Genomic DNA, 60,615 nt, shown 5'->3' with positions numbered 1-60,615 from the left:
CGAACAAGATATAAATGTTATATTCCATCCAAAATCCCCACCTAACTGGTCAATCATGAGTTCGGAAATGGACGTTAATATAACGAAAGACAGCTTGAAAAAGACGATCAAACCAAGTAGTGAATGATTTCTGTGGCACTACTAAAAAAAGTATGCTGATCGTAATCATTCATGCGGAAAATCCCTTAAATTCGCCCACCCCTTCCTCCCTTCAAACATCGATACGATAGCGGTTAAGCCGCTTAAGGACACATCTTTATACCACTCTGCACCACAAGTGCTGAACGGCCCAGATCGGACCACTATTTCTGGACTTTTCCCGGATTATGGAGAAATGTTATGTTATAAATGTTATATTCCATCCAAAATCCCCAATCAACTGGTCAATCATGAGTTCGGAAATGGACGTTAATATAACGAAAAGACAGCTTGAAAAAGACGATCAACCAAGTAGTGAATGATTTCTGTGGCATTACTTAACAAAAGTATGCTGATCGTAACTATTCATGCGGAAAACTCCCTTTAAATTCGCCCACCCCCTCCCCCTCCCTTCAAACATCGATACGATAGCGGTTAATCGTGCCGCTTAAGGTACACATCTTTATACCACTCTGCACCACAAGTGCTGAACGGCCCAGATCGGACCACTATTTCTGGACTTTTTCCCGGATTATGGGAGAAATGTTATGTTATAAATGTTATATTCCATCCAAAATCCCCACCTAACTGGTCAATCATGAGTTCGGAAATGGACGTTAATATAACGAAAAGACAGCTTGAAAAAGACGATCAAAACCAAGTAGTGAATGATTTCTGTGGCACTACTTAACAAAAAGTATGCTGATCGTAATCATTCATGCGGAAAAACTCCCTTTAAATTCGCCCACCCCCCTCCCCTCCCCTCAAACATCGATACGATAGCGGTTAATCGTGCCGCTTAAGGTACACATCTTTATACCACTCTGCACCACAAGTGCTGAACGGCCCAGATCGGACCACTATTTCTGGACTTTTTCCCGGATTATGGGAGAAATGTTATGTTATAAATGTTATATTCCATCCAAAATCCCCACCTAACTGGTCAATCATGAGTTCGGAAATGGACGTTAATATAACGAAAAGACAGCTTGAAAAAGACGATCAAAACCAAGTAGTGAATGATTTCTGTGGCACTACTTAACAAAAAGTATGCTGATCGTAATCATTCATGCGGAAAACTCCCTTTAAATTCGCCCACCCCTTCCCTCCCTTCAAACATCGATACGATAGCGGTTAATCGTGCCGCTTAAGGTACACATCTTTATACCACTCTGCACCACAAGTGCTGAACGGCCCAGATCGGACCACTATTTCTGGACTTTTCCCGGATTATGGGAGAAATGTTATGTTATAAATGTTATATTCCATCCAAAATCCCCACCTAACTGGTCAATCATGAGTTCGGAAATGGACGTTAATATAACGAAAAGACAGCTTGAAAAAGACGATCAAAACCAAGTAGTGAATGATTTCTGTGGCACTACTTAACAAAAAGTATGCTGATCGTAATCATTCATGCGGAAAAACTCCCTTTAAATTCGCCCACCCCCCTCCCCTCCCTTCAAACATCGATACGATAGCGGTTAATCGTGCCGCTTAAGGTACACATCTTTATACCACTCTGCACCACAAGTGCTGAACGGCCCAGATCGGACCACTATTTCTGGACTTTTTCCCGGATTATGGGAGAAATGTTATGTTATAAATGTTATATTCCATCCAAAATCCCCACCTAACTGGTCAATCATGAGTTCGGAAATGGACGTTAATATAACGAAAAGACAGCTTGAAAAAGACGATCAAAACCAAGTAGTGAATGATTTCTGTGGCACTACTTAACAAAAAGTATGCTGATCGTAATCATTCATGCGGAAAAACTCCTTTAAATTCGCCCACCCCTTCCCCTCCCTTCAAACATCGATACGATAGCGGTTAATCGTGCCGCTTAAGGTACACATCTTTATACCACTCTGCACCACAAGTGCTGAACGGCCCAGATCGGACCACTATTTCTGGACTTTTTCCCGGATTATGGGAGAAATGTTATGTTATAAATGTTATATTCCATCCAAAATCCCCACCTAACTGGTCAATCATGAGTTCGGAAATGGACGTTAATATAACGAAAAGACAGCTTGAAAAAGACGATCAAAACCAAGTAGTGAATGATTTCTGTGGCACTACTTAACAAAAAGTATGCTGATCGTAATCATTCATGCGGAAAAACTCCCTTTAAATTCGCCCACCCCCCTCCCCTCCCTTCAAACATCGATACGATAGCGGTTAATCGTGCCGCTTAAGGTACACATCTTTATACCACTCTGCACCACAAGTGCTGAACGGCCCAGATCGGACCACTATTTCTGGACTTTTTCCCGGATTATGGGAGAAATGTTATGTTATAAATGTTATATTCCATCCAAAATCCCCACCTAACTGGTCAATCATGAGTTCGGAAATGGACGTTAATATAACGAAAAGACAGCTTGAAAAAGACGATCACAACCAAGTAGTGAATGATTTCTGTGGCACTACTTAACAAAAAGTATGCTGATCGTAATCATTCATGCGGAAAAACTCCCTTTAAATTCGCCCCCCCCCCTCCCCCCCCTTCAAACATCGATACGATAGCGGTTAATCGTGCCGCTTAAGGTACACATCTTTATACCACTCTGCACCACAAGTGCTGAACGGCCCAGATCGGACCACTATTTCTGGACTTTTTCCCGGATTATGGGAGAAATGTTATGTTATAAATGTTATATTCCATCCAAAATCCCCACCTAACTGGTCAATCATGAGTTCGGAAATGGACGTTAATATAACGAAAAGACAGCTTGAAAAAAGACGATCAAAACCAAGTAGTGAATGATTTCTGTGGCACTACTTAACAAAAAGTATGCTGATCGTAATCATTCATACGGAAAAACTCCCTTTAAATTCGCCCACCCCCTTCCCCTCCCTTCAAACATCGATACGATAGCGGTTAATCGTGCCGCTTAAGGTACACATCTTTATACCACTCTGCACCACAAGTGCTGAACGGCCCAGATCGGACCACTATTTCTGGACTTTTTCCCGGATTATGGGAGAAATGTTATGTTATAAATGTTATATTCCATCCAAAATCCCCACCTAACTGGTCAATCATGAGTTCGGAAATGGACGTTAATATAACGAAAAGACAGCTTGAAAAAAGACGATCAAAACCAAGTAGTGAATGATTTCTGTGGCACTACTTAACAAAAAGTATGCTGATCGTAATCATTCATGCGGAAAAACTCCCTTTAAATTCGCCCACCCCCTTCCCCTCCCTTCAAACATCGATACGATAGCGGTTAATCGTGCCGCTTAAGGTACACATCTTTATACCACTCTGCACCACAAGTGCTGAACGGCCCAGATCGGACCACTATTTCTGGACTTTTTCCCGGATTATGGGAGAAATGTTATGTTATAAATGTTATATTCCATCCAAAATCCCCACCTAACTGGTCAATCATGAGTTCGGAAATGGACGTTAATATAACGAAAAGACAGCTTGAAAAAAGACGATCAAAACCAAGTAGTGAATGATTTCTGTGGCACTACTTAACAAAAAGTATGCTGATCGTAATAATTCATGCGGAAAACTCCCTTTAAATTCGCCCACCCCCTTCCCCTCCCTTCAAACATCGATACGATAGCGGTTAATCGTGCCGCTTAAGGTACACATCTTTATACCACTCTGCACCACAAGTGCTGAACGGCCCAGATCGGACCACTATTTCTGGACTTTTTCCCGGATTATGGGAGAAATGTTATGTTATAAATGTTATATTCCATCCAAAATCCCCACCTAACTGGTCAATCATGAGTTCGGAAATGGACGTTAATATAACGAAAAGACAGCTTGAAAAAAGACGATCAAAACCAAGTAGTGAATGATTTCTGTGGCACTACTTAACAAAAAGTATGCTGATCGTAATCATTCATGCGGAAAAACTCCCTTTAAATTCGCCCACCCCCTTCCCCTCCCTTCAAACATCGATACGATAGCGGTTAATCGTGCCGCTTAAGGTACACATCTTTATACCACTCTGCACCACAAGTGCTGAACGGCCCAGATCGGACCACTATTTCTGGACTTTTTCCCGGATTATGGGAGAAATGTTATGTTATAAATGTTATATTCCATCCAAAATCCCCACCTAACTGGTCAATCATGAGTTCGGAAATGGACGTTAATATAACGAAAAGACAGCTTGAAAAAAGACGATCAAAACCAAGTAGTGAATGATTTCTGTGGCACTACTTAACAAAAAGTATGCTGATCGTAATCATTCATGCGGAAAAACTCCCTTTAAATTCGCCCACCCCCTTCCCCCTCCCACTTACACCACCAGGATTCGAACCCAGAGCATTTACAAAACCGTTGGAATAATGCGCGTACGCTATCCACTCATCCACGGTTACTGCGTATAGTTCACTATTATTGAACAAATACTTTCTTGCTGTTTCCAATAGGATTAATTAGATCCAAGCAGATGACAAACAGACAAAGAAAATGAAACACTCTGGCTTGCAACCACTATGGTAGTACATAAAGTTGGAAGTGTGAATGTTTATTTCTGGTGACAAATTCTGAATAAATGTTGTCTATCCAGCGAGATGGTTGTCTTAACCGTCAATAGGCTTGTGGTATAGTCTTATTCCTCTTGTTCTCGACATCTATGGTTTAGATCTCGAATATCTTCTTCTTCTTATTGGCATTACATCCCTCACTGGGACAGAGCCGCCTTGCAGCTTAGTGTTCTTTAAGCACTTCCATTTTTGCATTCGTATATCATGAGGCTAACACGATGATACTTTTATGCCCAAGGAAGTCGAGACAATTTCCAACTCGAAAATTGCCTAGACCGGCATCGGGAATCGAACCCAGCCACTCTCAGCATGGTCTTGCTTTGTAGCCGCGCGTCGAATATATATTTTTTATATACCCGAATCATTTCATTAAACAGTCTTATGGAACGCACTAAAAATATTTCTTATTGTGCTCATTCAATTAGTTTCCTAGTCAATTATTAACAATAATAATAATTTTCTTGTTGAAATAAGGAAGCAGACAACAAATAACTTTGTCGACCATATATTTATATATTTTAATTCAATTCAATTTCAATTTTGGGGGCCCTCCTTGGCCGTGTGGTAAGACGCGCTGCTACAAAGCAAGACCATGCTGAGGGTGGCTGGGTTCGATCCCCGGTGCCGGTCTTGGCAATTTTCGGATTGGAAATTGTCTCGACTTCCCTGGGCATGAAAGTATCATCGTGCTAGCCTCTTGATATACGAATGCAAAAATGGTAACCTGGCTTAGAAACCTCGCCGTTAATAATTGTGGAAGTGCTTAATGAACACTAAGCTGAGAGGCGGCTTTGTCCCAATGTGAGGATGTAATGCCAATAAGAAGAAGAAGAATTCAATTCAAATGCTTATAAGACCCTGGAAACGGCCTACTTTACCATATCAATGTAAAGTACTGTGTAATGGCCAATATACTGTGGTGCATCGAAATCCGTACACCCAGGCTTTCCAGTATATGAAAAAGACTCTAGAAAATTCGAAACGACTGCAAATGAAACGTCCGTCATTGATACAGGTGTACGAGGGCTTCTACTACCATTGAAAACAAAAACAAATATGATAAAATTTCAAAAAAAAAAAAATTAACACCGCGAATCATAGGATCATAACCCGTACGCACTTTGAGAAGCGATCCCTTTGATTTTCATTCTGGTGATCTTACTCTATTAATTGCGATTTGCAATATAATCACAGTAATTTTTGGTACAATTATGTTCAACACCCGAGCAAATGGCACTTAGTATTTTGAGCTGCGATTTGTTTTTAATTCTAGTGCCTATTATCCATTTCAATGGCCAGAAAGCTTACTGTTAAAAAAGATCATGATGAGATAAATGATGTTTGGCTTAATTCCCTAAGAGAGCGTTCACAAAATACGTAACACTTAGACAGGTGGAGAGGGTTGATCAAAGTGTGACGATCCAGTCAAAATTTTCAGATATTTCATACAAAACTTAATAAAAAATTAAAAAACGAGGGCTTCTACTACCATTGAAAACAAAAACAAATATGATAAAATTTCAAAAAAAAAATTAACACCACGAATCATAGGATCATAACCCGTACGCACTTTGAGAAGCGATCTCTTTGATTTTCATTCTGGTGATCTTACTCTATTAATTGCGATTTGCAATATAATCACAGTAATTTTTGGTACAATTATGTTCAACACCCGAGCAAATGGCACTTAGTATTTTGAGCTGCGATTTGTTTTTAATTCTAGTGCCTATTATCCATTTCAATGGCCAGAAAGCCTACTGTTAAAAAAGATCATGATGAGATAAATGATGTTTGGCTTAATTCCCTAAGAGAGCGTTCACAAAATACGTAACACTTAGACAGATGGAGAGGGTTGATCAAAGTGTGACGATCCAGTCAAAATTTTCAGATATTTCATACAAAACTTAATAAAAAATTAAAAAAACACCTTAATAAAGAAGAAAAAATGATGATATAGGGGGTAAAGGAAACTGAAAATGCCCATGTTTCGCGTTACGTAATTGATGAATCTTCCCTTAAAGCCCCTATCATTTAATGATGTTTCACAAACTGGGCGGATCTCGGTGCTGTATGGATATTGGTCTCCCACGGTAACGGGTGGCCGCTCAATAGTGGGAATGGAAAGAATGGCTCGGGAAGAAAACTTCAAAAAAATACAGTTCAATCTAAGATATGTTATATAAAGAGTTGGCCTTAGTATTTAAACTTAGATTGATGATGATGATATGATATAATTTAGCTTAGTGCATCGAAATCCGTACACCCAGGCTTTCCAGTATATGAAAAAGACTCTAGAAAATTCGAAACGACTGCAAATGAAACGTCCGTCATTGATACAGGTGTACGAGGGCTTCTACTACCATTGAAAACAAAAACAAATATGATAAAATTTCAAAAAAAAAAAATTAACACCACGAATCATAGGATCATAACCCGTACGCACTTTGAGAAGCGATCCCTTTGATTTTCATTCTGGTGATCTTACTCTATTAATTGCGATTTGCAATATAATCACAGTAATTTTTGGTACAATTATGTTCAACACCCGAGCAAATGGCACTTAGTATTTTGAGCTGCGATTTGTTTTTAATTCTAGTGCCTATTATCCATTTCAATGGCCAGAAAGCTTACTGTTAAAAAAGATCATGATGAGATAAATGATGTTTGGCTTAATTCCCTAAGAGAGCGTTCACAAAATACGTAACACTTAGACAGGTGGAGAGGGTTGATCAAAGTGTGACGATCCAGTCAAAATTTTCAGATATTTCATACAAAACTTAATAAAAAATTAAAAAACGAGGGCTTCTACTACCATTGAAAACAAAAACAAATATGATAAAATTTCAAAAAAAAAATTAACACCACGAATCATAGGATCATAACCCGTACGCACTTTGAGAAGCGATCTCTTTGATTTTCATTCTGGTGATCTTACTCTATTAATTGCGATTTGCAATATAATCACAGTAATTTTTGGTACAATTATGTTCAACACCCGAGCAAATGGCACTTAGTATTTTGAGCTGCGATTTGTTTTTAATTCTAGTGCCTATTATCCATTTCAATGGCCAGAAAGCTTACTGTTAAAAAAGATCATGATGAGATAAATGATGTTTGGCTTAATTCCCTAAGAGAGCGTTCACAAAATACGTAACACTTAGACAGATGGAGAGGGTTGATCAAAGTGTGACGATCCAGTCAAAATTTTCAGATATTTCATACAAAACTTAATAAAAAATTAAAAAAACACCTTAATAAAGAAGAAAAAATGATGATATAGGGGGTAAGGGAAACTGAAAATGCCCATGTTTCGCGTTACGTAATTAATGAATCTTCCCTTAAAGCCCCTATCATTTAATGATGTTTCACAAACTGGGCGGATCTCGGTGCTGTATGGATATTGGTCTCCCACGGTAACGGGTGGCCGCTCAATAGTGGGAATGGAAAGAATGGCTCGGGAAGAAAACTTCAAAAAAATACAGTTCAATCTAAGATATGTTATATAAAGAGTTGGCCTTAGTATTTAAACTTAGATTGATGATGATGATATGATATAATTTAGCTGAGAGGTGAGCCAGCCTAACCTCTATAATAAAGATTAAAAAAAAAACTATCATTTCTCGCTTAACTTTTCAAAAGGTCCTAAGTAACATTTTTTTCATGAATTAATTTTAATAGCGCAATCAACAAAACAACACGAAAGCTATTGATTGCAGTATTCAAATTAATTCATGAAAAAAATGTTACTTAGGTCCTTTTGAAAAGTTGAGCGAGATTTATTTGGAAAATAGAGGTAATAAACTATAGAGGAAGATTGTCGCTGTCGTCACTGGCGAAACATTTTTTGCTGGCGAAGATAGGGCACTAAATGTCAACGAAGGAAAAATGAGTACGTTTTGACAGATAGGTACCCAACATGTTTGGGAACGATAACAAAGGGAACCGCAGCGACAATCGTCCTCTATGGTTTATTACCTCTATTATTTGGAAGGCTCATTTGCCGTTAAGCGTTACGGAGCCGAAATCATGTTTTAGAGTACAGTTTTTCATGATTCTTATACACTAATGTTAGTTTTGGGGAACCGAAAGACTCGCGGTTTGGTCGAGGATAGGGGATACAGTTATACAATAGGAAAAGAAGGGAATTTAGGGTGCTTAATTAATTACAATGCTGATGTTTACACAGTCGAAATCCTTGGCAATGTTTCAAATCTGTATCTGGGTCCTCGGACCCGAAAATGTTCAGTTAGCGCGGATCAGATCAGATTAACGACAGATAGCGCGGATCAGGATCAGATTAACGACAGATATTGAGATGTACAACAAGAGGAAGACATTCTTAAGGAATTACGACAGCAAAGGGATGGATGGACGACAATTATAATCTAACATCAGCAACATTCAAAAATTGGTGGACAAGGGACATGTATTCGAGATCAAGATCCGCCAACACTTCCCTAATAGGCTTTAGCTACTTTCCTCGGACCCGAAAATGTTCAGTTAGCGCGGATCAGGGGTAGATTGATGAATATTAGCAAATGGTCCAAGTTCCGCCGTGCGGCGTATCATATACTTGCTAGTATCACATGATCGCTGGAAGGCTTCCCGATGCTGTTTCTGATCCTGTTGATAAGGTTCCCTCCAGTCACCTTTGTATAAATGGGGGTTAGTAGACAAAAAAAAATCTTATGACAGTTTTCAAAGCATTTTCATTCCCACGATCTCTGTTTCTCTTGAAAGAATTGTGTTCATTCGGTGCATTGGTACCCAGTGATGAACTTATACACATTATAAAAACCCAGATTATGGTGCCTTTCTCGTTCGAATAAAAAATAGTATTTTGGCCATAACTTCCGAGCCCATAGTCCGATCTGGCCAATATTCAATAGGAAACAATGGGACAGGATTCTGCGTCGAATGCAACTTGTTGCAAACAAATCAGGTTGAAGATAAGTACTTGAAAAATGAGTAACAAACTTTTACTTGATTTTTAAAATAAAACTCTACCTACCGGTGATAATGCCTTTCTCGTGCATTATAAAAAATAGTACTTTGGCCATTACTTTTGAGCCCATAGTTAGATTTGGTCAATTTTCAATAGGAAACAATAAGACAGGTTTCTGCGTCGAACGCAACTTATTGCGAGCAAATCGGTTGAGGATAAGTGCCCAAAAAATGAGAGACACTTTTTTACGAGATTATTACGTAAAAAAGTGTTTTCGCCATAACTCTACCTAGCGGTGATAATGCCTTTCTCGTGCATTATAAAAAATAGTACTTTGGCCATTACTTTTGAGCCCATAGTTAGATTTAATCAATTTTCAATAGGAAACAATAAGACAGGTTTTCTGCGTCGAACGCAACTTGTTGCGAGCAAATCGGTTGAGGATAAGTGCCCAAAAAATGAGAGACACTTTTTTACGCGATTATTCCGTAAAAAAAGTGTTTTCGCCATAACTTCCGATCGCATAGTTCGATCTGGTCAATTTTCAATAGGAAACAATATGTGTTGAACCTAATACTATTTTTAAAACCCAGATTAATCCACCTAGCATTGAAGATGCCTTTCTCGCGCGTTAAAAAAAATGAAATAAGAATAATACATTCAATGTAAATAACGGTGTTGAACTTAGTCTGTAGATTAAAAAAACACCTTAATAAAGAATAAAAAAAAAATCAATGTAAATATTGTGATCAATGTAATCATTTTCTGAAAAAAAAACTCAGATTCCGAAAATTTTAAAGTTATCCTGTATGGTGATGTGTCGTTCTGTGTACTGGTCATTATCAAAAGCCTTGTATCTTTTTGTATTATTCTTTTGCCTGTCTCGTATACTAAGTATACGGTAAAGACTATATGATCGCTCCAAAAAACAAACTTTTTATAGAAGGCCCGGAGACTCATAGTGTTATATACCAATCGACTCAGTTCGACGAATTGAGGTGATGTCTGTCTGTGTGTGTGTGTGTGTTTTTTTCTTCTTAAGCAATGGAGGGGGAATCTGCTCAACAGACATCCTGGGTTGTCCAGGAAGTGCGGGGTTAGGGATCACCTCCAATAGCAAACGAGGTAGGCAGGACTACATCCCCGACCCGCCAAACCGTTTCCATTGCCGCCAAGCCCATAGTCCCTTCGGTACAACCAGAAAGTAATGCTTCAAAGGGGGGCCAGTGCACAACGCACCCTCGAGGTTAGCTGCGTGTCCTTGCAGCATCGAACTTCGTGACTCACTTTTTTAGAAGAACACCATGGTATCGTGCCAGCGCATTACGGGTATCGTGCCAGCGCATGACCTTTCTGCGATAGGGCCTATTCGCCAGCACACAGAGGGACTTGCCGACGCGGTGCCTACGCCTGCCCCAGCTTTGACGAGGACCCCTTTCCGTCCTCGAGCTCGGAACCCGCCCGGTTGACCGACGCCGCGAAAGCGACGATACCATGTTGTTCTTCGCGCGGCCACTTGTTCGATAAAAGGATCGAGTTCGACCACAGAGCATGACCACCGGTATGACCCATGAAGCCGACTCCGATCCCTTGGACCACCTCTTATTTGCGCCTGAACTAGCCATCCTTGAGTCATGCGCCACCTTCTGTGTAGCTCCGAGACGATTTGGGCGATAGCCGATAAAACGGCGTTCCAGCCAACTTCATCTTTACACATCCTCCGAACTAGGTTGTCCGGGGTAGTGTCCAGACCACATGAGATAAATTACAGTGCGATAAACTCCGGCACAAGCGATGGTGCGAAAAATTGTTATCCTTCTTCCCATGTTTCGCGAAAATCAAATGCTGATTACTTTGCCTCTCCAAGCTGATTGAATCTGACGATGCGCCACGATAAGCAGAAGGTTCAATACAGCAGTTTTTCCCTTCGCTTTCAATCATATCATGTGGTGACGTGTTTATAGTGGGCGCTCTAAATATTTTAAAACTGTTTTGGGTTCGAATCCCGTAGCGGTCCTAAATTTTTGTAAATGTGCTTGTAAAATTTATCTGGTGAGGCGACGATAAGGAAAATTTGTGGATTAAAATTAAATTATCCGGCGAGCCGGCGCTCACGAATTTATCACCCGCCATTCTATCCGGATAAAAAATGTTGTGTGAGAATACTTCCTCACAGGGGACCATGAAAAATCACATGGATTAATTAATGAATGGATTAATCGCAGGTTTTTATTCATATGAGTGAGAATTCCGAAGCCTGCTTATAATCAAACTCCATAGGGCACTGCACGAAAACATCTCTTACTCTTTCGTTCCTGATGAATTTTGACGTTTACTGGCCTTGTTGTTTTCTAAAATCTTTGCAGCGAGAAAGAGACAAAGCAGTCCGTGCAGTGCCCTATAGATCCAAAAGTTAGGAAACCGTCTAAGTAGGCTGACCATACGTATACCGTATTTAACGGGACAGTCCCGTTTTTTAGACCTGTTTGTGCTGTCCCGTCGTAATCTGAAAAATTCTCAATTTGTCCCGTTTTTCATTGATTCTGCATTGATAATTTTTTCGTCCCTATTAAAGAGATTTACAGCTCTCGGCTGGCTCATCTCTCAACAAAAAAAGTGGACAAAACCCATAAAAAAAGTTTGAGATTTTATGTTATTAGTGTTGCTTAAAAATAATGCTTTCTATGCCGTTTTGTATTTTCCACTTTTCTTAAGCTTTTAAACGGTTAATGACAACAGGTGCTTCTCCGGGAGATTTTTAACACATCCAATGATTTTTTCTGCTTATTCCGGAGGCATTAGAATTTGGCCAATTTCATCAGTGGATTGAACGGAATTAGTAACTTGGTAGACAAATATTTCCTTAAAATCAGGTCACGTCTCAACGTCAATAAAATGAAGCTAAGAGACAGATATTCTAATTTTCAGATTAAGTTTATTTTACATTATTCTGTTTTAAATCTTCCGAAGTAGGTACTGTTGTTCAATAGTTTGATTCTTTTCGAATCATTCAAAGTCTTTCTTAATAATTCTGATTATTTCGAAATTATCCACTGTAAAAAAAACCGACAGCATGAAACTAATAATTTATAATAAATCAACTGACAAAATCGAGTTTAAGGCAGTTTCAAACCGAGGGAAAATTTGGTCGTATTATAGGCTAGATCTATGGTCCGCACGTACTTTAAGGCTTATTCACACATCAGGATCTTGTCTGCTAATTTCGCTCCCATGTGTGTGGACGAGATTTATGGGATTCCGTTATGAAAATTAGAAATTCGGCTCGATTTAAAATACAATCCGGCGGAAATCTGCGAGAGTCTGAGCTTCAAATCAGGCTATAAATAGGCCAGGATTTTTTACCTTTCCGCGACGAAATTGCATGAGTCCCGCTTTTTTAGGAGCACATGGGAACAAAACCAATTAACAAGATTCCCGAAGTGTGAGGTTACTTTAAGCGTAATCGAACATCAATTTCGATCAAAAAGGACTGTGAATTGATTAGATTGGTACTTTGACTATTGTTTGTTATTTTCAAATGTTCAGAATTGAAAAGTTTTTGATATTGGTCAATAACAAAACCTTAATGCATGTATAAGAGTAGATTAAAATAAAATGTCAAAATTCCCATTATTTTATATTCCTTCGTGTTTTTTGGCTGCTTTCCATTGAAGAGTGAAATATTTGTAGTTTAGTATTTTTCCACAAATAACTTAGAATACAAAATTATGGTGGTGAATTATTCCCTCTAAAATATTTCTAATTTCTTACAAGAAAAATGAAAATTAAGCCCCTAAATATTGCAATTTCCACAGCTCTTGAGGTTTTTTGACATGTCCCGTTTTGCAAGCGTGTTTGTCCCGTTTTTTCACCGAAATTATCTGGTCAGCCTACGTCTAAGACGAATTAAGTACTCTCCATTTAATTCACCAATTAATTTTTGATATCTTTGCAGATACGTATTTCGACTACAACTGTGTGGTCGTCTTCAGTGTCTCGTACTTAACTCGACTTCGTCGTCGTCGTTAATTTAATTGGTGGAATTAAATGGAGAGTACTTAATTCGTCTTAGACGATTGAATACATTCCACTTTATATATTTTCCAAAAGTTAGAAGTTAAATGTAAATACGTTAAGGTTATACAAGTCCTACGTCTACTGGCGGTTATGTTGAAAACATTACCCATTGTTCGTTTTTTGTTAATCTATGCTCATGTGATTTTCCGCCGCAACATAGCTGCATAGCCCGTATTCTGTTGCTAGGCGAAGAAATAGGTTGAGAACCGATTACGTACATTACTTGAGGCGTTTGCGTAGCAATCGAGAGCATTGCACGTTTTTGCTGAGTGAACCACACCAGAAGAGCACACACGATGGGAAAGGTGTAGAATGGTAGAAGCGAAGAGACAGGCAGAAGATGAACCGAGAAGAACACTAGTGTTTGTAAATTGAAAGCTCCAATAAATTTCGGATGAAAGCTCTGTTGTACTTTTTTATGACGTGAAACTTTTCTAATATACACTGCAGGCCATACAATTGTAACCGTCTTATATGGGGGACACACTTGTGGTATTCATACCATGGTACAAAAATCTTGAAATGAGTGCCATACCAATAATTGTCTTCATTAAAGATAGCCTTGAAATTATTTTCTTGTCGCCTTGTACCATGGTACGAATACCACAAGTGTGTGCCCCATATTATTTTTCTTAAGGTCCCGATGGAGTGGAGCTGATTGAAGGTATTTAATGTAGCACGTTTTCCGTATTAGTTCTTTTGCATTATTTTTCTACTGGGGAGGTTGGCTTCGAAACCAACCGGGCAACTCTCTAATTCGGCACAATTGGGTTGAGGGAAAATTTGGTCGCTTCACCAGTGATGATAAACCCCATCCACACTGTTTCATCACTGGCCGACGGTTGTACTTGGGTAACTTGCAATTATTGTATTAAGTCGTTATTAGTAGCGTCCTTCACCTGTCTTCCATACAGAATTGGGAAAAAAGGAACCTTCGTCCTTAGAGGGTCTCAACATTCCCTGTTCTTCGTTCGAAGTGAGCGGTTCGTTTTTGCTTGCTTCATCGCGCGTAGATTTTTTCCAAGTGCTTTTGCCTAGTAAGGTTTTACACATTGGTTTTTTTTACACGCGGGCCGTGCCGTTAGTGACTGGGAAGCAGAGCAGCGGAAGCAGAGAGGGAGAAACATCAAATCCGCTCGATAAAGCAGCGGTCAAGGCGATCCTACGCAGAAATGCAGAAACATCACCACAGCCGCTTTACCATCAACCTAATTTATCACCAACTCTAATGTCTTCTCTTCTTTGCCCCTAGACGATCAAGGCTCCGATTTTGGGAATGGTGAAGAGTACACTGTTATCGAAACAGGAACAAAGAGAAAACGTGCGAGATCTACACGACAACGCCAACAACGTTCTCAAATTGTTTCTGTCTTCGATCAGAATACTCCATCCTCCCCTGAAAAATTAGCAAGTGGCGGAAAACCCCCAAAAGTCTCTACACCGGGGTTTAAATTTGTTGCTGGCAATTTTCCGCCACTTCCGGGATCATCTACCCCAGCTGTCCCAATTTTTCGCCCAGAATACTTACAAAAACAAAATAGTCAGCCGGTGCCTCCGCACAATCAAGTTGAGGTATCAGATAAAATGACTCTCTCTGGGATTGTGGATTTCATCTTCAATACATTTGAAATCTCACCCGCGGTAAGAAATGTTATCAACATGATAATTTCTCTGGTGAAACCCTTATTGAAGCAACTGATCTCAAAATGGCCTGTTCTTGATTCAATCTTATCCCTCGATGGCTAATTTAACCAACGAGGTCGGGGATAAGATTGTGCCTCTGCAGTGGAACTGTAGGAGTATTTCTAAAAATATGGATCCGTTTAAGTTTTTAATTCACAGTTTAGGTTGTGATATATTTGCCCTCAGTGAAACATGGCTAACTTCGAATAAAGTTCTTTCATTCCACGATTTCAACATTATTCGCCGAGATCGTGGTGATGGATATGGAGGGGTGCTCTTGGGGATCAACAAGCTTCACTCCTTTTACAGAGTAGATCTTCCCTCGATGATCGGCACTGAAGTAGTCGCATGTCATGTCACTGTACGAGGTAAAAGCTTCAGCATAGCTTCTGTATACATTCCGCCAAATGTAACCGTACGTCACAGAGACCTGACGGCCATTTGCTCAGCTATGCCGGAGCCGCGGTTGATCCTAGGAGATTTCAACTCACACGGTACACCCTGGGGGGAACTGACCGATGTCAACCGCTCCTCGTTAATTTACGACATGTGCGACTACTTCAACATGACATATTTGAATAACGGCGAAGCAACGCGTGTGGCACCTTCAGGTCTCGAAAGTAGAATTGACCTCTCAATCTGTTCGATATCACTAACATTGGATTGTACGTGGAAAGTAATTCAGGATCCCCATGGTAGTGATCACTTGCCTATCAAAATTGCAATTGACAATGGATCGGTCCAGCCGCGCAAAATCGATGTCTCATATGACCTCACGAAACATATCGACTGGGTAAAATACGCTGAGACAATCATCGAAGCTGAGTTCTCGGTTGACGTACTTCCGCCGATAGAAGAATATAACTTTCTCGCCGGGTTAATAGTAAACAGCGCGCTTCAATCCCAAAGTCGACCAATACCGGGACCCCATGTGCGTCGACGTCCTCCCACCCCCCTCTGGTGGGATGACGAATGTACCAAAGTTTATCGGGAAAAATCAGCCGCGTTCAAGGAATATCGGAAGCGTGGATCGCGAGGTAATTATGATCGGTATATTTCTCTCGAACGTAAGTTCAAGAACCTCGCGAATGCTAAGAAACGAGGTTATTGGCGTCATTTTGTCGATGGACTTACGCGAGAAACGTCATAAAAAAACCCGATAAACCCGCGTCGGATCATAACTCGTACCGTCCAATCGCGATGCTGTCGTGTATACGAAAGCTGTTAGAGAAGATGATTCTCAATCGGCTCGATAGATGGGTTGAATCAAATGACTTTCTTTCAGATACACAGTTTGGATTCCGCAGAGGCAAGGGAACGAACGACTGTCTCGCGCTGCTTACTACAGATATGGCCTATTCTCAAAAAAAAAAAAAAAAACAAATGGGTTCAGTTTTCTTGGACATTAAGGGGCTTTTGACTCAGTTTGCATTGACGTCCTTTCAGACAATCTCCACGAGTGTGGGCTTTCTCCAATATTAAATAACTATTTGTACAACTTGTTGTCTGAGAAACATATGAGCTTTTCTCATGGAAACTCAACAACTTCAAGAATTAGTTACATGGGTCTCCCCCAGGGCTCATGTCTAAGCCCCCTTCTTTATAATTTTTATGTAAGAGGCATCGATGGATGTCTTGTGGAAAATTGCTCGTTGAGACAGCTTGCGGATGACGCTGTTGTTTCCTTTACAGGAACAGGGGCAAACGATATGCATGGACCATTGCAAGATACTTTAGACAATTTGTCTACTTGGCTATTCAGCTGGGTATTGAATTCTCTCCGGAGAAAACGGAGCTGATTGTCTTTTCTAGGAAGCATAAGCCAGCAGAACTAGAGCTTCACCTTAGGGGTAAGATAATCACTCAAGGCCTTTCACATAAATATTTAGGGGTCTGGTTCGACTCGAAAGGCACCTGGGGAATGCACATTAGACATCTGTATCAGAAATGCCAACAACGAATCAACTTCATGCGGACAGTTACCGGGACATGGTGGGGAGCCCACCCGGAAGATCTGATAATGCTTTATCGCACAACGATTCTGTCGGTTCTCGAATACGGTAGTTTCTGTTTCCAATCCGCCGCGAAAACTCACATTTTAAAGCTACAACGTATTCAATATCGTTGTCTCCGTATCGCGTTGGGCTGTATGAACTCGACCCATACAATGAGTTTGGAGGTACTTGCGGGAGTACTTCCTTTAACAGATCGCCTCGCGGAATTGTCGATTAGGTTCCTCATTCGGTGTGAGGTTTTAAATCCATTGGTAATTGAGAATTTTGAGAAGCTTATCGAACGAAACTTCCAATCAAAGTTTATGACCCTGTACTATTGGTACATGAGCCTGGAGATTGGCCCTTCCTCGAATGTTCCCAATCGTAGTTGCTTCTTAGACTCCTCCAGTTCCACTGTAGTTTTTGATCTGACTATGAGACAAGAGATCCGTGGGATACCGGATCCGCACCGAACGGAGTGCATACCATCAATTTTTGCTAGCAAGTACAGTGAGGTCAGTTGTGACAAAAGGTATTTCACCGACGGGTCAAAATTAAATGAATCCACTGGTTTTGGTGTTTTTAATGAATTTCATAGCGCCGCTCGAAAACTTCAGAATCCTTGTTCAGTATATGTCGCGGAACTAGCGGCTATACACTACGCATTAGAGCGAATAGCCTCTCTTCCCTCTGATAAATACTTCATTTTCACGGATAGTCTCAGCTCCCTTGAGGCAATTCGTTCAATGAGGCCGGTGCAGCACTCACCGTATTTCCTGAACGAAATACGAACCACATTGAGTGCTCTATCGAATCGCTTGTACACCATCACCTTTGCATGGGTCCCTTCACATTGCTCAATTCCGGGTAATGAGAAAGCGGATTCACTTGCCAAGGTGGGCGCTATGGAAGGCGATATATACGAGCGTCAAATCGCCTTTAATGAATATTTTACAATTGTTCGTCAACAGGTCTTGTTCGATTGGCAAAAAAAATGGGATGAAGGAGATTTGGGGAGATGGTTACATTCTATTCTCCCGCATGTATCGAAGAAACCCTGGTTCAAGGGGTTGGATCTTAGTCGAGACTTCATTAAAGTGGTGTGTCGTCTAATGTCCAACCATTACTCATTAAACGCGCATTCCTATCGAATAGGGCTCGCAGACAGTAATCAATGCAGCTGTGGTGTAGGCTATCAAGACATCAACCACGTAGTCTGGAACTGTCCCGAATACGGATTTGCCAGGTCCGATTTATGTGTATCCCTCCGGGCCCAAGGAAAACCAGAAAAGGAGAATATTAGAGATGTTGAAACTCCCCCTTTTTCTAATCGACAACTATCACTAGCCAGGCCAGACCAGGACACAAGAGACTCTCCGGCAATCCCAGGGTCGGCTAACTACTGGGTAATCAAGGGTTTTTCGCGGTAAACAAAAACTAACAACACAGAACTTTCACTTTCCTTGTATAATTTTATTTTTCCTATTTGTGGCGTGTGCGTGTTGTTCTGTGTAATAAATTTGTGTTAATTTGTTATGTGTGACCTATTTTAATGTTGGTACCGGTACATACCGCTGGTACTCTCGATGTTGAGGCCGGAATAGCCGACACAGCGACTCCAGTCCAGCTGTGCGGCCAGGATTCTCGCCAGAATAGCGAGGCGAGTGGCGATGCGGATGATCGTCGTCCGACGGGACCAGCGGGCGTTGCTGGACGATGGTGGGCAGGCGTCTTCCCTCGTAGGCGCGATCGGCCGGCCGTGGCTTAGCCACCTTGGAGGTCGAGAGGGAATTCCTCCTTTACGGTTGGGGCCTATGGCCCGAGGAATCGTCCGATGGAGGACATCAGAATCCTTGACGGATTAGGCGCGGAAGCCAAATTACTTCGCGGACCGAACCGTGTGCAGGACGGAAAAGCAGTCCGAAAACGAAAACGAGACGTAGGAAAAAGAGGTCCTAATGGACACAAGAATTAACTTCAAGTTCCACAGTACAGGGTTCAGAATTACCTGAACACCTTTTCCCCGGAGTTCACACTAGCTCCTGCTAGAAAAGGGGGGTTCACTTGATTTTCTGCACTTCACTTGCACTTCACAGCACACGGACGCCTGATATACTAAGAGGCCGAAATTGGGCAATGGCTACTCTTTTATATCAATTTCTTCCCATATTTTCCCGCTAATTTTGCAATTCGCTTTCATCCAACATCGCATCCTTCCAAGCATGATGCCATGTTGGATATTTTATAGCACCCTCATGTTATTACAGCGGTACCAAACCCTAACGCTTCTGTGGTAGCTCTGTTGTTTTTACACGAGAAACGTGAAGGTTCCGAAACAAACAATAATATACCAAAACAAAAATCAAAAATTTGTAACCACACGGTTACACTATCCACCACCCCGATGAAAAAATGTGAAAGCACGAAGAGATTTTGCATTTTTTTTTTCAATTCACTCTCTCAAGTCAGCTTCGGCCGTCATCGGTTCGTGGATGTAAAACAATTAAAAACTATTACAATATTTACAAAACAACAAATTAAAATTCTAAACTACTCTACTTATATCGCGCGATATCATAATAAAGCTTTACAACAAATTAAAACTATAAATAATAAATATAATAAAATAACAATAACGTATGTGCACCAATATATACAAATTAAAATACAAAAATGAAATAAATGAAAACATGCAAAATATACAATAAACAAATTAAAATCATTAAAATATCCCGTATTATGGGTAGACAACATTATTTATAATATTTACAAGTTGCGCATCGAAAAACAATTTTACAACCCTATTTACAATATTTACACCACATTCGATCACATTCGATGTGCACGGCCGAACCCCCTGGCGGATTGATTCGCCGGCGAGCGGACTGTTAGTGAGTGACAGCTCGCTGAAACGTCATGAATCTGTCAAATCAAACTGACACAGCATATCTATTGTTTATTTATGTTTACGTTATGCTGTGCAGTGACGATGAAATAATTTAAAGTGAAATGTGCCTTTTTGTGAATTAATCGGTAAGTAGTACGTACGATTTATATAAACATATCGAAGACTAATCTTCGTATGTGTTTGTGTTCTCTTTTTAGGTGAATGAATTCCATTCATCAAGGGTTGTTGGGCTATTTGGCAGCAATCTTTCAGGCGAAAGATTGCCCAATAGCAAACCCCTAACGGTCCCGGGACGGACACCATGATAATCATCTTGCCTCTGCAAGATGCAATCAGGTAAGTAAAGTGTACACATAAAACATCCATCATACTAATGATTGGAAATTAGTTTTATTAGATTTGGCCAATTTATGCAAATTGGGCGATCCCCTCCCAACAGCTCCACAGGTGGAGTGAGATGAGGGCATATTGGTATAACCCCTCGCCTCCCGCTCCGATCCTGCCAGTGCTGGTATGGATCCCCGTAATAAATCAGGTAAGTGGATCATTTTATTGCATGCTAGCCTTTTTCAACGACTGACCGGAGTCTTTCATCCGTCGGTCAAACTACATTAGGACTAGACTAACAGCTAATTGATTCTCATTACAACAAACACAACCGACTAACAATTCCATTGTCCTTGGGTGTTATAAAATGATTAAAATTGGTTTCTCAAATTCTTTCCAGGTGTTCATCCTTTCGGCGGTGATTGCACCAAGTGACTGGGGCAAATAATGATCCCGCAAAGCACCGGAACTGGGCAATCTGCCATAGGTAAGGAATTGGAAAAGAATGAGAAATAAAAATGCTTTTTTTTTACTAGCTTGATTGGTTTTTCTTTTTATTGAAAGAAAATACCTTTTGGTGGGTTCCAGGTGTGCGTCCGGAACAGGGATTTTTCGTTGAAAATGTAGGTTCCAAAATCGAAGTTATTTTCGTGCACAGTTCTTTGGCCGTGGGTTCCACTTGAAGATTTTTGTTGGCCTCTTTCCGTCGGATCTTAAAAGTCCGGGTTTGCTTCCGTAGGGATTCGGGGTTCGAAGTTTGTGAATTTGAAAAATGGAAAGCACTACCAGGTAAGTCTCGGGGAAAATCGGATGAAGGAAGCATCGACTTACTGGTGAAATCGGGAGAAAAATAACCGGAAGAATAGCGTGACACTGGGCTTCTTTTCGTTCCCTTGTCGACCTGAAGTTGGTCTTCCGAATTGGATTCGGACTCGCTGAAGGACATATTATTTTCATCGGAATCGGAACTAGGAATTATCAATTCATAGTTTTCTTCTGGTTCCGACTCCGGTTCCCTGAATTCGCATGTCGCGCTAGGGGGTAAATAGCGAGAATTGGCATCGCTTGTGACGATGTCCATGTCACGCATAAATAAATTAATAATTCTTTGATTTTCACGACATCTGCGGGCATCATTATCCCCGAAGTCCTCTGCTCCCGAATGGTATGCAGAGTCTCTTCGAGGTCCAGCTCTAACTCCTCTAGCGGGTAGTTAGGATGCGTCGAAAGTAATGGACAGGGAATCTCAGTAGATTCTTCCAAGTCCGATTCGTCCGCATCATATGTCTGCGGCTGCCAATTTATTGCTGCATAATTGGTTTCAGCCTTTGCTCGTCGTTTGCGTGTCATTGTTTATGAGAATCTGTTGTGGTTAAGTGGGTGATAATAAAATGATAAAAACATAGTGACGAAACAAAACAAACGGATTAAAATAAATAGTGCGCGTATGTTGTCATTGTTGATTGGACATAAAACAGTAAAGTTTGATTATGATATATGTTGTGATGTCAATAAACGGTTCACGAAACACAAAATTTGCCAACATCAACGAATTTTAGTACGGAAAAAACGACAATCGATCGCAAATGTGTCCGTGATGTGTTCAGGACCTCTTTTGAAGGCAAAAGCCTCGTGTTAACACTTTTTTCCACATCAAAGTTGAATAGTGATCTCAAAGGGTAGACATTCGTGCAAGCACGGATCCCTGCCACCTCCCGTCGGCAAAATCGTTAGATTTTTGTATACTACTACGGACCCTTGATTACCGTTCGCGGACTTTTGGCTGGGAGCCAATTGAAACTCCCCCTTTTTCTAATCGACAACTATCACTAGCCAGGCCAGACCAGGACACAAGAGACTCTCCGGCAATCCCAGGGTCGGCTAACTACTGGGTTTTTCGCGGTAAACAAAAACTAACAACACAGAACTTTCACTTTCCTTGTATAATTTTATTTTTCCTATTTGTGGCGTGTGCGTGTTGTTCTGTGTAATAAATTTGTGTTAATTTGTTATGTGTGACCTATTTTAATGTTGGTACCGGTACATACCGCTGGTACTCTCGATGTTGAGGCCGGAATAGCCGACACAGCGACTCCAGTCCAGCTGTGCGGCCAGGATTCTCGCCAGAATAGCGAGGCGAGTGGCGATGCGGATGATCGTCGTCCGACGGGACCAGCGGGCGTTGCTGGACGATGGTGGGCAGGCGTCTTCCCTCGTAGGCGCGATCGGCCGGCCGTGGCTTAGCCACCTTGGACGGCCGAGAGGGGAATTCCTCCTTTACGGTTAGGGCCTATGGCCCGAGGAATCGTCCGATGAAGGACGTCAGTATCCTTGACGGATTAGGCGCGGAAGTCAAATGACTTCGCGGGCCGAACCGTGTGCTGGACGGAAAAGCAGTCCGAAAACGAAAACGAGACGTAGGAAAAGAGGTCCTAAAGGACACCAAGGAATTAACTTCAAGTTCCACAGTACAGGGTTCAGAATTACCTGAACACCTTTTCCCCAGAGTTCACACTAGCTCCTGCTAGAAAAAGGGGGGGTTCACTTGATTTTCTGCACTTCACTTGCACTTCACAGCACACGGACGCCTGATATACTAAGAGGCCGAAATTGGGCAATGGCTACTCTTTTATATCAATTTCTTCCCATATTTTCCCGCTAATTTTGCAATTGCTTTCATCCAACATCGCATCCTTCCAAGCATGATGCCATGTTGGATATTTTATAGCACCTCATGTTATTACAGCGGTACCAAACCCTAACGCTTCTGTGGTAGCTCTGTTGTTTTTACACGAGAAACGTGAAGGTTCCGAAACAAACAATAATATACCAAAACAAAAATCAAAAATTTGTAACCACACGGTTACAATGTGCTGGGTAAGCTTGACCTTTACTACATGGCCCAGGTATATAACTTTTTGAAACGTATAAATGTGTCAGTTTAACTCCCCTGTCTTTCGTTGGGCCATGTTCACCTCACCCACACCCACTCCACACCCACACCCAAAAACGCTTTGTTTGTATCTTTACAGTTCATCCTCTATCAGCAGTGAGAACAGCACAGCAACGCTGCTCAAGAACATCGTCAGATCCTAGGCCCCTTCCCCTCCTATTTTTTGTTTTGTTTTGTAATCCTTAACCTCGACCAAGCCGCGAGTTTTTCGGCTCCCCAATGCTAACATATAAATTAAGAAGCAAATCATGAAATTGTACAAACAATTCAACCAAGTTATGGCTTTAATAAATGACAATATAAAAAAAAAGAGGGTCTCAACGGTCGGGCACATCTAAACACGGTCGATGGTCTTTTACGGGAGTGGCACATAAGCCATCGTACTTAACTACCTAAAAAGAGGAAGACGGTCCGGCGTACGGTTATAATGCAAACTGTTTATTCCTTTCGTGTTACTTCCATAAAGATACAAAACATCAGATAAGCACATTTATTCTACGGAACGGATGTAACCGGTACCCAGAGAATCTTCTTTTGTTCGCTGTCAACGGCTGCTTTTATTTGAGTACACATATGAGCAATATTTACCCCAGATATCACAACTGAAAAACATCAATATTATCATGTCAAGATGATTCATACATACATTTGAATTTACCTGAGATATGCTGTCGAAAATCCGATTCTAGTTTTAACGCATGTTCATACATTTCCTTCGCCGCTTTAGCTGAGATTTTATCGGTCGAGTAACGCGAATCCTTGATTTCTTTTATTTGTTTCGACGATTTGAAACGTAGTAACAGAACTATAGGGTAAATTTGATTTCGCTGCAAACGATCGACTGCTGATATGCAAACGTCTAGGATGTAATGATGTTGCTGTAAAGAAATTATATACCATATATATATATATATATATACGCAGCAATATACCATATATTTTTAATTCTCAAATATCAAGCATTAGCTGGAAGGGAGTTCAACAACCTTAAAGGCTCTCCCAAACATACGCGATGTGATAATCTCAACGGGAATCTATCGCTTGGCGGCTGCGATTATGTCGCCGTTGGTAGGAAAGGAGTTCAACAACCTTAAAGGCTCTCCCAAACATACGCGATGTGATAATCTCAACGGGAATCTATCGCTTGGCGGCTGCGATTTTGTCGCCGTTGGTAGAGGGAACATTCCCAAGTAACATTTTAAGTTTTATAACGCTCTTGAAGATCATAATTCACTCTTCCGAAGTATTATAAAACCAGCATAAACCAAAATGTTAATAGAGTTGCCACCCTCTCCCTTATACCCTTATACGCAACCTAGTGAAAAAAGTGATTTTTTCCTAAGAAAATACAACATTCGTGAATTACACTATTCTTTGTTTATGAATCGGTACTCATGCAACATTCACTACTTTATAGTATGAAGTCTGACCTTTCAGAAGAGTACTTGACATTGTAATTTGGTTTGCCACCTTCTCCCCTATACACAATGAAAATCAGTGTAAAATTGACTTTGAAAGTTCTATAATTTTGTTTATAATTGTCGTAGCTAGGATTTATTTTTATCAATAGCTTAGTTTTTTGGTGGTCACATTTTTCTAATATTACGAGCCTGAGTTTTAATAGGAAAAGTGCATTTAAGGGTGTTGCCATGAAAAACGCTCATATCTTCGAAAGTATTCGTCGTAGGAAAAAAGTTTTATGGCAAGATGTTATATTTTTGCTAGATCCACAACTTTGCCGAAGAACTTTTTTTTCTACCATGCTTGCGAAAAAATAGATTTCCGACCTTTTCAATAGAAGGTACTATTAAAAAATAGTTTGAATCTATCGAGAATTTATCGCTTGGCGGCTGCGATTATGTCGCTGTTGGAAAATACAACATTCGTGAACTACACTATTCTTTGTTTATGAATCGGTACTCATGCAACATTCATTACTTTATAGTATGAAGTCTGACCTTTCAGAAGAGTACTTGACATTGTAATTTGGTTTGCCACCTTCTCCCTTATACACAATGAAAATCAGTGTAAAATTGACTTTGAAAGTTCTATAATTTTGTTTATAATTGTCGTAGCTAGGATTTATTTTTATCAATAGCTTAGTTTTTTGGTGGTCACATTTTTCTAATATTACGAGCCTGAGTTTTAATTGGAAAAGTGAATTTAAGGGTGTTGCCATGAAAAACGCTCATATCTTCGAAAGTATTCGTCGTAGGAAAAAAGTTTTATGGCAAGATGTCATGTTTTTGCTAGATCCACAACTTTGCCGAAGAACTTTTTTTTCTACCATGCTTGCGAAAAAATAGATTTCCGACCTTTTCAATAGAAGGTACTATTAAGACATAGTTTCTGCTCAAATGTGGGTAATATTTCTGCGATTTTTTCTCTGAAGACACAATTCAGATAATATGAACCGTTTGGGCACAGAATAATTAAGTTCATCAAATCACGGCTTCCGACCATTGTGCAACAGTGCAAGTCCCCAAAGGTTAAAAGAGAAAGGCTGGCCTTAACATCTGACGCCCTTATTCAAGATATGACATAACATAATTCAGAACAATACCTTATTTTCAAGTATTGATTGAATAGTTGTATATTCAAATACGCTTCCCCTTCTCCTATAGTCGGCTATTGCGTTATTTTGGACTCCACTATCCATATCCTCTTTTGTACAGCGCATTTGATTCAATTGTGATCGACAAAAATGCTCAGGAAAGTCCATGCACAGTTTTTCAATTACACACTCAGATAATGGTCCCACGATCAAGATTGGTCGATACTTATCTGTGGAAAAAAAGCAGAAACATAATAACTACTAATACTTTATCTGATTATTAAAGCATACATTCAAGTCGTTCGACACGTTGATAACTAGTAAAGCCATCTTCACCTATAGTGCTTGTTTCAATGTATAGGCTAAGGTGAGTGTTACTAAAGCTAGCCAGTTCTTTCGAATCTCTTGATGAACTTCTTTGCGGTTTTATCCGTTTGAAGAAAGATCGTCTTGCCGATGTAGATCCTCGTCTAGTTGTAGCTTCTACATCTTGAATGTCACCAAACAGTCGTAGCTCTTCATCAACTCTAAATTTCAAAAACAAAATTAGTATATTAAATATATTATAGTATTTGCACATACTTTAGCTTGTTTGGAATGATACCACATTGTAGTTTGTGGCCATATTCGTCCAATTTCCAGGCTCGCCAACGTCCTGGAACACCACCAAACATTGTGTTATCAACATATAGCACTTCATCCTTGTTAAACGGCAATTCTGATTCTCCAAGGTCACAATTTCTATCGAATCCTACTCTAATATAGAGTGCATCACCAGGCTTATCTTTGATTTGATTGAATTCTGTAAAAGTGTCAAATAACAAATTAATAGGTATTGAAAAACAAAGACATTGTGATGTCCAAAAAAAAGTATGTTTGTTTCTATTTATTTATATACGTATTCTCAAACACGCTAATTGTTCGTGGAACAAATTATTGAACATTGATTGCTTATACGAAATAAAAGAAAGAAGGTATTTTCGTTACTGTTACTTACTTTGTACATTGTACATAACGAGAACAGCTACATTATCTGCAGGTTTCGCTATTTCTAATGCTGCATGTTCTGCTGTCGATCTACGTAAATCTGTTCCATTAAATTCCAAAATTTGATCCCCTATACGTAAACCAGCATTATCGGCTATAGAATCTTTTTGAACTCCATGTACAAAAATGCCATTTGCATTTCCACCAACAAGGCTTATTCCAAGATTGGAACTTTTTCTTGTCTCAATAAATATTAACCGTGGTTGTTCTTTATAATGACTATTTTGCGATGAGCTAGATAGCTGAGATTGGTGATTATCATTCGATGATATAGCTTTTGGCGCAATAGCAGATATAGAGTTGACAGTTGTCGTGTTGACCGAAGACATTATAGCTCTTCCAATAGTACGTGGAGAATTCTGTGGTGTTGGTGAACTTGAATGAATAATATTATCTTCGCTCGTGGTAAGATTACTGTAAATTTCTGGATTGTACTGCACTAGCATTGTAATTGAGTTTCCACATTGTCTTAATACATTTGCAGCCAAATCATATGTAGCCTTTCTCAAATTTATACCGCATACCTCTAATAACCGGTCACCAATGTGAAGTCCTACTTTACTTGCTAAACTGTTTTCTCCAACGTTTGAAACAAATACACCACCTCCATTACCCCGACTACAAATTTTGATACCAAGTGACATTTCACTTTTATCAATATGCACACGACGCACTTCTCCTATATTTGGCTTTCCTCTAATATTGTAATCTTGAAGAGAAGTGCGTTTACTAGTGCTTGGAATTCGTCCTGGTTCAATTACTTGAACCTGAAATGTTGGTGATGCGCGTCCTGAGCTGCAATAATCGATTGAACCGTTGCTAATCTTGATCCCACTTCCACGACTTGTGACACTTTGATTTGAAGGGATTCGATATCCTTGATGTACTTTATTTCGTGGGAAAGTACCTCCTTCATAGCTGTGCCCTAATAATCCAGATGGAACTTCTTCTTTAGATGACTGAATTTGACTATAACGATTCAAAGGATAATCAATAGAGGAGCCATGAGAATGATGGGTGGCTTGTGGCAGAATTGTGAACTCTGTTGACGGTATGATGCTACTGGTGGGTCGCACTGTAGCAGATTGTGGAGAACATGCGCTTTGATGATAGGTTGATATTGGAGAATATACCGAAGAATTATATGGGATTGGAAAGTTCATTCCACTTACTCCAGTAGTTGAATTGCCCTTATTGGTCGAGGATGAGTTACTCGTATTGCTGATCGATTGCCTTCTAGAGTGTGAGTGGGGCAGCGTATGGGTGTGTACTGCCATGGTGAGAGAAACGTTTTCTATATCAATACTATCTGTATCACTGGAATACTTCGATAAATGCTTCGATATCTTTGTAGACAAATAGCAGTCCAATGGGTCTTTCATGGACGATCTATTGTTGGATATGTAGTGTGTTGGGCTTTTTGTTGGTAGTGTTGTTGAATCGATAGAATTATTACTTTTCCTTGGCATAAAATCCGCAGTATTCAAATGTTGTGTATGCTGATGTTGCAACTGCTGTTTGTTTAATGATGAAAGATGAAGACTATGTCTATTTATGTTAGAAATATGACCATTATTGTGGGCATCATACGTGAATGTCCTTGAATGTGAGAATTTGCCAGGTTTCATAGTATTGAAATCATATCCATATTTTGAAGATTGAAGTGTTCGACTTGCATCAAGATTGCCACTAGTGTTTGACGTCCTTTTTTTAACAGCACTTGTTTGGTTCTGTTGTGTTATTAGACCACATTCATCAGAAGGGATGCTTGGATTGTAGTAATTAGCGCTTTCTAATTTAACCACAGGAATACTTAATCTTGGGCGCTCTCTTTTTGGCCGATGTAAAACTGTGCCCACATGATTATCATTTGTGTGAATCGTCATTGTTACTCGAGGCCACGTCCCTCTAGGTACTTCTTGAGAATCCTTAGGCTTCTTCTTGGATTTCTTTTCACGAGGCCTATTATACATTTGAGCGTTCGCTTCTTGATCATCACTATCAAGAACAGAATCAAGAGCAGCTATTGCATCATTTTCTTGGCAATCCTTGTGTGTGCTTATATTCATTTTATCTTTCAATTTTTGTAACATCCCTGTCAATTTTGATGCTGACTTGGAGGACGTAGGTGTACTGGCTATAAATGAAATCGGAGTACTTGCTGTGGTTGGAATATTGAAAGGCATTGCAGATGGTAGAAAATGATTATTCTCTAAATCCAAGCTTAGCTGATTCATTGTCTCCCTATGAGCACTTCCTATGTTCTCCATTGTATTTTCGGTTTGAGTGTAGCTGGTAGTGCAATGCGATATTTTATTCCTTGTTTCAAAATATCGTAGATCGTTATCAAATCTATTCAGATCTTTGAGTACGATCAAACTCAAACAATTGTGTCTCATGTCGTTAATAATAGTATTGATCTCATTTACATTTTTCATTCCACTTGTTGGTTTCCCGTTTATCGAAATAATTCGATCACCTGTGCTTAGTCTGCCATCATTTTCCACAAGAGAATTTGATTCAATGCTGGAAATAAATATTCCATTCTCCAAATGCAGTCCGTGATTTTTGTTGCCATTTGAATAATTTATCTGCACAGGAAGCAGCCGCTTTACAGGTCGTTTAATCATAATGATACATGATGGGTGACTACATCTAATTGCTTTAAAAAGTTTTCGTTTGGAAAATTTGGCACAATCCAGACCATCGACTTGAAAAATAATGTCTTTTGGTAATAACTTGTCGAAAAATATCGAAGTGTGCTCAACAGATACAACAGATGGCCCTGCTACGCGGCCCTTAACAGTGGTTTCGTTGTATTCATCAATATTTTCTCTAAACATTATTCCCCAATTAGAAGTATTGTCCTCTAGTAAAGATGAATCAATTTCAATAACTTTTGTTTCATACTGTAAAAGTGTATCTAAATCGTATACGGAGTCTAAACTTATTGTATTGTATAATGAATTACTACAAGTATCATCCATTGAGCTAGATAGCTCTCCTGGAGTTGTGTTGTTATTGTTTAAAGTATCTTTTATCAAGTTCTGTGAATCTAATCGTTCTGTCAATTGTTCTATTTCTTTGTATGCTTCATCTTTATCCCTTGTAGCAGCTAACAATTTTGATGTGGCTGTGTCACGTTCTTTACGAATTTCATCGCACAAGTTTCGAACACTATCCCTTTCTTGAACAATCTTTTCTCTCTCAGATATTGCCCAATCTCTTCGTCCTTTCGCAATTTCAGTTTCCTGTATCGATTTTGCTATTTCCACTTTTGCTTTATCCAATGCTTTTTTCAACCTTTCGATTTCTCTATTAGCTGATTCCAAATTTTCAAAGACAATTTCATATTTATCTTTATTTTCCGCTCGATCCCTATTCCAGTTACTATCATTTGTGTGAAACTCTCCTCCTCTTTTAATCATTTCAATCTTTTCTTGAAGTACTGCACAATTTTTTAATGAATCATCACGACAACGAACTGCTGTTTGTAGTTCACGCTGCAAGCATTCATTTTTGTCATACATTATTTGAATTTCTTTTAGAACTGATCCTCTTTCAGATAACACCGTATTAATCTCTTGCTCTGCTGCTTTCAGCTTTTCTCTATATCCATTCCTTTCCTTCTTTAGCTCCTCACAAAGTTGTATGCAATGAGTGGGATCGTTAGCAAATTCATCATAACGCAATCGTATGTTATCGTATTTCTGCTTTAGCATGTTATATTCATGACATGTGTTGAAAAAATCTACTTTGTTCGACTCCATTTCCTTTTTATTCAGTTGATATTCTCTCTCCAATCTGGAAGTATAAAAATTTCAAAATATTATTGTTATTCAAAAGAAACGAGACAAGTCATAACATCTATATAGCTCCTACAATCGATTGCGGTTTAGTTGTTTCCTATTGAAAATTGGCCGGATCGGTTCCAAAGTTATTAAAAAACCCATTTTTATTCACCGAGTACTGATGCTGCCTTTCTCGCAATTAGTCAAGACATCAACCTTATATGGGGCTTATATAGTTCGATGTACCATTTTCTTCATAACTTTCAAACGCAGCGGTCGATCGTTATGAAATTCAATAGTGATTTGTCCCATATCGAATAAAATTTTGTTGCGAGAAAATCGGTTAAATATTACTAGGGTAAGACGGTATAATGCGCCCCACCTGGCCAATACTCCCCACTTGGATTTCTAGAAAACTATAACTAACTAAGGGTCAAAATCAGTTGGTACCTATAAATATTTGTAAAAACATTATCCTATGTGAATATGAGAGTATTTTTGTATTACGTAATAAAAATAATAGAAAAATACAAAAAGTTACAGTTTTGATGTAACTTTCAATGTTTGTTTGCTCAACATTCTAGAGCGACGCTAGCATACTGTCCGCAAAACTTTCACTGGAACACTCAGTTGGGCAACCAAATAACTTTTGTCAGTGTTTAATATGATATAATATTGCTTCCATCTTCAAAAATGTAACGTTTTGCCTTTCTCGTATACAAAGTATACGTAAAGGCTATAGGATCACTTCAAAACCGAACTTTTGATAGAAGGCTCGGAGACCCATAGTGTTATATACCAATCGACTCAGTTCGACGAATTGAGGTGATGTCTGTATGTGTGTATGTATGTGTGTGTGTGTGTGTGTACAAAAATGTGAGACACACTTTTTGGTACTCAGCATTATTCGATTTGCTCGCAACAAGTTGCAGTCGACGCGGATTGCGGTCTAGTTGTTTCCTATTGAAAATTGTCCCGATCGGTCATTGCGTTCCAAAGTTATTGAAAAAACATTGTTTTTCTACCAAGGGTCCCCCCTTGGGAAATTTTTTTTGAAAAACGAAAAAAAAATTTTTTTTTCTTGGATTGCAGCAATGCATTCAAATGACCGCATATGCATATGAATTGATGGAAAAAGTAAAATCTATCCCCTAAAGTGCTATTTCGACCTCTCTTATGTGTTTTTCTTATTATTCTAATGCGCGAGAAAGGCACCACCAACGCTAGGTGGATTGATCTGGGTTTTTCAAAAATATGTTTCACTGGTCAAAACGCCCCAGTGTAGGCAGGACGATATGCCCTTACCAACTGGACACAAGCGCAGCGAGCTTGCAGCAGTTGCTACCAAATTATATGGAAACTATTAAAATGTAATTCCAACCTGCCTCAATGAACTTACGTTGGTTTTTAATGTCAAGCACATAAGGATTTGTAACCTTTTTATTATGGGATTGATTAAATACGAATGAAGGGCTATGAAACGTCTTTGGTTAAGGTGGGGGCACAGACAAACAGACATAACACTCATCAAATTTCCATCGTTTACTGATTTACTGGTCAATTCAAATAATCATTAGTTGGCCAATCGATCACTCGTGGCGCGCGCATCGTGTTTGCTCGAGTTTGACGTTTGCTCACTACCGCCATCTGGTTTGCGATTTTCCCAACTAACTGAATTCAACAGATGTCGTTAGTGTTTGAACGACGATGAATTTGATGAGTAAATGTTCAATGAGTTATGTCTGTTTGTCTGTGGTGGGGGTATTGCTCAGGCACTTTTTAAAATCCATTTTTTTACAACTTTTCAGAAAAGCTTTATTACGTGTCATCTGTAATATTTTTATATGACTACTCACGGGCAATACATTTGCGACTTCCTGGACTACCGAATAACACAAAGTTTCCATAAATTGCGTTGAAAAGTAAAAAGTTATCAAGGAGTTGCCTTGAGGGGGGGGCATATTATACCGTCTTACCCTATATGAAAAGTTGTCTAATGTTTTTCTTAGCTTTTGTGCACACACATACACACACAGTATACGTAAAAGCTATATGATCGCTATGTGCGTGTGCGTGTGTGTGTGTTTTTTTTGCTTCCTAAGCAATGGAGGGGGAATCTGCTCAACAGACATTCTGGGATGTCCAACCCGGGGTTAGGGATCACCTCCAACAGCAAACGAAGGAGGCAGGACTACAGCCTTGACGAGGACCCCTTTCCGTCCTCGGGCTCGGAACCCGCCCGGTTGACCGACGCCGCGAAAACGACGATACCATGTTGTTCTTCACGCGGCCACTTGTTCGATAAAAGGATCGAGTTCGACCACAGAGCATGACCACCGGTATGACCCATGAAGCCGACTCCGATCCCTTGGACCACCTCTTATTTGCGCCTGAACTAGCCATTCCTCGAGTCCACGCGCCACCTTCTGTGTAGCTCCGAGACGATTTGGACGATAGCCGATAAAATGGCGTTCCAGCCAACTTCATCTTTACACATCCTCCGGACTAGGTTGTCCGGGGTAGTGTCCAGACCACATGTGGCAAGCATGTGGTCACGCATTGTGCGAAAACGCGGGCACACGAACAACACGTGTTCCGCCGTTTCCTCTAAAGCTGCGCACACCGGACAGTCGGGCGAGGCCGAGTGTCCGAACCGGTGTAGGTACTGTCTGAAGCAACAATGGCCTGTAAGGACCTGGGTCAGGTGGAAAGTGGTTTCCCCATGGCGCCTCTTGACCCACGTACCTATCTCCGGTATCAACCTATGTGTCCATCATCCTTAGTGGAACTGTCCCACGCATGCTGCCATTTGACCATTGAGGCCAACCTGACAGTCCTACGGATGCCTCTCGTGCCGCGCATTTCGAAGCACTCTATGACGTGTACCAAAAAATAGACATGATGACGCTTCTTCCCTGAAAATTTCATGGCAATCGGACGAAAAATGAGCCCACACGGGTTATTTTAATTTTGATTTCTAGGTCAGACCGAAACGGGTTAAAATTTTTTTTTGTGGATCCACTAATACTTCCACTATTGGTACCGTTTTTTTTGACGTAGGACTTACGTCTTTCTCCACTATACCGGGTGTCATTTCAATATTTCTAAATCGACCGCGTTACGTTGTGTTGAAAGATTTTGAATGATAATAGCGTTTGTCCCAGTGAACGGATCTCTTCGAAAAAAAAACCCCTTAATCGACAGATCTTAAGTATGCTTTTCATATTCATACTTGATATGATCCGAAAAACTTGTTTCAATAGGCCTAAAACTGACCCATGAAGCCGACTCCGATCCCTTGGACCACCTCTTATTTGGGTGTTGAACTTAATCTAGAATTAAAAAAACACCTAAATAAAGATTAAAAAAAAAACCTCTTATTTGCGCCTGAACTAGCCATTCCTCGAGTCCACGCGCCACCTTCTGTGTAGCTCCGAGACGATTTGGACGATAGACGATAGCCAGTCGGGCGAGGCCGAGTGTCCAAACCGGTGTAGGTACTGTCTGAAGCAACAATGGCCTGTAAGGACCTGGGTCAGGTGGAAAGTGGTTTCCCCATGGCGCCTCTTGACCCACGTACCTATCTCCGGTATCAACCTATGTGTCCATCTACCCTTAGTGGAACTGTCCCACGCATGCTGCCATTTGACCATTGAGGCCAACCTGACAGTCCTACGGATGCCTCTCGTGCCGCGCATTTCGAAGCACTCTATGACGTGTACCAAAAAATAGACATGATGACGCTTCTTCCTTGAAAATTTCATGGCAATCGGACGAAAAATGAGCCCACACGGGTTATTTTAATTTTGATTTCTAGGTCAGACCGAAACGGGTTAAAATATTTTTTTTGTGGATCCACTAATACTTCCACTATTGGTACCGTTTTTTTTGACGTAGGGCTTACGTCTCTCTCCACTATACCGGGTGTCATTTCAATATTTCAAAATCGACCGCGTTACGCTGTGTTGAAAGATTTTGAATGATAATAGCGTTTGTCCCAGTGAACGGATCTCTAACTAAACTATCTCAACTAAACTATCTTAAGAATATCATAAGCTCCATCTTATGAAGCGTGAAAAAATAATCGAATTTTATTTTCATTGAGCCTCTTATGATAATTATTGCACTGTTATGAAATTCGTTTTGTTATCTTATAAAGTTCATACAGGTTATTCATTAAAAATAGAACATAAGAATTGTCTTATGATTTTCATCACAACATTCGATGTGAAAAACTCATGAGACAAGTCTTATGAAATAGTGAGTCATCATGGCGGAATTGAGGGCGAAATATGTTGACATTGTTATTATCACAATCTTCCTTAGTCAATCGGAAAAATTTCAAATATCGTCGTTTAATACCATCTAAAGGAATCGTTTGTTAATTGGAGGATAAACATGTAAGTAAATATTTACTTTTCCTAAGGTTTCCTATCCTCTTGCTTACTTCTAAATTCAAAATTTATATTCTACAGAATCTTATTGTCGACGCAAAAACTCCGGACCCAGCAAAAGCTTTCGCCATCCAAGTACTATCACAGCCATTGCTGATTCACGAGCTGCTACAAGCAACAAATATCAACAAGTCGATGTCTCCGGCGAGCACCGTAGTCGTACGAGATCAATTCATCTGATTCACGCACAGCAGCAAGCGTAAGCGCTCTCTGTCGTCATGCTCAAACAAAGCCTCTCGTGCAGTCCGGGCTCGATCGAATCCACCAGTGGACCGACAAATACTCACTGCTAAGCGACGTCTGTCACCCTCAGCAGCGTTCACGAAAAATTGCGTCCTAAGGGCAGTCCAGTCCAACCGGTTATTTGTATCAATCAAGGATGCGAACTTTTTTTAGCAAGGACAACAGATTCGATTCCGAGCTTATTATTACCTTCTGCAGGATCCATGTCCTACGAAACGCCTGTTCAAACTTCGTGTTCCCGTTGGAAACAAACGATGGCAAGTGCAAAACCTTCCGGGAATATTCAATAAACTATACTACCAGATCAGCGCCCATTCTAAAGTAAACAATCTTGAAGTGGATTCCTTGGTATTGGACTACGCATTCATTACTCTACAGTTGCCCAGTCGAGTATGAGGAAACGACCTACGAAATCCTCGAACTTGATAATGGAGAAGTAACCGAGGTGGTTGACGTCGAACCTTCGGTCCCCGATCAGGTGGACGAACCTTTTGTCCCCTTTCAGGTTGAGGACGATAGACATGATGCTGATCCGCAGACGAAAATTGTTGCCCAAGATAAATGTTACTTTAAAAAATGGTTTATATAACCTAAAGATAAAAATAAAATCTTACACATTTACTTGTGATTTTTTTGTATTAATTTCTTTTTTGTATTATTTTTTGTGAAAGGATCAAGGATATCAAAATCGTGCTGAAAATATTATGACCCTCATATACAACGATCCATGATGTTCATAAGATTCTCTCATGAATTTTGTTACAAGTTCCGAAAAAACTTAATATTTTCATAAGACAATCTTATGAAAATCATTCTTGATCGTATCACACAGTGTTTATAAGAAAATCGTATAAAGCTTATAACTAATTCTTATAGCAAAAAAACATAAGATATTCGTATGATTATCACTAGTTTTCTTGGCTGAGTGTATAATATCAAAGTTTTAAATACCCTCCGCGTTAGACAATGTACTTGGGTGTCAAATCCAATATTCTAGAGATAAAATGTTATACGCGAATAGCAGATTTTCAAGATTTTTATAACCGTGACATAACAAGAACTGTGACCGCGAAGTGGACGAAAAACTAGACTTGACCATGCCTTTAAAGACACTTAATATGCCCAAATTTCTCACAAAATCTAATTTAGATAAATAAATCGGTGATAACAGCCCAAACATTAATATAACATATATTATATAATAGTTTTCGTGAGCAATTTAAAAAAGATATCTCTAAATGAAAAGCTATCAATCGATTTATATAGAAAAACATTGTTTGATACTGTTCGCGCACAAAGCGAACGTGACTGAATGTTCTCCCAAGCTACCAATCCTAAATTTTCCGCACTTCCCACCTGAACAGCAATTCTTAGCTCGATTGCCTGACTTGTGGCCTGTACCGTGCGAAAAGTCCCGTTAGGAAATAGACGCCAGCAGCGAGCAACAAAAGAAAGAAGAAGAAGCCCATCACGAACGCGTCAATGATGATGACGCTTTGCCTGACAAAGGAACGGGATACAAGACGCTCACTGATTGGCCGACCAATCGGGAAGCAGAGACGATTCAATATTAGGTATAAAAGAAAAGTGCATTAGCTTACAGAGCATTCAGTCCTTCTTATTAGTTGGACCAAGCCGAAACAAACAGCCTTTTTCAAGGCTATAAGAGTTAAATAATTTCCTTATTCAGTCGATATCGCATGGACTCGGAGGCCCTTCAGTCGAAGCTACGAATGAGCTGCTGCTGAGTCTAACGAGAAGGCATAAAATAGCGCAACGTGATTTTTTTCCTTTCATTCTGACCGGGACAAGCCAAGTAACAGTAATATCGATTCGACAGCATTCACACCTTTTATCAAGGGAGCATCGTCCATACTATCCACTTTTTCGACCCGGCAGAGTCGAGGCCAACATCAGCCGAAGCATAGCCATCAGTACAGCAGTAGAAGAAGTTCCAGAAGCAGTCCACTTCACAGACCCGACACCGCAGCAATGCCGAGCAGATACCGGCAACAGCAGCAGAGTCGAGCCGATGCCGGCCAGCATCAGTATCGATCCGAGACAGGCTGAAGAAAAGCAAGAGAAATAATTGCGGTGCTTTTGAAGGAACCGTGTGTGTGTTTTGGTTTCGAACAAGAAACTATTTCGGTCAACCAGTTGTCCACGAAAAAGTTAATTTCCGGCCCTTATCAGGGCCAAGAAAGATAATGATAATGCTCGCAATTGGTCACCGGTTCATCGGTCGGCAGTTCGTATCCCGCTGGTTCCATCTGGAGAAACAACACACGTCGGCACATACCTACACTGCATAAAGACAGCTTTGGTTTCGCGCTCCACCCGGAGCACCCAACATTAGTTTTACAATCCACTGCAACATGATGCAACAGATGGACATAGGAAATGTTTAGTTTCAAAGCATACGGTTCTTCTGAGAGCCATTGAAAGACTTACTAAAGAGTTCTTAAAAATTTTAAAATACTCTAGAGATAAAATGTTATACGCGAATAGCATATTTTCAAGATTTTTTCAGAACCGTTACATAACAAGAACTGTGACATATAATGAAATAAATCACAAAAAATTCCACTATTAGATGAAAAATCAATCGATTTTTTCGAGCTTTTCTTTTTGAAATATTTTTTCCTATATTGCTCATGAAAACTGTTATAATAATGTTTGGGCTGTTATCGCCGATTTTTTAGGTGACGTGAGAGATTTGGATATATTATACACTAGCAGACCCGACGAACTCCGTTTCGCCCAAAATTGATTTATCCTCTGATTAGATCTCGAGTTATGAAGAAGAAATTGGTGTTTCATTTATATGGGAGCTTCCCTTTTCAAAGCGGGGAGGGGTCCCGAACCATATTAAGAACCTTCTCCGGCCCCCAAAACCTCTGCATACAAATTTTCACGCCGATCGGTTCAGTAGTTTCCGAGTCTATAAGGTTCAGACAGACAGAAATTCATTTTTATGTATATAGATTTCTCAAGCTTAATGTAAGGCCTCTTTAGATTAAGGTACCGCTATTTATACCCTTCGAAAAATGGCTTATACCAACTCTCAAAGGCGCGCCCCTCAATCAGTTTCGGCTCAACAATAAGTGGGATAATACTGATTTTGACCATGCATCGGTACTAAAGTTCAAACATATTTTTGCTTCTTCTTATGAGTTCCGAATTCGTTTTTGTGTAGAGATCTGATTTCATTGCGTTTGGCATTTCCGAATCTCACCTTTACACAGAGCTCTAATCAGTCAGAGGGTTCAGCAGATCCACCAAATTCATATCCGTTTCTTTCCTAATTAATCAGCGCTCTGGAGCTTGGAGATTCATGTCGTCGGCTTCGAAACCAGCCTAAGATTGATTTACGTTTTTACAATTTACTCCATTGACTCCATCCAAAAGGAGCAAAAAATGGGTCATCTAAAAGCAAATTATAGTCGTTCCATACACTTCCGACCATCACTCATAAGTATTAACAAGAATAGTAAGAACTAGAGCACAGTGTGGCAGATCTTACTTCGTAATGCAACATGAAGAGTGTCTACCCAGCATTACAGGCTCCGTTAACTGCCTGGCTAATTGTTTCACCCCCAGGCCATTCATCCCCTCAGCACGGGTCGCCTGACACCTTGGGATTCGGGGTTAGGGACGTCATATTGTCAGCTTCAATGTTGTACCGAGCCTGGCGATATGACCGGATTTACACCGTTACGCACTACTTCAGAGTATCCATATCCCAGCGTAACGGGACAGGCAGTTTGCTTGGTACCGTTACCCTAGTAGATAGTAACAGATTTATATCAGAACTTGTTATTCTGTTACAGAAGTATTTTTATAACAGCGGTTGTAATAAAACATGTACCGTTCACTGTGAATCGACAATACCCATTAAAGAGTGAAAAGGACCCATTATTTACTGATATATGGAACTGTCAAAATAATGGGTACTTTTATTTTTTTGATAATGTGTATTTTTCCTCCATTTCAAAGTTTAAAGTTACTACCCATTAATGGGTAAAAATCAACTTGATCACATTGTTGACAGATACAATGGCAGCGAAAGGAATCCCGAGAGATTTTATTGTGAGTACTAGTTTCATTTTAATTAAGCATTTATAATGAAATTAAATACAAACTGTTTGCTCACAGCTCATGGGGACATCGCCACCGGAAAATAAAAAGGAAGCAGATGGCCATAAACTCAGGGTGCCGCCGTAAAAGTCGCTGTTTACTCTTTTAATGAGTTGAACTATTTAACTTCATAATGGGTACTATTTTACCCATTAAAGAGTACTTTGTTGGCACAGTGTTAGTAGCTAAAATAACAAAAACTGTAACAAATGCTCTTCTAGTTTTAACAAAAATATTACTAACTATGTTAATAATTGAACAAAAATATAACTCAATGTGTTAATAAAAAGTGGTGAAAATAGCTTATACCTGTGCTTTCACTATAGCAAATTATGTTATTGAAAATATTATGATTATCCATAATGTAGCAATGTAGACAATTAACTTTGTTCAGCAGGTTCAACTTTGATTGTTGGTTGAAGTTATACTGAAGGTGGTACCTTCGTTTTTTCCAATTGCTATCTAACAAAAATGTAGGCAATTTTTTTTCGGTAAAAATACTTAGTGATGAGCTTTATTTTTAATTTAAAAATCACTTTAATAAAGATTAAAAAAAAAAAAAATCGGTAAAAATAAGCATAACACATTATGTAATAACGATAAGCATAACAATCATGTTATAACGATTATGACATTTTCTTTCCACCATCTTTGCCAGAGAATTTATAACAAAATTATTGCAAGTATTGTTATTTGTAACACATATTGATATAAGGGGCGATTCAAATATGACGTCCACTACTTTTTGAGATTTCTAGACCCCCCTCCCCCCTCTGTCACGCTTTTTTGTATACCTAGTATATGTACTGTCACAAAATCTCAGACCCCCTCCACCCTAAAACCTGTGACATCATTGTTGAACGACCCCTAATGGTAGAGTGGGGCACAGTTGTATGGAATTTGGTACACCCAGAGAAATAATCACCGATCATGAGACTACTTTCAGGTCCGTTCAACTAAGGAGCTATCTGGACAGCATTGGAACCTGCCTTATACGCATTATCGTCTGAAAGCAACGGCCAGATTGAGAAAACCCACTCAACTATAATAGAGACGCTAAACGCAAATAAACACAAATTCCCGAATTTAAATACAGTTGCCCTTATCCACTTAACAGTTTCTTTCTATAATTCCAGCGTCCACTCTTCGACGGGATTTACTCCAAACGAGGTTTTGTTCAATCAGGAAAACGTTGTCATCCGACAAGAAATTGACGAATCGGCACGAGAACTTTTCATTAAGGTAAAATCAAATTTAGACAGGGCGGCAGATAGACAAAGCAAACAGAATAAATATAAAGAAGAGCCCCCTATTTTTAATGATCAACAAGAGGTTTTCATCAAACCTAATATCAGAAAAAAAACTAGAACCTAGAGCTAGACGAACTATTGCACAAGAAGTCACTGATAGAACTTTTAAAAACAGTAAAAACATTAAACGGCACAAGAACAAAATTAAAAGAATTAAATCAACTCAAGTTTAAACATGTTATTGATTCTCATATTTTTTAACCTGATTTCAACATTGATTAATTCACAACATTTAGAAATGCGAAATCTTTATTCTGACCCTGTACTTTTATTTAAACTTAGAGAATGTAAAATCCAAACAGGCGTACCAAAAATCATTCATCCAATTAATTTGACTAATATAGAGATTAACGGCCCTCCTTAGCCCTCCTTAGCCGTGCGGTAAGAAGCGCGGCTATAAAGCAAGACCATGCTGAGGGTGGCTGGGTTCGATTCCCGGTGCCGGTCTAGGCAATTTTCGGATTGGAAATTGTCTCGACTTCCTTGGGCATAAAAGTATCATCGTGCTAGCCTCATGATATACGAATGCATAAACGGTAACTTGGCTTAGAAACCTCGCAGTTAATAACTGTGGAAGTGCTTTATGAACACTAAGCTGCGAGGCGGCTCTGTCCCAGTGTGGGGATGTAATGCCAATAAGAAGAAGAAGAAGAGATTAACGTACTTCTTTTTAGCGAAATAGCCAAACGAACAGATAAAAAACTACCAATGTCAAAATTATTATTTCAAAAAAGTAGGCCATTAGTCAACAACTTTTACCAATTGAAACCTATTAGTAATAGACGACACAAACGCTGGGACAAAATTGGTCAAACATGGAAATGGATGGCAGGCAGCCCTGACGCGGACGATTTGAGGCTTATTAACAGAATTTTGAATGAGCTTATAAACGAAAACAATCATCAGATTAGGGTGAACGACGTTATTAACAACAGGATTCAAGAGATGTCATACACCATCAATAATTTAATCAAACAACAGTCAATTGCCAACAAACTCATATTAGAGGAAATTGACGCTTTAACTCTAATACTGTACATTGACACTATTAACGATGTACTTGAGGAAATCCAAGATACAGTAATAAGGGCGAAAATTTCTTTAGCAAGCAGTAAGCTTCTTACACTGAAAGAGATAGTTTTCATGGACTCACTATTGCAGGATCAAGGAGTCAAACTAGAATATCCACAAGCAGCGCTCAATTTCGCCATACCAAAGATAGTTACAAAACATGATCTATTATTATACATACTAGAAATTCCTGAGATAGAGAAAAGATCTTCTGAAATTATCGAGTTTTTCCCTCTCACAGTAAACGGAAAAATGATAATCGACTTACCGAGATTCATTGTCAAGTCGAAGGATCAAATCTTCACAACTGTTAATCCAGACAAATTCGTTCAGCGATACTCAGACTTAAAGTCATTGAAAGACAATTGCACCTACCCAATAGTCATGGGTCTAGCAAGTCATTGTAATGCACAACAATCATTGGAAATGCAAATCACTCTAATTTCGGAGAATAAACTTTTAGTCCAAAATTCAGATCAAACCAAATTATCATCAAGCTGTGGACCGGACGATAGGAACATATCGGGCAATACTCTCATCACATTCAGCAACTGCAGCATCAATGTAGCCAACAAAACCTTTATGGCTACAGAGATAATCAGCCCCACCAAGGAATTGCAAGGAGCATTTCCAAGCTTTTCCAAAATTCACTGGAACGTCAATCTCCAACCAAATATCTCAACTTTAACAAATCATACTATCATCAACAGAAAGCACATCGAGAATATCAAACTAGAGCAGTTTTCCCATCAAACCTGGATATTCAGCCTAATAGGAGGATTATCAACCACAACGGTAATTATTTTCGGAATAACGATCTTTGTCTGTCTCCACAGGAAGAAAATAGTAGTCAAAATTAAAAGCCCACGTCTTAGACAAAATGCAGCAGGACAAACTGGTATCTCCAAGAATCTTGAACACCCTACAAAGGGTCAAAACAAGGACGAGGACGTCCTTTCTTTACCCCCCGGAGGAATTATGATGCACACCCAAGAATAACCGAACGATCAGCAGAATTCCCTTAGCAACAACCACACCGACCCACATCAGGAATAAGCACATCAGCACCTTTGCACCGGACGTCGACCATCGTGCCATGCAGAGACCATTGGCCCCCGAATTGCAGTATCATCAAGTTTTAGCTATTAAGTAGGGCCCAATCAATGGAGTTCAGGCAGTTAGTATTCAGTTCCCATTCTAGATAGTTAATCAGTGACTTAGCTCGTGAATTAATTGTATCTTAATTTAAGTAATGAGTAAATAAATTGTTTTTTTTACTCACACCCGGTCCTCCGACTGTTTTTATATGTTATTTGTAACAAGTGATCGATATCAAGTGTCATTAGTTTGTTCTTATCCATAGCATATCTTGATATTAAAATGATATTTCGGTGCAAATTTTTGATATTGTTGCCTGTTCTTTTATCTCTTATATCAATCAAGTCCATATCATGTTTTGTTATTCTGTTCATGGCCTCTGCCCGGGTAGAAATGCAAAAATATATGTTCTCCCATACTAATTTCCATACAAACTTCAAACGCGATGCGGAAAGCGAGGAAGCAACGGTCCCAAATTCTGCACAGTTGTTCAGGACCCAGAATGGCTTCGAAAAAATGACCATGACGCCCCACTCTTATAATGGTCATGGTTAAAGGTCATTATACTTATTTACTAAGCGTTATACTAATGACACACTGGTGGTACAAGTACCATGGTACAAGAATCTTGAAATGAGTACCATACCAATTATTGTCTTTATCAAAGATAGTCTTGGAATAATAAAACCACATGTGTGTCCTTAGTACGGTCAAGCAATTTGAACAACATTGACTCCACCTCTCGTTTATTCAAACATCCATCAAGTTGTACCATCACATTTATTAAATGTATATTATTCATAGGATGCACCGTAATTTTCATGAAACATTACATACATTTCAATTTGATAACTGTTATTTTGTGTATAAGTTTCTGGAACAGTCTATAAATAGCAACCGAACAATATAACGATCAATTGGTCTTGCACTCCCTTGCGTACTTTCCTTTTTCGTTCTTTCATTAGCATTCGTATGATCATGCCATAAGAAAATAAATCAAGTTAATTGGGTTTCGCCCCAATTAGCGAACCCTCAACTAAAAAAAGAATTAGCGAAAGTTTACTGTAATTTGTTCCTTGGATTTGTGGTACAAGTACCATGGTAAAAGAATCTTGAAATGAGTACCATACCAATTATTGTCTTTATCAAAGATAGTCTTGGAATAATAAAACCACAGGTGTGTCCTTAGTACGGTCAAGTAATTTGAACAACATTGACTCCACCTCTCGTTTATTTAAACATCCATCAAGTTGTACCAATACATATATTAAATGTATATTATTCATAGGATGCATCGTAATTTTCATGAAACATTACATACATTTCAATTTGATATTTGTTATTTTGTGTGCTTATAGTTTCTGGAACAGTCTATAAATAGCAACCGAACAATATAATGATCAATTGGTCTTGCACTCCCTTGCGTACTTTCCTTTTTCGTTCTTTCATTAGCATTCGTTCGATCATGCCATAAGAAAATAAATCAAGTTAATTGGGTTTCGCCCCAATTAGCGAACCCTCAACTAAAAAAAGAATTATCGAAAGTTCACTGTAATTTGTTCCTTGGATTTGTTCTGTATTATTAATTCTGTATCTGAGATTTGCTAGTTTGGAACCTGAACCCAGAAATTCTGACAAGACAACACAGTACTTTAACTACTTAAGATGCGAGAAGTATTATTTTAATTTATTCTTACGATTTCAACACGTACCTTTCTTTATCATTTGATACATTTTTAAGTTTCGACACAACATCCCGATATTTTTCCTTTAAATATTCAATTTGAATCATGTGCTCATATCCAGCTACCGTCCCTAAAAATATATAATTAGTTTAAATAATTCCATTGCTTACAAATGACGTTCCACCTTCATCACTATTATTTTCGCTCGATGCCATGTTGCTCTCTCTGTAAAAACAAACACATTTTTATATATTTTCAATAGCTATATATTATTTACAAGTAAGGTTCTTTTTTCAAATCTTAACCCATAATTACAATATGTAAAATAATGACGTAGTCATAAATGCAATTACTTTTTCTTGTTTTGTGTTTGCGGTGCCTCCAAATAATAATGGTGATGTATAATTAAATAATATGTATTTGTTAGATTATGCTTTAAAAGCAACACATAAAGAATAGTACTGGTTAAATATACCACAAATTAAAATATCCTAATCTTCAAAATCAAATGTGAGCCAAATGGATCACATAGAATTTCCAAAATTGAATACATAAGGTTGGTAATATTTATGAACATATCGTGTCTTGTTCTATACTCACTCAGTAGGTACAATGCATTCTAATATGTGCGAATAATACCGTAAATTGTAAATAATTTTAAACTTTCTTTGCTGAGAAAATGTATTAGATATGATTGGCAATGTACACACTTACGTTTGACTTGAGATCTCAGCGTTTGACAGATAAATGGTATTACCAAGACATCTTTGTTTTGGTCAAAACATTGAGTTGACTCACACTCTTACTTCAGTTCACCCAAATATGGGTGAAGAATACCTTAAATCGACACAGTTGTTTCATAAGGGCCAATGTCGCAATGAGCTCGAATGGAGAAAAATGGGTTGGAATGTTCCATGACATATTTTCAATTATATTCCAAAGAGTAGATGTTATTTTAAATGTTAATAGTTTGCATGAAGTTCATCCATATCTAATCATTGAATCCACATATAAATAAAATTTTCTTCGGATTTATTTCGATTTGAAAATATGATTAAAGAATTAGTCGTCCTTTTTTTCTAACAGTGTACACTTGCGCCCTTCAGAAATGCGCCATAATGTTTTTGACAACATCCTTTTCGCCCAAATTCCACGCCCGGCTGTCAACCTGTTTGTCAGTATCGCCTGTTTGCATCGCCCCGTTGTGTTTTCAAAGTACCGTTTAGCCATTTTGCTCACATGTGTTTTTGATGCAAGAACGTGTCATAATGCAAAAATGAAACACAGTTTAGCCCTTTTGCTGCCATGGAGAAAACGGGGCGCAATCGCACCGAGAAAAAAATTCCAACGGAAATGTAATATCACCCTTCTGTATTTCTCTGTTTTTACAGCAAAAAAACAACATTTTGTACCATTTTGAATATGCTATATATAGTACATTTCCAGGAGGTTCGATCTATGACATAAACTCGATTTGTTTACATTTGCGACTTCGGCCCTTATGAAACAACTATGTCAAAATCCCCAAAAAGTGCACATACCTACACTGAAACCAATGTTGAGGTAATTTTAATTATGAAATCATTGTCAAAATTACTAATTCAATTTTTTGTCAAAATAAATATTTATTTTATTGGTATAAATTCACCCAATTCAATTTTACTATGCGCATGGTTGAAATAATAATGAATTATGGTGGAGAAAATTGTTAAAACATCTAGCGTCAAGCTGCCATATTGCGTTGACCAAGGTTGTGACGCTCACGATTGATTCGCTGAAAAGCCTGCTGAAAAGATTAAAAATTAAAAAATGAGGAGTTTAGTTTGTTTGAATTTAAAGTACTGGATGGTCATGAATTAATGGTATGTGTTTTTGGTAACACCATTTTAAAGGCGGTGATAAAAAAAAATTTGTTTAAACATTTTAGCGTGTGTTGTACATCTGAAATGCCGATGTGCCGAATTTGGATTCGGAGGACATCATCATCGGGTGCACGATTTAGTGTGAATCCAGATTTAATTCTTGTGGCTATGGTTCAGCTGTTGCTGCAGCAGGAAAGAAGGGAATCCGCTTCAAGAAATTGGGTATGATCGGTTCGTGAAGAACCTCATCGTCATTATGTCAAGATGCCACAATTGCACAGGATTTTTTCTTTAAGTCCTATATTTAAGTTATATTAAGTCAAATTATTCGCTTACTAAGTTACATACAGTAAATATAAACATCATAAACAGTAAAACAAAACAAAACCTCTCTCTAATGCAATCGAATTGTCACGAAACTAATTTCCCATATCAGCATAATTTACTGCGAGTTTGTTTTCATTTTAAACATCCTGCATAGTATTATTTATAGGTACTGAATTGTTGTCGAAATAAATAGAAACCATAATAAATTTGACCGCTATGTTTATTTCGAAGCCCATAGTAAAATTGAAAGTTCGTTGTTTTTAATATAATCATAATACGTAGTCTGCACAAATCTAGTGGCGTTGTGTATTTAATTTAACCCTACACACAAAAAAATATTGCAGTTGAAACTACTATTCCGAGGGTTATTTTAAGAATATGCACCGACGATTTTCAGCAGAAAACAAACCCGTTTGATTTTACCATGTGGGCAGTAAAAATCAACTGTGACCCATGCGGAACGTTGTCACAAGAACTAAAACAGTGGTGAATTTCTCTGAAACCATGGTATAATTTACTGAAATTTCATGGTAGTTTTGAAAACAGAGCGTAGTCTACAAAATAGTAGTTTTTACCACGGAACTTTTTTCAGTGTACAATATAGTAATTTTAACTGTAAAGCTGCTCTCAGTGTAGATATGGATGAATCACCGTTTACCCATATTTGGGTGTTTCAGTGTGGGAACAGTTTATAGGTGAATATTACCCATATTTAGGTACTTTTTTGAGCTTTTACCAGGAGGCCCTTTCTAATAAGGGATTCAAAACTGCATTTTGTATATTCTTATTTCTTAATATCAAACGAAAATAATGTTTATAAAATATTTAACGTGACCAAAATCATTTTTATTTATGGAAAGTATGTTACAATGTACTAAGTACAAAGAATTACCATTTTCTGAAGCTGTATATTATGGCGCTTGTTGTTAGCTGCTGCTCACCTATGTAGCATCTAATTCTGGCCTGCTTATTGTTGCATCGTATTCCACGGCCGACCGACATTTTGATGATTGTTGACCGGTAGCACGGACGCGGATATGTTGCCCACCGTACATTTACAGTGACTATAATAACAGTGTCGTCAAGTGTCAGAATTGGAACAGAATCGTCTGTCAGTTCCATACAAATGCGCGTTCCAAACGAGCAGGAGACCTGTCAAACGTGGCACATGACGTTACTCTTCTTATAGGACTCTACGTACATTTAAAATGTTTTAATTTGAAATAACATTCCTCGCTTGAATCTGGATTCGCTATAAATCCACCTTCCACCGAATTTTCTGTTCAGCATGTATAGGATGTATTTACTCGCAAGGTAGCTTCCATTACTACCGACTGCAGTTTTCCAGTAGTCGATGTCCGGCCGGAAGCAAAATCTGAAATTACGAAAGGAAATGTACACGTAAAGTAGAAATAAAATGCTTCTAGCCATTATCATTACTTACTCAGTTGATTATTCACCAGTTAATAACAAAAAACATCAAGTATTTCAAATTTTTCCAAATCGAATAAGAACCATGACCGAGGAGCGCACTGATGTTCTTGACTGAGGAACGAAAATGTTTAATTTTTCCATCCAAATATGGGTAATCTCATTTACCCATATATAGGTAAATCATGCTTCACCAACATTAAAAGGATCTCCTCAAGCTCCCTTTCATCCGGTGTTGAACTTAGGGTAAAATCAGCAGTGATTCAAATCGTTCGGGGTTGTCAGTTTGAATATGAATCTGAAAAATTCATTTTCCCAGCAGGCTGTTCTAGATTCACTTTTTATACCAGTCAAATGTCAAAAAAATAAAACTGGTAGGGGAAAATACCTATTCTTGGCAGTCTAAGACATTCGCCAAATTGAATGATAAAAATAATGAGTAATTACACTAAAACACGGGTACAGTTTAACTGGTATACATTTGTATGCTCTTTCTTTGATGGTTGGTGTTCACTAAATATAACAGCTTTTACCACAAACTCAGTAAATTTAATATAAAGTAACAGGTTAACGTTTCTTCTGTTGGCACAGCAATTTCTATTATCAGCAATGAGTTTGCTCCCTTTAGCAACAAGACATGGAAGTAGAAAACTGGTAATGTATTGGTGCCAAATGCGGGTTGTTTATATTCTCCAGTAGTAAAATTCATTCATATTAATCGGCCGCACGCTCATCTCCCTTCACTCAATTTTGGAACAAACTTATTGTTTATCAAAACTGGTTTAAGGCAAAACATGAATTTTTAGCCTTGGAATCAATTTTATGTCATGTAGACAGATAGGCAAAAGCATTTAAACACATTGCAAAACAAATTTAACCCTTATGCGGCCAACAAAAAACAGACGTGAATGGCAGATAGGGCACCCGTGTACCCAGATATTGACCGTTTCATAACTTTTACAATTTTCAACCTATTTGAATAATGTTGGCCATTTTAGAGAAGAGAATTTATATGCTTTTTGTTCGCTGCCAAGATTTACATTTTTTGTCTTTTGTAATGCCTTAGAGTCTTAGAGTCTTAGAGTTTTGTAATGCTAAAAGTCTATCAAACAGTTTGAAATAAACAACTTGCTCTTTGCGATCCTTACATGATATGTTTGTTTCATCAAAAAAAAATCATGGTAGTTGTGTACAAGATACGACCGCTCGACATAACTACGTAAAACCAAATCTATACACATAAGAATGAGTTTTTGTCTGTCTGCCTTTATAGACTAGGAAACGGTATGAACATTTGTATGTAAAGGTTTTTGGAAACGATGAAGATTCTTATGATGGTATTAGACCCCTACTCTTCTGGAAGGGGGACTCCCATACAAATGAAGTACAAATTTCTGCTTTAATCGAAAATTAATCTAAAAAATGGACCGTCTTTTAAATAATGTAACAAATATTTAATTAATCAGTTTTAGGCGAAACGAAGCTCGTCGGTTCTAATAGTATAGTATATTAACAATATTTTCCACCTCGTGAGTCTTCATATATTGAATAATGGGCAGCATTGTCCTATCCAGCCGCTGGAGCCACCCCATTCTTACACTACGTTTCACAGTTGAATAATAGATAATACCCTAAAAGTAGGCAATTATTTATGGTTGAAATGCGCTATGTAGGAACGGGGATGGTTATGATTTTTTTGATGAGCTTGGGAAGTATTGAAGTTGCAAAAGGAAAACGGTCCTGTCAGCCACATAAGGGTAAAAATACTAGTACAGTGTTGCTATGACTTTTGATATAATTCATGGTCTGCGTAAAAATCTGAATAGAAGCATTTGTATGTTAACACTTTTTTTTTAATAAATGCCATTGCCGGATTTTTTTGTTTTTGGTATTTTTTTAGCGTGTGTTTGATATGCTCACAAACACATTCTCCCGCTCTATTCCGAAGTGTGCTGCTGCCAAAGAAAACGAACAGTCTCGATTTTATTTAGTGAAACATAGAGCAAATATTGCATAAATTTGCTCTTTGTGGTGATAATCAAGTGGTGATAAAGTGTAAAAAGTAGTTTACGTACCTAATTTGTCGTGTCATACGCAATAAAGAGGAGAAACAGGGCATCCGAAAAAGTAAGTAATAGTTTGCTTTTCATGCGCTGCTTTCTTTGGCAATGCAATAATGGCAAGGATTTCGTAGGTGCAAATTTGTTTCGGTGATTAACACATCAAATCTTGTTACTTCTACACAAACAACTTATTTAAATGAAAGCTTAGACTTGAAATTGTGTGAATGAATCAAAATTATGTTCATAAATAGTGTATGTTTGCTGGAAAACGCAAATATAGTTGAGGGTGCCAACAACTGTCGCACCCTGCCAAAGCCGTATTCTACCCTATAACGCTCCGTTCTATTTTCTGCAGATTTGAACCACGATTGAATCATGAGATTCAAATATTTTCCAATTGTTTTGGTGTATGAATGCGTCATTTTATCTACGGATCAATCCACTTTACAATTACGGCGCCTTTCTTGGCGCCAACATGATGATTTCATTTAATAGAGATGAGTGACGTTCAACGCTCGCACACTGATGTGCAATTCGGCATGTGTAAATACATGTTTGTTTTCCTTCTGCTCATAAAAAAGATATTTTAGTTACTAGATAAAGATTGTCGCTGTCGTCGCTGTCAAGAACATCTTTTGCTAGCGAGGATAGGGGAGCTAAATGTCAAAGAAGGAAAATCCATACGATTTGACAGGTATGTACCACACATGTTTCGGACAGCAGAACAAAGGGAACCGAAGCGACAATCTTTATCTAGTAACTAAAATATCTTTTGCTCATAACCTCAAAATTGATCGAGTCATCACAATGGTTGCGAAGGAGTCAAAAATTATATGGAAACTCATTTTTACCCAAACTTTGCTGAGTAGCACCATCTAGGAGTGTTTGTTTTCCTTTTATCGCCACTCACACATTCGGACGTGAGAATCTCAATTAGGGTCTAGTCGACATTTCTCACCAACACGAATGCACGGTTGTGGTTGCAAACAATCCTATTTGATTTTGCCGTGACAGCTACTCGTGGTTGCAAACAAACTGAGTAAAATGTACATGTGCGTACACGCTCGCAGAAAGCCTAATGGGATTAAAGCGATTAAAGGCAAACTACCTACTCTGTAAACCTCGCATTACCCATTAATGAGGAAAAAATACACACTTTTTATGATATATGAAACAATAATGAGTAGTTTAAAATTTCTAATAATGGGTATTTTATCCTCATTTGTTTATTTGTTTATTAGTTTATTTAAACCAACAGGCTCACTTGGCCCCAATGATTTGATTCTTAATACTAATTACAAAACATTTTGAATTGTACTTTCTTCACAAACATTTCAAACATAGCAATAATTTCTTGATAAACACAATAAAATAATGTCAAAATTTCTCGATTTATTTCGTTAATCAATTCTTTGGCCAATTTTAGGTGAACAGTTGAAGAATATTTGAAAAGATATGTATTCGACACGGAAGGACGATAATAGACAGAAATGAAAACGTCGATTGTGAAACTCTCAATAACCTGCTCTATAATTTATTTTGCTTTGCTCAATAAAAAAATAGTTTTAGTGAAATTAATTATATGGCTTATTTATTTAACAACTTTCGGTAAAAAGTTATAAAAATGTATTAACGAAAAAGATCATTATTTCAAAATTGAAAATTGTCACTTTGAGGAAGGAAAAGTTTTTTACCTACCACCCATTTTATTCCATTTTTTCATTATGTATGTCCACACTGATCTATGTAATACTAATATTTGAATTTGAGAAATTATATTTGATAAACTTGTGTACAGATACACAAATAAATTACATATGTTTCTTGGAAAATCGCGCTTCCGTTTTACTAGTAGTTTAGTTTTGTTAATTTTGTGCTTTGAAAAATATTCACAGGGACTTATCCTGATTTGCTTGGCATGTATCAACTTGCTCTCATCGAGGAATAATGTCCCACTAATTTTCTACTGGGCAGTTCTTAACCAATATACCAGGATACTTACAATCCTGTTCTATTTTACAGGATTCGCCAATGCGTTCAGTATCTATTTTTAAAATTAATAGGGAGAATCTGTCTTTTGCGCTAGAATACCGCTGGTGTTACTTTCTAAAGCTACATCTTTTGTGTCCATTCTTCCAACTTTCTTAATTTTGTCTTCATGATACCGCCGTCGGGTGACAAATGGTCAAATGGGGAATGAGAATGGGTCACTGTTTCAACTACATGGAATGCTTGTAAAATAGATTGAATGTATCTGAGGACAAGAAAATTGAATTAAAAGAGACATTTTTGAACTATTTTAGTATCCGCACATCTGACTGTCGGTGAAGGCGCTGATCAATTCCCACCCTCAGACCCATTGTCACCCCTGACGGCGGTACTCCATATTAAAATGTCTGTATTCCAAACCTAATATAAAATTGTCTGCCTCCAAAATTTCAATAAATTTTCAAGTTAGGCGACATTCCCGCTGAACGATAAACCGATAAACCGTTATGCGAGAGGTAATCCTCCCCAACAACCTTAAGGCGGTCATTTTAATACTCAGCTACGGAAGCCCCATTCTCCTTTGATTAATTCAAGTTTAGATTGATTTTCATTTAATATTTTTCTGCATTGCACATCAATTCCATTTTCGCCCTATTCGTGAAATGATTCGCTAAATCTCGAGTTTGACAGGACCACCCGGACCAAAATTTCGGGGTACAGTGACATTGTACTGCACATGTCAAGTTGCTCCCGGGTTGTTCGCCGCGTGAAGTTTTGTGCAAGTACCCATTTGGGAAACTACAAACGCCGCGCAGTGTATCATATCCAGAAAATACAGATACAGATAATACTTCGGATGCCCCAACGGCAGATCACAACCCCTGAAGTTTGCTGGTCAGTTCCTTTATGCAACTGCTCAGTGCAAGGTGTTAATTTAAAATTTCCCTCACAGAAAAATAAGCTACATTAGAACGGGTAGAAGTTGCTCTTTTGTACCCTAAGAAAGCTGAGGAAATCGAAACGGTCATTGATCCACCCACTGTATGCACCTCGCTATCATAATTACTGGCATCAAATCCCTCAGCCAACGATCAACATTCGTCGGAGCATTTCCCATCACAACAATCGAGGTATAGTGCGTACACCTTCCCAAGGGAAGATTCCGGGGGATGCTGTATTTTTGATTGCGTCCCATAAAGTTGAATAGTGGAACTACCAGGCGACATATAGCTGCAAATCAAGCCACCCTATTTCCATCATCCGCCTCCACATCATCATTCATCGACACATGTCATTCATCATCGCTAGCCGGTCAGCAATAGTACGAGCTACACCAACCCTCCACCGAATCATCCTGCACCAATTCACCATACGACAGAACCGGTTCCAGTACAGAAATTGAAAAATCTGTGTGATCCTCGGTCCTAGTGATGAATGATTTCCTGGAGCTGCTGCTGAGATGAGCGCCCAAAAGCGAAATGCTTCAAATTTAAAAAAAATCCGTGCGATTATTGCTCTTGGTAAGTATCTAATGAGTGCAGGATCATTGAGGCAACACCGTTATTTCCGTACCCATTGATAAACGCCGAGAACGAAAATAGCGGTATTGTCAAAATGGTCATTCTTCCCATGCAAATGGATTCCGACGCATTTCTTGCTTCCTACTATCTCGGATTTAAGACTATGTTTATTTGTTTATTTTTCAGCACTACCTCCGCTATTCGAATTCCTGAAAATCAGAAATATAAAATTTCATTACTACCGCAGTTTGGCAGAGTGGAGCCGGCCAGAATACTCTTATTGGTCCTCAACAGATCCGAAGAAAAACAATGAGAGGCGACCCAGCAGTCCACCCGAAGAATGCAGTCCACTTTTGGAATGCGGAAGTTTACCGGATATCAAAATACACTGGGCATATTTGCAGGTAAAACGCTGATTCACGGCCGCGCTCCTAAAATTAAATATTCATTTTTCCTTGATTTTTTCCGTTCACAGAATCAGCCTGGAATCAATTTAGGGTAAGACGGTATAATGCGCCCCACCTGGCCAAAACGCCCCACTTGATTTCTAGAAAACTATACTAACTAAGGGTGAAAATAGTTGGAACCTATAAATATTTGTAAAGCCATTATACTAGTGAATTTGGAAGTATTTTTCTATTACACAATAAAATAATAGCAAAATACAAAAGTTACAATTTTGATGTATTGCCGATTTCAAGAATTTGAAGAGAGTTATGTGTGGATTGTGATTTGCCCGCTTCTTTTCTCACACTCACTCTCATTTCGGTTGATCGATTTTGTTACTGAAACTTACCAAATATAACCCATTACTTGTTAGTCACATGTAAGCGTGTACACTAAATCGATTCCCGCCATGATTTGACGTCTATTTGTTTTCAGATGGAGAACTCACACACAAACATTATACACGGAAAATCAAACTTTTATGAGTGTATTGAGTGTGAGAAAAGATGACGAGAAAAAATCTCGCAAAACTCTTATAAAGGCTCCCCAGACCTAAGCGATTTCATCGCCGCGACGGCGACAATAGTCGCCGCGATTCTATCGTTGGGTCGCTCAGGCAATGTTCATTTACGCTTCTATACCAATGGCGACAGAATCGTTGTCGCCAGCGATAGAATCGTCGCGACCGTCGCGTCGCGTGTGTTTGGGGAACTAGGCAAAAAGCGCAACTTTTCATGTTTGTTTGCTCAACATTCTGGAGCAATACTAGCATACTGTCCGAAAAACTTGCACTGGAACACTTAGTTGGGCAACAAAATAACTTCTCAGTGGTTAACATGATATAAAATTGCTTCCATCTTCAAAATGTACAATTTTCGAAAACATGTTTCACTGGCCAAAAGCCCCAGCGTAGGCAGGATTGTATGCCCTTATCAACTGCACAAGCGAAGCGAGCCTGCAGCAGTTGCTTCCAAATTGTATGGACAATATTGAAATGTAATTCACTCCTGCTTAAATGGACTTATGTTGGTTTTTAATGTCAAGCAATAAGGATTTGTAACCTTTTATTATGGGATTGATAAAATACTAATGAAGGGCTTTGAAACGTGTTTGATTACGGTGGGGCGTATTGCCCAGGCACTTTTGAAATCCAGTTTTCACGACTTTTCAATAAAGCTTTATTACGTGTTCTCAGTAATATTTTGTAATCTTGTAATATTGTAAATCAACGCACCCTCTGACCATAGCCTATCTGCGTTGTATTTAAATCCGCTGAGCGATACGTCTATGGCACACGTCCGTGTACTGCACAAGATCTTAGATGCAACCGGACCGAGATCTCACTTAGCCCAGGGTCCGTTTCTGTGATTAGATCATATTGAGATGCGAATACTTTTCGAAATTAGCAACGCTGTACTCGTAAAAGCTGCAGCATGCGTGCGCAAATGTTGAGCTCGAACGACTTGCTAATGGCATTTCAGATTCTTAACGTCACATGCTTATCACTAGAATAAAGTAAAAATGAACAAGTAATGCATAAACTAGAGACTTCATCTTGCCAATTAAACAAATTGTTTATCTGACAAAATCGTATTTTTTGTTCTTATAATGAATCACGCAGCACAATAATGTTCATTCAGCTCGACAGCTCATTCGATTGCTCAACATCGTTGCATATCTCTGAATGTAGGATCCCTAGTTGTGATATTTGCATAAAATAGAAATATATGCACTTGCTTTTCTAATCTACGGAATATTTAAATTTACTAATGATATTGATTAGTGACAAGTGAATTCATTCATCGATCAGATTAGAACGAGCACAGTGCAATTAAAATATAAACGCAATACTTATCTGCAATTCACAGAAGATGTTGGGATTGTCCTTGAAGTAATCACGTTGAACACAGACTTCCTGTATTGACGGTGGTTGTTATGAATAGAATACCACTGCTGATACGGAACAATAAGATTTTCTTCATCACTGGTCGTCTGGAAAGAGGTAGATAAAGAATTGGGCCGCTTTCACTGCCGGCCCGCAAAACATTAGTAAGTAATTAATCTTACTACAAAGACAAAATACAGTTCTAATAATTCTGTCTTATTAATGGATATCAAATGCCCATCTGATACTCAACTTAACCAAAACATATCCTCAATACTTAATAAAATGATAACTGTATATAGTTTCTATTATTGTCCATATATACCTACTATTCAATCTAGGATTCAATCGGATAAATTAATTCAGTTCAACTAAAAGCTTATCCTCAACGCTTTGGCTGTCATAGTCTCCACAATATGAACCTTAAAGGTTATAACTTTGTTCAATCCTACATCTGTTTATATTAAAACTCAATCCTAACTGCCCTGAAACCGCTTTCAACACATAACTGCCCTGAGCACAACCACTATGCGACCCACAGGACCCCAATCGAGGACGGCCTACACTATACCGTTGGAGCTTACACCCTCCCTGGGCTGTGCGACGCTGAAAACATGCTCCTAACGTTTGATGCCCAAAATAAAATATAAACTAATTACACTAACTTACACTTTTGATCGAACCCGGCTGACATTCGCGTTAAAACAATGTTCCATGAGTGCTGATCACTATGATAACGCCCTGAATCGGCCGATAAAATCGTTTAACGCAGAGTTTAAACCCTCTCTTGCGCTAAGTAATGCTGAAACGAACTTAGGAATTTGGTTCGTAGAACAAATTATACTGAAATTGGTGCGTGGCAAAATAAGTTATACTATTAGCTAATTTAGTTAAACCCTGACTACCCACATTATACTAGCCTCGTTTGAGTCATCCAGTGCACTTGGTGTAGTATCTTCTTTTTAAATCCTATAACACACCACGCTTACCCCCATATTAGTAATATGTAGAACGAATGCTTGATATTACTATACTAAGTAAGTAAAAGACCGGAAGTAATAATTTAGCCACACCACTGTTCTCAGTAATATTTTTATATGAATACTCCATGTAATGCATTTGACTTGTTGAACTACCAAAACACAAAGTTTGTACGTTGAAAAGTATTGCCTTAGGGGGCATATTATACCGTTCTCTTACACAAAATTTTTCGTTGATCCTCCACATCGAAATCTCAACAAGAAGATAACGTCGAACATAATTCTCATGACTCAGTGTTTCAGAACAAGCGCTCGTCTTGTTTCATATGTAAATTTTATATTAATGTATTATTTAACGTTTATGGAAATAAATTTATAAATATTCGAGATTGAAATAATTGCAAAACATTTTAATGTCACACCAAATGAAAGCATCAAAAATCACCAAATATGGGTGAAATTAACTATAAATTCCCCCTATGCAAGTACCCAATATGAGTGAAATCGGTTTACCATAAATAGGTAATGTCAATTCACCCATAAATCGTGCACTTTTTAGCGATTATGGTACCTTCACCCATATTTGGGTGAACTGAAGTAAGCGTGTAGAATGGTGAGTTCGATTGGTTGACTGGTTGGTTGCTTGATTTGTTAGTTGGTTAATTGGTTGACTGCTTGATTAATTGTGGGTTATTTGGTTGGTCGCTTGTTAGTTGATTAGTTGTTTTGTTGGTTGCTTGAATGGTTGATTGGTTAATTGGTTGGTTGATTGATTGATTTGTTAGTTGGAAATGATTATTTCTTGATAAGTTAGTTGGTTGATTGATAGTTGTTTGATTCGTTAGTTGCTTGATTGGTTAATGGTTGCTTGGTTGATTGGAAGTGGTCTTCAATGATTGTTTGCTTGATTGGTTGTTGTTTGATTGGTTGGTTGCCAAATGGTTGTAGATGCTTGATAGGTTAATTGCTTGATTTATTTTTAATTGGTAGCTTGCTTGAATGGTTGAATGATTGGTTGCTTGGTTGATTGGTAAGATGCTTGATACGATGGTTGTTTAATAGGTGTTGCCTAATTTAGTTTATTGGAGCTTGCTTGAATGGTGATTGATTGTTTTGTTGTTTGCTTGAATGCATGGTTGGTTGCTTTGAAAGTTGATTGGGTTACTTGAATTAGTAGGTTGTTTGATTAGTTTGTTGTTTCATTGGTTGGTGACAAGCTGGTGGATTGGTAGGTTGTTTGAATGGTTGGTTGATTGATTGTTAGCTTGCTTGAATGGTTGAATAATTGGTGTTGGTTGGTTGATTTGTTAGTTGGTGAATGGTTGGTTGGTAGCTCGCTTGAATGCCTTTTGTTTTATTGGTGGTTAGTTAATTGGTAGCTTGCTTAAATGGTTGATTTATTGGTTCTTTCATTTTTGGTCTTGGTTAGTTGATTATTTGTTTTTGGTTGCTTGATTGGTTGATTAGTTGGTTGGTTGATGATTGATTAGTTGATTTGTTAGTTGGTTAAATGTTTAATTGCTTGATTGGTTGGAAGTTGATTGGTAGCTTGCTTGAATGGTTGGTTGATTGGAGATTGGTTAATGGTTGCATGATTAATTGGAAGTGGGTTAGAATTATTGTTTGCTTGATTGGTTAGTTGGTTACTTGATTCGTTTGTTGTTTGCTTGATTGGATAATTAGTTACTTGATTGGATAATTGGTTACTTTATTGATTGGTTGTTGATTGGTAACTTGCTTGAATGGTTGGTTGCTTGATTGGTTTATTGTGGTTAGTTCACTGGTGTCTTGCTTAAATGATTAATTGTCGAGTCGAGTCAGTAAACATGAAGACGGCCTTACTGTTGAGGTCGAAATACGTATCTGTCAATATACAATTACAGTAGCCGTTCGATAACTGCAACATGTTTACTTTTTAGTTAGCGAATGCCTCGATAACTGCAACGCATTTTAGACGTCAAACGGTTTCAATCGACGTCAGATACAATAAAAGTGCATCTGAATGTGCAGCGAAATGCAGCTGTCATTGAGTTTGACATCGCTTTGAAGTTTAGCGGACCGATAACTGCAAAACTGTTGCAACTATCGAATTGCAATTCAAAAGCATTGCAGTAAATGACTTGCAGTTATCGAACGTCTACTGAAGTGGTGGAATTCAATGGGATTGTACAAACTCGTCTTTATGACAAGTGAAGACATTCCGCCAAAAAGCTCAAAATAATTTTCTTAACAAATTGATTGGTCCATTCCCAGTCATACGCCTGAGCCAGCCGGATCGTTTTGCCTGTGCTCTGCAAAGTGATTTTCCCAAGTGTTTTTCCGCTATTATACGGTTTTACACCGGGTTTTTCACGCGCGATACCTCCTGACCGGAAGCACTGTGTCCTGCCGAGTCCTCGACACGGCTGTATAGATCCTGCTCCAAATCCAGGGCAAGATTTGGCATCGTGGTTGGATTTCGCATCAATACAAACCAACAACAACAACCTTGCCCTACGCTTTGTTCGACGGTCCCATTGAGTCAGCAGAGAGCAAAGGCGAACGCATTGACGCTACAACGGTGAAGCGAGTAGAAGCCGTACTTCAGTGCAGTTGATAGCCGCCTGCCGTGCAAAGGAAAGGTAAAACGAGCACATTTTTTGGTAACTATTCTGTGCTGTCTGTCGTAGGGCTACCTGACAATAGTTGTACAGTCACTTTATTTTGTTGTTTTCGCTTCTGCATTATTTCCACTTTTGGTTTGATAAAATTCTTCTTGTTTTTTCTCGTATTATTATTAGTATTAGAATTTAATATCCTAAATTCAAACCATCAATAAATCTTTTTTTTTTTTTTCGCTATTTTTTTTATTATTATTATTTTTTTTTATTCTGTTATTTTTTCTCAACATATTACCTTTTCGCTGTTACTCTTTTGCATTTATATCCTTTTTTTTCTTTTTCATTATTAATTTCAAATCATTTTCTTCTTTACATTACATTTAATAGAAGATCTCATTCTGAGTTAAATTGTTTCCACCCATAACACGACCGTATGGAAGAAATGATGACAGGCGGGGAGATACCAATAGGATCTCCGACATGAGTCCAAGATTCTCCATCCTATGAGAATTTGATCGAACATCTTTCACATCATCGGAGACCAATCTAGATCAACAAACAGCATCTCCGCT

The 60,615-nt window shown here is 38.7% G+C and overlaps 2 protein-coding genes, 1 long non-coding RNA gene and 1 pseudogene across 7 annotated transcripts; 1 reads left to right on the top strand and 3 right to left on the bottom strand.

Moving 5' to 3' along the window:
* Positions 1-20,013: 20,013 nt before the first annotated feature.
* Positions 20,014-22,427, bottom strand: LOC134218371 (uncharacterized; annotated as a pseudogene).
* Positions 22,428-23,966: 1,539 nt separating this feature from the next.
* LOC134213899 (disks large homolog 5) lies at positions 23,967-45,673 on the bottom strand. 3 transcript variants are annotated; one of them, XM_062693366.1, is made up of 9 exons: positions 45,540-45,673; positions 45,124-45,164; positions 44,967-45,069; positions 27,101-30,954; positions 26,686-26,905; positions 26,395-26,630; positions 26,113-26,333; positions 24,208-24,427; positions 23,967-24,151 (listed from the first exon to the last, which is right to left on the bottom strand). In XM_062693366.1, the coding sequence occupies exons 2-9, from the start codon at positions 45,152-45,154 to the stop codon at positions 24,045-24,047; spliced, it is 4,992 nt and encodes a 1,663-aa protein (XP_062549350.1). In that variant the 5' UTR covers positions 45,155-45,164; positions 45,540-45,673; the 3' UTR covers positions 23,967-24,044. The 3 variants fall into 3 exon arrangements, with proteins under 3 accessions (XP_062549350.1, XP_062549352.1, XP_062549351.1); XM_062693368.1 differs by having other exon boundaries at positions 44,967-45,060; XM_062693367.1 differs by lacking the exon at positions 45,540-45,673 and adding an exon at positions 45,293-45,476.
* A 936-nt stretch (positions 45,674-46,609) lies between these two features.
* Positions 46,610-48,997, bottom strand: LOC134218369 (uncharacterized). 2 transcript variants are annotated; one of them, XR_009981327.1, is made up of 3 exons: positions 48,573-48,719; positions 48,021-48,503; positions 46,610-46,725 (listed from the first exon to the last, which is right to left on the bottom strand). It is a non-coding gene; the product is annotated as an uncharacterized LOC134218369 (long non-coding RNA). The 2 variants fall into 2 exon arrangements; XR_009981326.1 differs by lacking the exon at positions 46,610-46,725 and adding an exon at positions 48,758-48,997 and having other exon boundaries at positions 47,346-48,503; positions 48,573-48,673.
* Positions 48,998-53,369: 4,372 nt separating this feature from the next.
* On the top strand, positions 53,370-54,658 carry LOC134218368 (uncharacterized). 2 transcript variants are annotated; one of them, XM_062697312.1, is made up of 3 exons: positions 53,370-54,131; positions 54,318-54,535; positions 54,607-54,658. In XM_062697312.1, exons 1-3 carry the CDS (start codon positions 54,071-54,073, stop codon positions 54,631-54,633), a joined length of 306 nt encoding a protein of 101 aa, XP_062553296.1. In that variant the 5' UTR covers positions 53,370-54,070; the 3' UTR covers positions 54,634-54,658. The 2 variants fall into 2 exon arrangements, 1 of the variants encoding a protein (XP_062553296.1); XR_009981325.1 differs by lacking the exon at positions 54,607-54,658 and having other exon boundaries at positions 53,417-53,505; positions 53,564-54,131; positions 54,318-54,529.
* The last annotated feature ends 5,957 nt before the right edge of the window (positions 54,659-60,615 follow it).

The sequence above is a fragment of the Armigeres subalbatus genome, chromosome 2 (genome assembly GCF_024139115.2).
Source record: "Armigeres subalbatus isolate Guangzhou_Male chromosome 2, GZ_Asu_2, whole genome shotgun sequence".
Lineage (NCBI taxonomy): Eukaryota > Metazoa > Arthropoda > Insecta > Diptera > Culicidae > Armigeres > Armigeres subalbatus.
This window is presented reverse-complemented; position numbering and strand designations above follow the sequence as displayed.

What these genes read in the sequence shown, in the direction of transcription:
- LOC134213899 (XM_062693366.1), bottom strand. Translation starts at nt 45,154, where the DNA reads ATGGCATCGAGCGAAAATAATAGTGATGAAG. An exon ending in GTATCAAATGATAAAGAAAG is followed by an intron (nt 30,955 to 44,966) that starts GTACGTGTTGAA and finishes TTATACTTCCAG; the next exon opens with ATTGGAGAGAGAATATCAAC. An exon ending in AATCAATACTTGAAAATAAG is followed by an intron (nt 24,428 to 26,112) that starts GTATTGTTCTGA and finishes ATTTCTTTACAG; the next exon opens with CAACATCATTACATCCTAGA.
- LOC134218368 (XM_062697312.1), top strand. Translation starts at nt 54,071, where the DNA reads ATGAGCGCCCAAAAGCGAAATGCTTCAAATTTAAAAAAAATCCGTGCG. An exon ending in CCGTGCGATTATTGCTCTTG is followed by an intron (nt 54,132 to 54,317) that starts GTAAGTATCTAA and finishes TTTATTTTTCAG; the next exon opens with CACTACCTCCGCTATTCGAA. An exon ending in TACACTGGGCATATTTGCAG is followed by an intron (nt 54,536 to 54,606) that starts GTAAAACGCTGA and finishes TTCCGTTCACAG; the next exon opens with AATCAGCCTGGAATCAATTT.